The 60,948-nt window shown below is 39.5% G+C and overlaps 2 protein-coding genes and 1 pseudogene across 4 annotated transcripts; all 3 read left to right on the forward strand.

Moving 5' to 3' along the window:
• Positions 1–12,328: 12,328 nt before the first annotated feature.
• LOC112563338 lies at positions 12,329–34,740 on the forward strand. The gene is made up of 23 exons (XM_025237241.1): positions 12,329–12,461; positions 17,585–17,720; positions 17,856–17,932; positions 19,696–19,811; positions 20,000–20,233; positions 20,741–20,859; positions 20,992–21,092; positions 21,419–21,507; positions 22,031–22,146; positions 23,134–23,258; positions 24,445–24,537; positions 24,899–25,071; positions 25,373–25,468; positions 27,815–27,943; positions 28,651–28,797; positions 29,088–29,172; positions 29,892–30,004; positions 30,191–30,344; positions 30,937–31,086; positions 31,659–31,835; positions 32,055–32,261; positions 33,941–34,054; positions 34,513–34,740. The coding sequence occupies exons 1-23, from the start codon at positions 12,440–12,442 to the stop codon at positions 34,632–34,634; spliced, it is 2,895 nt and encodes a 964-aa protein (XP_025093026.1). The 5' UTR covers positions 12,329–12,439; the 3' UTR covers positions 34,635–34,740.
• A 666-nt stretch (positions 34,741–35,406) lies between these two features.
• LOC112563340 lies at positions 35,407–48,952 on the forward strand. 3 transcript variants are annotated; one of them, XM_025237248.1, is made up of 21 exons: positions 35,407–36,011; positions 37,357–37,492; positions 37,628–37,704; positions 38,402–38,517; positions 38,704–38,937; positions 39,385–39,503; positions 39,637–39,737; positions 40,055–40,143; positions 40,442–40,557; positions 41,559–41,683; positions 42,855–42,947; positions 43,305–43,477; positions 43,777–43,872; positions 44,462–44,590; positions 45,280–45,426; positions 45,719–45,803; positions 46,703–46,815; positions 47,004–47,157; positions 47,717–47,866; positions 48,391–48,567; positions 48,814–48,952. In XM_025237248.1, the coding sequence occupies exons 1-20, from the start codon at positions 36,005–36,007 to the stop codon at positions 48,558–48,560; spliced, it is 2,430 nt and encodes an 809-aa protein (XP_025093033.1). In that variant the 5' UTR covers positions 35,407–36,004; the 3' UTR covers positions 48,561–48,567; positions 48,814–48,952. The 3 variants fall into 3 exon arrangements, with proteins under 3 accessions (XP_025093033.1, XP_025093032.1, XP_025093031.1); XM_025237247.1 differs by lacking the exon at positions 35,407–36,011 and adding an exon at positions 36,057–36,760; XM_025237246.1 differs by lacking the exon at positions 35,407–36,011 and having other exon boundaries at positions 36,805–37,492.
• A 6,193-nt stretch (positions 48,953–55,145) lies between these two features.
• LOC112561423 lies at positions 55,146–57,326 on the forward strand (annotated as a pseudogene).
• The last annotated feature ends 3,622 nt before the right edge of the window (positions 57,327–60,948 follow it).

The following is a 60,948-nucleotide window of genomic DNA, read 5'->3' on the forward strand; positions in this document are numbered from 1 at the left end:
GCTTATTCCTGTAATTTGGGTGAAAGACACAATTTATTTCCCATTTTTTTCGTCTCTGATGTTATCATTTATTGAAAGTACTGGCAGGAATGGTATATATTATTATTAGAATAATGAAAGTAATGCGAAAGTAAATATTCTGAATATGATTTTGAAATTTGGTAAATAATTAGTTAAAAATCCTCTTTGAATTGTTAACTGTGCGTTGAAAGTGTATTTGTAGGGGGAGTACTATTAGACAGAACCACCCAAAAACTGTACTTTGCCCAACACACTCTAAAAACTGTTTTTACATATGCAGATATTGTGTTGTCTCAATTTGTCCAGGTGATGAAGGTATGTTGTGGTTGAAGATTCTGCATTTTGTATGTTTTATTAACGTTTTGTTAATAAGGTTTGTATTCATGCACACCAAATTTTAGGACAAATACTGCCATGTTGTTTAATTATTAGATGTCTAAGTATATAAATTTGTTATAGACTATATATTTCTTTTTCTTTAACATAAGAAATAGATGATTTGGGCATATCTGAACGAGATGTTTATTGATATTGTGTAAATTTAGATACCAGTACGTATTACAATTGGTTGATTTATATTAAGTTTTACACTGACTTTTGTGTTTTCTAGGCAAAGGTGGCTTTACTCGAAGTCAGAAAAAGTGTTGTGTGATTTGCATTTCATTAATTTATCATTATTTTATTTTTCATTTTGAAGAATAGAAAGTGTTGCTCGAAGCTGAACTTTGAAAGACTTTTAACTGTGGAGAATTGCGTTAACATGGAAGTGAGCATTGCAAATGGCATGAATAAGCTTCAAGAATTGGAGATTAAAAAGCACGGTATCAAATGTTGGTGAAATTGAATTATTTATTCAAAAATATATATGGAAAAAAGAATTCGTGTGTGATATACACCACGAATCTTAAGTAATTTATGTTGTAAATGCTGGATGGTGTTTATGTATTTCGCTAAGTAAAGATGTAAAGTAGCTGTTAAGAGTAACTAAGAACTTTCCAAAAAGCACTATGTTTTCGAGTCTGATACAACTTATGTGGCCTGTGGTGTTGTAGCATTGTCAGTTAATGCTTAACTATTATTATATTTGTCTCTTTTTAAGGAAATGAACAGACACTACAGCTAAGTCAAGCAGAATAGATCAAGTATGAAGTATGCAGACAAATGGTGTACCTCAAGAAATCATGATGGTGCTCAAACATAAATATCTCAGTTAGTCAATGTTAGTTTGGTGAACAGTTTTGCATATTTGAGCACATCTATCTATCATGAATGGCCAAAGAGTAATGGTGGGCATTAAAAACATTGTTATGAGATCAAACAGAGAAAATTTCTCAAACTAGGTATCACAATGTACAAATACATAATAAATTTTTATAGGCCTCTCTAGCGAAAGAGCCTAACATAAAACATTAGAGAATACTTCCCAATTCAGGACCCTTGTAAATATTCTTCTCACTAATAGTAGACCATTTAGGTACTGTTTAATCTAGATGTTGATCGCAATCTACAGATACAAATATTTTTTTCTGGCATCACATGTCCTCATGCATCATCAAATGTAACTTTTTCATCAGGTCTACATAAAGACAAGGAGGACATATTTAAAGGAAAGGTGTGAATGTGACATTTGACTTTTTTAATTATACTTGAGATCATTTGGATTTTTGGGGAATTCTATATGCTTGACTGTGAATTGGAGCTTAATTTGTAATCTTTATTTTTAGGTTCATGATGCATTAACTGTGAAGGAGATTGCGTCGAGTCTCTGAACTGGCTTCAGGATTCCATGATACTGTGGTGAGGTCATCATAAAAGGGTGAGTATGCAGACTGAAAATAATTCATTAAAATATAGATTAACAGTGAATTAATTTGTTTAATGAAAGAGCTTTTAATAAAGAATTCTGCCCTCATATCCCTTAGAATCTTGATACCTACAGTGCAATATTTTCATTCTTCTTCCAGAATTTGGTTCAAATAGATTTACAATAATTTTTTTTAACCTCTCTCAAAGTTTACTTTACCATTGTAAATGGAATGTTAAAGTGCAAGTGATCTTCACATAGTATTTTGTTTTCCACACTTTTTGCCATTTAAACACGTGTAATTTTCCATCTTGTTCTAATTAATACATGAGTTAAATCATGATCTATTAATATTGCTCCAGAGGTGGAGATCCTAAAACATTGACTCTCAGAGGTCTTGTTGCAGAGCAACATGTGTGGGATATCATCGTATAGGGGCTGTACCCTGTAAGCGTTTGAGATAGGTGGGTTCATTGTAAAGTGAGCCATAACTCATTCACCATGGGCAGTCACAGGGTCTGGTTGGACTGTGGTTTTTATAAATGTTCATGTACTCTGTTATGTTATAATGTTGTCATATTGTTGATCTTTATTATACATCATTGGTATTCGCTTAATTTGCTAAACAGATATTGCACTTGCAGCAAATTGCAATTAACATGTTATTATTTAGGTATTGTAATTGTGCAAATCCTATTCCTTAGTCACACTGAGTCATATGCGTGATTCTCTAGTTGATTGAAGAAAATGTAGAGGATATACAAGCAGTGTATTATGCAATTTATAAAAGTAAATTTGTTTCAGGGATAATGATCATGTATTGAGTTACAAACCATGTATATATGTGCTGGAATTCCCAGTGATGAGTGGAGTCCATCCACAGTGGTCGGATTGGATTGGGTATCTTATATTTTAATTAAATTTAATTTAAAATTTTGAAAATCAAAATTCAATTAGTTCTTATAAGACATAATCAAGACACGGACCTGTCTGATTAAGCTGATCTGCTTACTGCTTGTGATTGTAAGCAGAACAAGCTGATGTGAGATTGTTATGATTTAATTCTGGTCAAAAGGATTACAGGTGAAAGGTAACCAATATGGTAATGTGCCTCTAAAGGCTACTCTGCAAAGTGAACACAATTAGCTTGATTCTAAAAATCCTGCTATGTAATATTATAATCATCAGACAGTAACCAAGAAATAAACGACGCTGAGTATGAACAGTTTTGACTGCAGTCAGTGGTATTTATCATTGATTGCAAATACTAGTATGATAACACCTTTTTTGATGGCATAATAAAGTTAGGTGACTTGAGGGAAATTATGTCCTGAGATATTGCAGCTTTTGGTAAAGACCTCTCGTGCTCTCTCTTGCTTCAGAATTGTTTCTGCAGGAATTTTTTAATGGCACACACAGCACCTGCTTGTTGTAATGTTGGCTAAATTTGATGTTGTTGATGTAAGTAAATGTTTGTTCTGTTGTTTGATGAACAGTTATGTTTTTATGTGCTGCGCGTGAAATAATTACGTAAAAACAATTCAACCACAAACCTTCGTTAACCTTACCCCTGGAGCTGATGTCGAGGCTCCATGTTGGAGGAGGCGATGAATGATCAGTGTTTTCGATTGAGGCACGTCTCTTTTATGAAATGTAAAGAGTAATTGTATATTTGAATGACGATCGGATGATTATAGCAGTTTAGGATGATCTCTGTATTGCTTGTATTGTTTCATGTGACAAAATTATATATATTCCTGAATTAACTTCCTATAAGTTTGTGTTTGCTGTAGGAAGTTTATAGTGAGTGAGTTATGCCATAATGCTCAAACATTTAGTTAATAAGTGTGAACTATTCACTATGTATGGTATATGTTACTGTGTTCTTGGTGTTCTGCGACGGAAATGCTGATGGACACGCACATGTTTACGATGATGGAAACTTATGGACTAAAAATGAATGACGATAAACGATCATCAATTAATTGATGAGGATTGATGACGGAGAATATCTTTTTAGGAAACATTTATTTATGAAGTAATTTCTTGAAATCCAGAAAATTCCACGTAGGTGTATGATTGGCATTGTAATTTGTAATTGTTGATGATGACATTTCATTATTTTCATTTTACTGGTATGATATTTTGGAGTGAGAGTAATTTAAATGGCTATGATTATACAAGTATTTTGGTAATGAGAATTTTGGACTGATGATAATAAGACGACTTTATAGTCGCTGACTAGCTGCTGTTCTGATGCATATGAAGTTGTGCTGCATCTCATGCTGGTGTATTCTAGGCCACTGTATGTTCAGAATGTGAATATGTCTCTTTGCAGTTAACAACAGGTTTAGTTAGGTTGATGTCTAATAGTGGTTATGTTTTGATACTAATAAGAATGAAGTACATGACCACATTTGGAGGGCGGCAGATATACAGATTACGAACAAAATGGCTTAATGTACAATGCGCCTAATTACTCTATTACAACGATGTGATGGGAAGGGGACATTGGATCCAAGTAGGGTTGCATGGAAAAAAAAAAAAAAGAGTCTACTTGAACCTAGAAACTGAGGTGAACTAAACATGTGCTTATATTGGGAAATGATTTGTGTTCACATTTAAAAAAAAAAACAGGATTATTTATCCTTTGCTATTACTTTCCTTGCATGACGCAGTAAAACAGATACTGCATAGGCTATTTGAAATGGAATTTTTCTGCACATCTGTATATAATATATGTGATGTCTAGAATTGTGTGTGTGTGTTTTTCGCATATTATCACAATGGCATGAACAGTGCACCTGTAATGCACACACTCTGGATAAAATTATAAAAATTTTGCGCCAATTTTTTTTATTTTATTTGAAGCACAGCCTGTTCAACACCAACGCTGTGGAAGACTAGATACCAGAACTGGCTGCTATTCTCCAGAAACATCCCACTGCTCCTAAAGGTTTCTTGATATTATAGAGTAATCATCATCATGATGAATTTTTATATAGGAACTTATCCCCATGGACTTCAAGCAGGCTCATGCACTTTACTCAAAAAGTCAACACAAGAGGTAAGCATGGGATGCACACAACAATCTAGAATGTTATACTGAGATGAAAGATATGTAGGGAAAAACTGCTTTTTAGCATACACATTTCATTTGAAAACTAATCAGGCTGCAAATGTTTCTGAAAGAATCCTTTGGGGTTTTTTTGGTTGTGTTGTTTTTAGCTGTTTATAGGCTTGGCGCTAATGCCTACTTTTTAAAAAGTGAGTTTCTGAAGCAAATCGATGAAAAGCAATGGAGATGACCCAGGGAATGTAATAGTTTCAAGACCTTTGAATGTTTTTCTTCTTTCATGGGTTTCACAACCAAACGCTTGTAGTTGTTTAGTGACAAAAAAGGATTGAAAACTTGAATAATCGCAGCAGAAATAATCAACAAGATAACCTGTATACTGCATGTGTGCCAAGGGCACCAAAACAATTTAATAATAGCCAAAAGTGTCAAATGCAGTAGTTTCTCGCTGAATTTTTCGATTAGCAGATGGGTGTAACATACCTTACAACAGGGGCTGGGCAACTAAATTTTCCGAAGGGGCCGCATGAAAAAATTGGATGGTTTTAAAAAGGGGCCGGACTAATTAACTATTAAGTTGAACTCAGTTTTACCAATGATGTATATATAGTGTATTAACAGGCGGGCGGGCGGGGCGGCGGGCGGGCGGGCGGCGGGCGGGGCGGGTCAGAGACAGGCAGGAGGGCGGAACCGGCCCGCGGAGCCGCCTTTGCCCAGGTCTGCCTTACAACAATAAACAACGACAAAAACCAAACAATTATAATAACAGACGAATATTGTGGGCGGCGAGAGTAAGGAGATATAAGTTTTTTCGTAAGTATTATCTAATAACATGAAGAAATCAATAACTAACCCAGTAAACTCTGATTTGCAGCTGGCTAAATGTAATCCATTGGATACACAAACCAGGTAACCAAATTACGACAACATTTTCTACAACCGACCCGGATTCAAAAGGATACATTACGTTGGAAGCAACCTTGGAGAAAAGATTACTATGATGTTCACAATAACTTCAGGGTATGGATTGGTTTATTTTCCTATTTTGCAGATACATATAGTCGTTTGAAAACAAAGTTTAAAGATATTGTTCATGTTTCTTGTTTCCAGCTGAGATCTGGCAATGATGAAAAATACTCAGGGTCGAGATAAGGAATATTGTTTACATGGAACTTCATGACTGAGAAAGATAACCAGTCTTGGTCCTGTGTAGGCATACAGCCCTGGCGATTCTGGTCTCCAAGATGCTGACTTCCGATTGCGTTGTAATGCTTGTTCAGTGGGCTGATCAAGAAACAGTTTCCCAGTCCAGTGTCAGTGGATGATGTGGGTCCTCGGTTGCCCACTGGTCCTAACTATCTCAGGGGTATGAGTGTCTCTTGTGATTTGGCACACATGTTAATTACTAAATATGTAATACAATCAGTCTGTTACCGCACAGCTTTGTCCAGGTAGCAACGCTCCAAGTTATTTTAGTCTCATTCAGTCACTGATTTACTTCCTAGCCCACATCGACAATCAGAAAGTTTGTTAAATTCCAGCTTATTTATTCCATTAAATTACCAGGTGAGATGACACGAATAAGTGTTTAATTAAGTAAAGAAGATTACTGATAAACATTTAAAGAATGGTATATATCTATGTAAAGATATTTTTGACCAGCCCGTCTGGTGTTGGTGTCTGTGCTCTACAGTCTTTTTGACTCACCTCTGACCTATGTATGCCACTGTCCGTGCAACAATCCCATTGCATGACGGTTTTCTCGGCTCTTCTCCACCCATAACAGAAAAGCAATTAAGTAGTGTATGTGTATTGACATCAGACTCCAGAAATTACATTTTTTGCCAATTGTTCCTTGCTGCTATAGAGTATTTCAAAATAAAATATGTTATTTATTTATAAAAGGGACTAGGTGTACTTAGTATAGTAATGTACCAGATTTAATGTTTTAGCTCGCAGACATCCAGCCAGTGCCAGAACCACCGCGCAGTTCCTGTTGCTGTGACTCTAGCACTGTAGCCCCAGCAACCACTGCCCCCGTGGTTTCCAACATGCCTGATGGTTCCAGTCCAACACCTTGTATCCTAATAATTCCTAAAGAAGGTAAAATGTCGGACGACTAACCTACACTTGAGCCAGGTCTAGAAATAAAATGGCACACAGAAATTGGATTCACCTGGCAATACCCAAAATTTTAATGAAACTATGACTTTTTCCTGCGCATCAACTGGTAATTTCATTGGATTGACAGGATCGCAGAATTATAACCTTATTGGATACAAGATGGAATGTTTTAAGCTGAAATGAGCTATACATTTTTAAAACAACGTAGAACGACCTGTAAGCTGAGAAACTAAAGATGCTATACCCAGGGTTGGGAGGTGGGGGGATTAACACTAGTGAATATTAGCCTTAGTTGTTGGCTCGGTGTAAACACGTAATTCCTCCACTTTCCTAATGCACATACTTGATGACTCATATAAAGCTAATTTCCTGGCAGCATGGGTATTAAAGACATAAACGTTTACCAAAGTATACAGACAAAAATGAGAAACACATTTAAACATTGAGGGTGTCCTATTAATTTTGATGCAGGCGCTGGTTTGTAGTGGATCACTGTCCAAAGCCACGCTGCAGAAGGAACACACAAGGACGACATTGGGACTCAAGCAGGCACAGAGAGGGGTGTCTTGGCACGGGCCGCCCAACAGTGGCGCTACTGTGGATCCAGTGCAAACTGGTCAGGTTGGTCGCTGTCTACGGAACCTACAGGTATGCAAAACGATCATGTTTGTAGCTCTTAGAAAGTCGAAGATACATCAGTAAAGTTAATGCACAGAGATATTTCTGTCTCTCACACTTACACAATACCATACATAGTTTGCGTGTCATTAGTTTATGTAGAGAAGAGTACCGTGTGCACAGCTGGTACTGAAGCAAGTAAAAACAGACTTTCATCCTTCAGAATGTCAATTTGGTGTGGTGTGTAAGATTGACATGTTTTCTGATGAAAGGTGCGATGACAGTAGCTGGAGATGCTGTTTTATCGCGAGTATGGATGTCAACACAAAACCAGGCTCCACCGGACACGTGGGACCTGAACAACACCAGAACGCTTCCCACGACGAGGCGGCCTGACTTGGCACGTGCAGCCGCTCAGTGGGCCTCCTGCAGCTCGCACGCTTGATCGCCCTATCACCAGCATACTACAGGCCCACAGTGGGAAACCCATGCTTCCTACCATCTCTCGCATGCGCACTGAAAACTTTCAAATGAAGCTATGAACATCAGCTCATCAATCACCTGACCACTAAATGATGGTCCGTTATAACAATTGTATGATAACGGGTGTTTTCATGTCAACCCATTCTTAGCACGTTTTTCTCAGAAGATTTCTTGAATTACGGTTATGCCTTCTTATCCCTGTCACCAGAACAACAAATACATGGTCACCAGCGTTTTAGTTACTGTACTGCAAAACTATTGCAACTCTCTTTCCTTCGACTATATCCACCCGCTATCGAATCCTTTAAACGCTCAAAACACACACACACATATCTGTACACCAGTCAATATAGTTGTCAATACTTCGGATTATAGTCAGTTGACCAGTCCGTCTACTTATCGCCTTATTACTCTCTTCATCGAATCTGTTTGTTCCGTGATTTCTCTTTGTCTTTAATGTTTGTTCTCTTACTATTTGTCGACATAGTTACATTTGCCTTTTATTTTGTCCATATCATCATCATCATGATCATCATCATTATTTTAGCAAATATGGGATATTTCTTGTGAATTCCGTCGTTACATATATCTGGTTCTTGTGATCTATTCCGTCGTAGTAAATTTTGTATCGTGAATATCTGTTATACTGTATACTGTATACTGCCATGCCCTATACTATTACTCTAGATTGTCTTCCATCAGATTTAGCAGCCGTGAATTTTGTTTTCTCTGAAAATCTTGATGCTATGTATCAACATGTCTGTGTATGTGGATCTTGTGATGTGCAGGTCACTTCAGAACAGCAGGCGCAGGCTGTTGGATCAAGATCCCATCTTGTCCAGCTGACCACACTCTTCAGGGATACTTTAATGATGCCTGGGGGGCCACTAATCTTGCAACAGGTCAGTGAAACAACATGCCCGTCTACAGTGGTCGGCGTGCCACGAAGCCCGTTTTCTCTTGTCTTTTCGTCTCATTGCTATGAGTATCCTCCGGTAGCGTTAGCCCGATTCCTAAAAGAGGTCCGAAGTTTGTGGATTAATCACTCAGTTACCGATTCCTAAAAGCAAAGTAGTACTTGCACTCTTCATACATCCTTCCACTCTGGGCTTGATTGCCTTTTCTGAACAGCTTTAATTTCTTCAATTTTTGTAATAATTTTAGTTACACTGGATTCTGATCCACTCAATACACTTATAGTCAGTTCAGTCATTAGCCAGCCCAATTCACCCTGTTCCTTGAATTATTTTTAACCGATTTTTTTCAATTTGATTCTTCCTCGCAATTAGTGTTTTTTCTCTTCCTTACTAGCGTTTCCTTCTGTTTCTTGTCTGAGCATCCTTTCCTGTCATTCTGTCTAGCACAGGTTCTCTCTAGGCGTTGGCTCTCTGTTTTACCCTTCGTCTCGTTGATTTTTCTTCGGCAGAATCTACTGAACTTTCTGTGACGTCATTCTCTAGCAGTAGGCGGTTGTGTGCTCTACCCTGTTCTCTAGTTCCACTTTCATCTCTTCGAGTTCTCTCTTCTCTCTTGACGGTTGGCGCGTCAGCCGGGCCAGTGCTGCCAGCTTGCCTAGTCACGACGTATTGTCTCTATTCTAATTGCTCTAATCACAACTTTGCCCTAACAAGTAAAAAACACACTAAAAGTAGAAAATATAGGTTTTCTGCACTGCATCCGCCTAGAACAGGACTCCGTGACCTCTCGGTCGTTGGCAATGAGATAATCGACTTCGCTTATCTCAGGAGCCAGCACTAGATGAATCCGCTTACCTCGCTGACCTTCCTTCCATCAGAATGTTTTAAGGTGTCAGATATCCATTTAACAGCTGGGTAAACGGTATCAAAACCGTTAATATACATTATGACTCGTCGCTTAACATTAAAGTTTCAATTAAACACTTATTGACCGTTTCAAACATAAAATGCCTCATCGTATTCTACAGACTGGTCAAGTGTCCGATGAACACAGTAGCTTGGTGGACTTGGTCAAGCATTGTTAAGTTGCAAAATCCATGACAGTTCCACATGCTTAGTGTAGAGAGCTTTGTCAGGTGGTTTGTCAGGGGATTTGACCTCATCTTCCTATGAACTGTGAAGGCACAATTTTCAACGCAGCCATGCCGCCCTGTGTGATGCCATTCTCTGTCGTGAGTGGATTACGCGCTGTATACATCACATGTTTATTATTTACCACCTTGACTAAAGTCCGGCAATGTCTGGTAGACAATTTTATATTTCAGATCGCGACTGTGATGAATGTCTTGATCGGCAGACCGATTTTGTATGCATTGTGGTTCCATGACAACGCACCAGTCACAGCGTTTTACCGGCCATCTGCTGTCAGCCGCACTGTGCCGTGATGGCACGTCACTCAAGCGAGACGACAACAGTTGGAAACGTCACTTTGTTTAAAAACAGACACCTGGTTGTTTCTGTAAATTAAAAATTGGGGGCTATTCGTCCTGCTGGTTGCTTGTTTTTTTTCATGCCAGAATTAGCAGTGAGCTCGCATAAATGATGAATAGTTGAACCTTGTAAACAGGTATGTCCTAATGACAAATTAAAGGTTTTCACATCGCTAAAGCCACACCGCGGCCCCTAGTCCGTTCCTCTTTGGAGTTCTAAGGAGAATTTTCCGCTCAAAATTCTAGCTTTCATACTCGACACGCCGGTCTTTCCCAGACAAAAGTGTTCTTTTCTTCTGTGCGTCAACTCCACGGATCTTCACGTGTGTTCTCTCTGCTACTGTGTCACAAGTACACGGACAACACAAATCTCTCTCGAGCTAGTGAAAGACGAAGAAACCCTCTACAATAGCAAGGGATCTATAACTCTCGACTCGTTCTCCTCTCTCTCTCGCTCGATCGTGCGCTTTCACACACCCTCTCGCACGCACGCAAGCACACACACACTCTGGATGTCTCGTTCTCCTCTCTTTCTCGCTAGCTCGCGTGCACGCACACTCTCTTTCTCGAATGGGTACATTATGCATTCTCTCTCTCTCTCGCATTCGCATGTGCGCACATATACTACCGGCCCTCTTTCTTTTGAATGTGCACGCACACACATTGAAATAAGAATTAAAACCAAGCGATAAAGAATGACTTGCAGTATTAACCAAACAGTAGAAATTACCTCCAAAATTTTTTGTCGTTTGTGGTCAGATTTACTGAGCTATGTGCATTTAAGTATATTTCTTCAAAATCTGTCACTTTAATTTTATACCACAGCAAAAAAAGTTTTAGTTAAGGTATTCTCGCTCTCTTTCTCTTAACTCGTTCTCTATATTGTCCCTCTCTCGCACGCATAGATCTGTACACACGCACACAGTCTGTCATTTGCAATTAACAATACTTAAAAATGAATTTAATAACGTTCAAATTTGGTGTAGTCACATTAAACTCCGAGGTTGAATTGATCCCACTCGACCGTTCAACTTCAGTTAAAAAACAAACAATGAACCCTCCCTCATCCCGCCCCAGTCAGGGGAACTAACTAGTTCGCAGTCCTTTGGCAGTTTCGTGGCGCGAGAAATATAATCTGAGAGACTTTACTACATTCTGGTGTCTGTTCAGTTTGGTAAGTAGATGCAGCTGTTTTATCACATTAATCCACATTGTAAGAAAGTGTTGCCTAGCAGCTGCACCCCTCCTACCCCCACTAAGAACTAGTCTAAATGCATTGAATGTTTTATCGCCAGTCATAGCATTATAAAGTATAGCATTTACACAAATGATAAATAAGTCATATTTTAAATGTTTTTATTTAAAACAAAATTCAATTATTACAGCATTATAAATATAGTACTAAATACGTTTGGGTTTTTTTTTTTTACCACTTTTGCTACTTTCGTTATATATTATCATCTATACGTTGGTTTGGTTTTTTTTTACCACTTTTGCTACTTTCATTATATATTATCATCTACCTTAATGGTCTCATGTTTTACTATTGTCGATATTGTCGATAGCCATATATTGTCGATTTCCTTTTTCTTCACATTTAGCACTAAATAAAGCTTGTGGTACCATGATGACTGCATGGCTAATTGTTTGTATAAATGCATAATTTAAAAGTACAATATCATGAACAAAACAAAGGAATATGCTTATTGCTTTAAATAATGCACACAAAGTGTTGCTCTTTAAGCACCACTTAAATGTGGTATTTATTCTTGTTTTAGCATGATGGTTGAGTGACAAGCAAGTGGTGAAGCACCAACAATGAATTTCAAAAATATTGTCAAAGACCAAAATATTTTAGTACCGAGCAGTTCAAGTGCTGAGATACCAAAGGATTGTCTTTCTGAGTATGGTTGACAAACCTGAAAAGGGTTAGTGAGGTTTGTGTTCGGTGGATAGTCTTATTGCATGTTGATGTTATACCCAGCCTGCAAGAACTCTTGGGTCCCTCATGGGACCTCTTCGGGAAGAAAGTTGGGTCCCTCTCGGGTTTTGGAAGCGGGACCCTAAGGGACCTCGTAGGGAATTCCACGGTTGCCATGTTTCCCACGAAAGACCCACCACCTTCCCACCAAAAAACCATTGCATACCCACCGATCGCCATGAGAAGTCGTGTTTTCCCATCAAAACTCCCACTCCCCTCTTGCTGCATTCCTCACCCTTTCTCACTTTTACTTACACTGGTACACAGGCTTGCACACCATGAAGAAACATTCAACAGCTTTTCAAATCTCGTTTCCTCACAACGCATAAATAGTAGGCAAGAGATATCATTAAACAATTTTATTATTTACACCAAAAAAACTATTTAGCAGTTTACATTATTTAAAGCATTAAAATTGTTTTTGAACATAAGCATTCATCCAATTATTTACATAAAAATTGCAGTCAATAATTTTTTACCCATGAAAGTTATTTTTGAAATAATTATTTATAACATAAAGTCAAACAATTTACATAAAAGATAGAAAAATATGACACCAAAAATCGATCCATGAGTGGTGGAATCCCTGTAGAAGAAAAGAAAAAAGTTACAATGCATTACATATTTTGATTTTGCTATGTAAGTAGAACTAACCTCTCACATAGATGAAAGCTTAACTCTTCCTTTATGCACTCAACACGGGTGGCCGATTTTGCCTGCTCACTTGTTACGCAGTATTTTACATTGGGCTTATGAATTGTTGTAATTTTTTTAGCCTTTACAGCTCGTGGTTTAAAAGAAAAAATTAATAAATATGATAGTTTAGGCCTTTATGAACACAATTATCTCCCTTACATGACGAAGGACGTACGTTTGAACGAAAGTCTCGCCGATATTCTACACTACCTGTCCTTTTCGATGGTACACATTGCGAACATCATGCATCTGAAACGTCGAATAAAAAAGAAAGAACATCCCAGAGGATATTCCTGCTTCAGATGAAGGAGAATTTGACCACGAATGGTGTAAAAATGGTTTTCATCTGCTCCGAATTTTTTGTTTGAAAATGTGTTAAAAAAAAAAAAAAAATTTTCCAAACTTCACATAATATACCTAATTTTGGTTGGATTATCATAAAAAGTGAGTTCACGAGCAAGATTACGGTAAAATTGTTCCACTTCTACACATTTTGATCTGTCATAATCAATTTAAATTTCTGTTCTATCTTGTTTAGTTATTTTTTAATAATTTTTTGAAAAAGGGTAAATTCATGCGTACAGGGGTTTGACCGCCTTTAGCCTTGTGTAAAGAAAGAGTTAAAGCTTTCATAAATCTACTAATTACTAGTGAGATTACAAGAACTTGAACAAGAGTGGAATAAAAAAGATTTTTAAACGGTAATGTCTTGATGGCCATTTGTGTGTATAAGAAGTTTTGGATAATATCTGAAAGTAACCAATTAATCTTTACTACAAAAAGTAAAGTAAATAGGCCTACTGAATAAATCCACGAAGAATAAAACAATGCTCACATTAATAATTTTAACTTGACAAACTCATTTTGTAATTCACTCACCATTAGATGGCATCACCCTTCGAATCATTCCTCAATCCATGTCTCTTGGACTGCAGCTGTGCACAAATAGAAATTGTAAGGTAGACTTAAATGCTATTGTACACAATAATAAATTTGTAAAATGTAGAGAAAATAATACTTAGATTCACTATTTTTTTTAAATTGTTCGGAAACTTGTCCTTTTAAGTTCATATTGACGTACACCTCAAAGAAATCAAAACCAAACAAAAAACTACACACCAATTAATATACTTCTCAGCTGAAGTGACTGAAACTTTTTCCCCTTTGGTTCCACTGAGCCAACTCTGAAGATAGCAGCCGTTTTAAAATTCTCCGTGCACGAGAGGTGCTGAACCTGTTAAAAAAAATCTTTAGTTGTTTCCACCATGTAAAATACTACATACAAATGCGAAATAAATTAATTCACTGGATTGGATATGTTTAAGATATAATGCTGAACCCTACTCCACTGATGAGGGATCAATGGTTGCATGATGAATATAGCTACAAACCAGACCCAGTCTCTTAAATAAACCCTAGTGGGACTTCAGAGAAAATAATGGCATTAAGTGACTCAAATCACCAAGTTAATTAACAGTTTAATCAAAGCTGTTCTTTATGAAAGTAGAACAATTTTAGTGGTCATAGTTAATAGACACACAGACTGCTCATTTTGACACATGAAAAGCAAGTGACAGAATTATTTTATAAATAAAATCTATGCATATAAAATACTACATTATTTTGTACTTCATAAAATGTGTATTATTTTTAATGCAAATATTACACTGACCACACATTCTTGTCAGGAGAGTTAACCTGTAAGCCGATGCTATGCCTGCCGTTTGTTAAATGGTTTATCAAGACTGTAAAGCAAACATACATATTAATGATATATTAGCTAAAGCTAAAGGTAACATTTAAAAAGGTGTCTAGTACTAACACATTATACTTAAATGACATACCACTTTGTTCTAATTCCTTTCTCATCAGCTCCTCTTTCCCCATATTTTGAAGAAGCAGGGTGACCTGATTCAGTTTGTGAACTACATTCTGTAGTGTTTTGCTCTGCTCATCAACTTTGCTGAGAACTCTGTTCAAAAATGTATTTGAAATCAAAATATTACTTTTAGTCTTAAAAGTAATGACAAAACAAACTATGGATGCAAGTCTATTGGACAATTTTTTAATTAACAGAAAATGTTTAGATGGATATAATAAGGATGTGCATGTAGACCATAAAAACACAAACCTGTGCTTGTATAGTGATCCTGATGAAATCATAGAGGGGAGACAAAATAAACTTACTGGTAAAATTCACTGAGCCAGACCTAGTCAGTGTGATCTGCAATTAAAGATTGTTATAATTAGTTCTTTTTGTAAATCATGTAAAATAAACTGAAAAAAATGGCATGCAGCATTTTTAAAGACAAAGAAAATATATGTGATCAGATAAGTGATTGTTAGAAAAAATGACAGACTTTGACAAAGTTCATTGCATAGCATTGGATTTAATACATTTTGTTTTAATTTTCAAAGTGTATAAGTACAAAAATAATTCTTTCTTTTGCTTTGCATTAATTTCCAAAATTTTAGTTGTTCAGAAAGCAATGTGATTGTCTTGTTGCTTTCCCTAGAATGCACCAAGACGGACACAAACGTTTGGTAATCGCCGCACGCTGTTATTGAGAAAGCAGACGACGAATTTCAAGCATGACTCAATGAGTTCATGTCATAGATTTCAACTTCGAAGTTAATCATCAATGATACGAGAGATTGTGTGTGTGTACTTTACCTCTTGACTAGTTGATTTGAACCCATCATGCACTGTCCTCTTGCTTTGCCAATCGTATTCGCGCTCAACATTTCGTTTCTGTAATTAGTAAATACGTGCAATTAGTAGGCAAGAGATACGATTAAGCAATTTGATTATTTACAACAAGAAGGATATGGTTAAACCATTTAAATTATTTACAGCACATATAGAAGACAGCGTCATGTAAAAGCGAGTTGCCAGTGGATGTATGTGAGAACCTGCCGGTACAACACGTGAACATTTCACAAAAAGCACTACAATACTTATATATGATCATAAATTATTCATGACTATCCACTGTTATAAAGTATAGTTGTTTTAATGGCATCTTTCACTTAACTTTATTAAGACTTACTTCAGAAATCGGCGGTGTTCACTTGAAGATGGACGTACAGTTCAAAATGTCTGCGTGCCGGTCAAAGCTGAACCGGACGATGTGACCTCTGATTAACCCTACACGCGGCGATGGCGAAAGAGGGGGGAGGGTAACAGCGGTGAAGGATGCGACACGATCACGTGGCTACCAAATCGAGAGCGGCTGAAGAAAAAAGCGCGATGGACGCGTCCGTTTAGGATCGAATTACACGCTTCCCATCCCAAAGTCTCACTTCCCTATAGGGGCCGTTCAAACACCCAAAGCCCATGCACGCTGGGTACCAGCAACAAAATGGGAAGGGGGACTGTAATTTTTTTGCATCTACTCAATTTTGTTAATGGCTCCAGCTGCTTTCTATCACTGATCGAGATCCATTTTTTAAGAGTCTGTAGACAGGCTAAATATGTTTTTATTATTTGACAAATGATATTTGAAGTTCAGACAAAACGAAAATTTTGAATTCTAGAGTCAACAGTTATCTGTTGTGCTGCATTTTTGTCATTTTGCAGATTTGTAACAATGCGTAGAAGTGGAGGAAAAAGAAGTGTTTATTTAGGTAGTGTTTGTACTTTTAGAAGAAACTCTTGTGCAGAAAAGACCGGCAGTTGATGGAAATAGAAAATTGCAGAAGAAAACACAAGTCAAACAATCCTGTACAGCAACAATGCAACAAAAAGGCTAGGGCATACAATGTGAGCATCAAAAACACAACAAACTAATAAATATGCCATGTATATTTAGAACTGATATGATATCTACACCTTGCAACCCACTGAACTTTCCTAATACGTTGCTTACACAGGTATGATTCAGGATACTCGTAACCTCATACACTTTTGGTCAAACAGTGATATTAGTCCTGGTGTATGTAGCAGTATAGTTAATCCTCAGCTATCTTACCATCTGTGATATATATGTGCATTACAGTAGCTGAAATATTTCATGAAAATAAGTTAAATGTTTCATAATAAATAATCAAGATCACTCTCTGTTCTCCTCTTATAAATGCAAACACACACACAACCAGAGATCACAAATAAATTCTTTGGGAGAGGTTGACAGCCTACACACACTGACCCCTTCTTCAGGTTTCTGTGGTATTAGAATGCTTATCTCTTATAGATGTGTTTTAATTGTACCAAGGTCTCCTAAATGTTGAGATAGCTTTTTTCAGACTTGAGGATAAAAAGGTTGGTATCTGATTAACTTTGGCTCTTTCTTAATTCATGATGTTTGACGATAACTGTTGATGAAAGAGGGTTAATTTTACAGCGCATTAAAGGGCCAAACATGTATTTTTCAGTATTTCAGCGTGTGTCTTCTTTGAGTTTCTGCCAGCACCTCAGTCTAATATGGTTTGTGCTGTGGTTACAATGGGGCACTGACGGAGCTGTTGTCCATCTGTATGTCAGTCCTTCAGGCTCAGACAGTAATACTGGGTATGTAAGTGGCTTGATATGCATCAATTTATAACAAATGATTTCATTCCAAATGACATTTTGATTTTTCCTTATTGCTCCTGTTGTATTCTCTTAGCTTCAATAACTCTATATATATTTTTGTCTGTCATACAGTTTGCAATCCTCCACACCAGTAAAAAGTCTTCAACATGCTGTGGACCTCTTGCAGTCTAAGGATATTCAAGGAAATAGTGAGTAGAAGAATTTTTTTTAAGCATAATAATTCTACCTCTATATAATTAGCCCCAGTGACACAGCTTGTCTGTTTATAAACAAGTGCATGGCAGAACTGATGTTGTTCTCATGCATGCATGATGTTTTCTTAGAGATAGAAAGAAAGATCTGGAGGGTGATATATGCGGTTCCCCCATATGATACCCCTTATTGAATAGGCACACAACTCTCCTTGTCTACTCAAATCTCTTGTCAAAACTTTTGTTGTAAATGCTTCTTCCACATTCCATAAGTTATGCTTTGTCTGTTTACTGCATAATTAACATTCATACCTCACCAAGGCTTTTTTATCTCAACTCATAACTGACTTAATCTGTAATTCACCCAATCTGTTACAGTATGGTTTTAAAAAGACTTTCTGAAACAATCGTTTTTTAATATTTGAAATTACACTACCTACAATAGATTTTTAATAATTGTTCCCTTTTCATTAGGCTTCTCCATCTGGTGGCCTATCCATTCCTTGATATTAGTCAGCTACCATTTCTTTCAAATCAAGCATTCACAAGACAAAGATAAAAGCATATCCACATGTAGGGTAACCTTAGTGATCAATACCCCGTTTTAACAAACCTTTGCCTAAAGGTGCAGCATCACATTGAAATCCACAAATTACCTTTGACCTCAATAAGCTGAGACCCACACATTACTAAACTCTTTCAAGCACAAATTGGAGGCAAATTAACTGCCCTGAACATGATCGAATAGGTTGTGGAGACGCTTTCTGGTCACCTGAAAGATGTGACTGAGAAGGTTTCAGGGCATTCTATGGTGGAGAAACAGCACTGGGTCATGAAAGAAGCGCTTGACTTTTGTGACCAAAGGTTGGCCTTGAAGAGCAAGAAGAAGAATAACTCTTTATCAAATATTGAAAATTCCTTTGTTAGATCAGGAGGTCATACTCGTGCCAAAGAACAGGAGCCAAAGGCAATAAGCCGGACAATAAGCCTGATTAGTCACCGAAGTAAAGTTGTGTTGAAGGTGATACAGAACTACCTCACATGGATAGCAAAGGAGCAGGCCAGTCTCAGAGCCACATCTTGGTTGAAAGAAACCTTTAACATAATAAAGCTCTATACCATATCTTTATTGACTTTAAGAATGTGTTCGATATGGTTTGGCATGAGGAGATGTAGCATGTGATGTGGGAATTCAACATTGAAGAGGGTATCGTCTGAACCACTGTGTGCCAGCTCTGTGAGTCTGGTGCTGCTCATTGGGAAGGTGAGAGAGCACTTCTTTCCTATGACAGTATCGACATCGATCTGATGGCAGACAGCAGTAGTGAGTTGCAGGTTCTCTCAGACAATGCTTCCAGAGTCTGTTCCAAATCTCTTACTTAAAAAAAAAATTAACAAATGACTTTGTTTACAATGTGGCCACAAACGAGGTGGGTCCACAGGAACTTCTACTTGTAACCAGCAAGCTGCGGAAAATGGTTTGGTTTGGTCAGGTTGCTTGACATAACACACAACCCAAGACAATCCTCTAGTGACGTGTGAAAGAGGATGTCAATGGGTCAACACTAAATAAACACCTCTAAAGAAATAATGCTCCAACAATAAACATTACAAGAATGTCTTTAAGAAAGAAATTAGAACCCTTTTTAATGGAAATACATAATTTGTGAAAGCAACACTGTTGTAGAATATACATTAAGATTACTTTTGCAAATTTTCTTTTATGTACAGATGTGCTGTTTTCTTCTTTTGTCCTCAAGCAATTTTTGTGGAGCTTATGCAAGGTTATTATGACCTGACTTCAACCTTGACCTTTGCTCATGCCATAAATGGTACAGCAGTTTTTCGTGCTTTTCAAGGTCAGGAGGTACATTTGGTAAGTAGTAGCCTTCAGTTTGTATGATGCCTGATAAGAATAATGTCATCTAGATACACACACATACATGCATACACACACAAATGTATATGCATGCCTTCACCCTCCACACACACACACATGCAAAGAACTTGCAATAAAGGAAAAATCACACCTTTAATGAGCAATGCCTATATCATGTTTAACAGACAGGTGGAAGACATATCCTTAGTGATCATTTCAAGCATGTGACTGACACAAAAGTACAGCAGCGGCTGCATGAAGTGGTCCGTACCAAGGTCTTGGAACTGGACCTGACGGCTGTTGGAATCACCAATCTTGGATCACTGACCACTTATGGGATTCGCCGCTCAACATGGACTGCACCATTGGAACTCTTCATTAATGGCAAACCATTACGACTTGCCCAGTGGCCCAATGAAGTATATTTAACTCACTTGTGACTTAGTTTAAGAAATAAATGTCTTGGTATGTAACTCAGAAGACTTTTATTAAATTTTTAAATGAAACTTTTCAATATTTACAAGATAGCTCTTGAGCAGAAAGTTTTGAAAATTTGGATGTCAGCTGCTGGTCAGAGGCAGATGCTCGGGCTGTAATAAAATCAGATGGAATCAGTAGGATTATGTTGTACATGTATGTGTATGATGGGAGAGGGTGTGAATGCAGGCATATATGTGGTTTTCCCTGTCTGTATGCACATGACTACATGAGAAACAATGGCAGAGAGATTTTGTGCATAAACAAATAAGAAGAGGAACTGTTTTACAGAAATTCTGACAAAAAAGTGTTGCGTTTTCAGCATCACTATTTTTATATCGCTCTTTCAAATGCTTTTTTATTTTCACAAGACATTGAATAGTTTTAAGAAGTCATTTTTCCTCTTGCTCTTGGTCATCTCAAATATAGTGGGTTTGATGTTGACCCAGAAATTCATCAACATCTTATCCGTGCCTGATGGAGAGAAAGGTCGTCGTTTCACATATAATGCAGGTGGTAGAGATGTAGCCTGGACACAGGAGACTGAGCCATGGGTCTATGGTTGGTGGTAAGTCTTTGAAGTTTATTTTCTTTCAATTTCCTTGCCTGCCGTCATGTGCATATTTGTTTTGTTATTTCACTTTTTTAAGCAACTCAGATATCAGAAGATAAATGAAATCATTTCTGATCTCTAAATCAGGTACTGGAGCTGGGCAGATGAATCTTTGCCTGTAGCTCATGTGGATGCCCACAACCACACCATCACCCTTGCACAAGACAGCCAATTTGGAGTGCATGTTGGTGAGTGAGTGCAGCCTGTCAGCTGATGCTAGTTGCTGATGCTGGCCGAAATGAATGGTGCATCTTAGGTTATCCTTGAGACTTATATCTTGTCAGACACAATTAGTTGTGATGTCCATAAAGTCCAAGACTAAGATCTTGAGAGTTGATGGGAAATAAAGTTTGCAATAGTTTATAATTACAGGGCAGGTATAAACTGAATTGATAGTCAGACTGTGTGGGTACAGTGAGAGAGACAACTGTGTTGTTTAGGACACACGTACCCACCTTTACTCCTGCTGCTACCACCAACCAAACAACATTTGACTTTTTTCTACTTGTTGTAGGTCACTACATCCCTGGCTTTCCAACTGGAGGTAGTCAGCAGGGAGGCTACTTCCAGGTCATCAACATGCTGTCAGAACTTGATGAACCAGTGAGATGTTTTGGTCATTTACTAGATGACATGCCCATAATAGTATTACTGTTTATTACCTTTGCTTCTTAGCTGCTTTTATAGTTTCATTCTCTTTTACCAGATGACACAATCTGTACATACCTCTCCTTTTGTCCACATGGATGGTTATGACAGCTTGTATTAGAAAACGAATTAAATCTTTAACTGCCTTGTGGTGAACTCTAAAAGAGGGAAATGTTTTTACCCAACAATGGAACTGAGCTTAGTAGATTGTCCTTGATAAACATGGTCGCTGTGACCTGTGCCCAACGAATGATATTTCTATGGTGTTATTCTTGTAATTTGGTGAAAGACACAAAATTTGTTTCTTTTTTTTTCTGTCATAGTTTCATTTTTGAAAGTCACTGAAGGAATGGCATAATTATTATTAGAATATGAAATACTTGACAAAGTTAATACATTTCTGAAACGATTTTTCAATGATTAGATCTAGTTAAGAAATCCTCTCATGAAGTGTTTTTTGTGACAACATGATTTGTAGGGAGAGTACTATATAGACAGAACCAGCAAAAAACTGTACCTGTGGCCCAACACACCACTGCAAACACTGACATCATCAGATATTGTGTATGTCTCAATGTTATCAAGGTGCATAAGGTATGTTATATTGAAGATCCTGCATTTTGTATGTTTCATACTTTTTGTAAAAACAAACTTCAGAGTTTTTTGTTGCTCACAAATTGCTTCCATTTTCCTTTTCTTAATTTTAGAAAGGCAGAATCTGAAAGAAAATCTTCACTGAGGCTGTGAGGAAGTGGTCTTATACCATTTTCTTTTTTGTTCTCAGTAGACTAAAGTAACTTTCAGTGTGGCATACATGTTTGCAACCAAAAGCCTCCGTTTGCTTCTTCAACAACTTATCTACAAAGGATAAGAACCGTTTGGGTTGTGTAGTAAGAACACCCTCCACATTATCAGGGTAGATCAAACCATTTCTTAGCTCTTCTGGATCCAGCAGACAAATGTTGAATGATGCTACACTTATCTGGGATCATAAACGTGTCCTGTCAGGAGTTCTGTGGACTATCTTAATTGTGATCACTGATTCTGTATGCAGCACTAACAGGAAAAGGCTGCCTATCAGTTTTGAGACCAGATTCTGAATGCTTGTGTGTAATCAGTTGTGATTATTTGAGCCTGTGTTGATCTGTGTGGTGAGTATGAGTGTGCAATGGTCTAACTGGTACTGGTCTGTGTGGCTTAATTACTTTATAGCTATACAGTTTTCTCCTACGTACGTCAATCTGTATCTCATGGCTGCTAATTTGTAGGACAAATACTGCCATGTTGTTTAATCACCTATATTAGATTCTAAGTTATATAAATTCATATTAGACTATTGTATTTATTTTTCTTCACTAATAAATAGACTGACTTCTAAGGCAGCTATACTGAACGCAGATTTTTATTGTATCTGTGTAAATTTAGCTACCAGTACGTCATATACACTTGTTGATTGTATATTAAGTTTTACACTGGCTTCTGTGATTTTTCTAGCAAGATGCTGGAATGGTAAGTCAGAAAAAGTGTTGTGTGCATCTTGCATTTCATTATTTGATCATTATTTCATTTTTCCTTTTGAAGAATAGAAAGTGTTGCTCAGAAGCTGAACTTTGAAGACTTTACTGTGGAGAATTGCCGTCAACATGGAGTGAGCATTGCAAGTGGTCATGACATAACCTTCAAGAATATGGAAATCAAAAACACAGGTATTACACAGTGTAAAATTGCATTATTCAGAAAAAATATATATGGAAAAAAAGAATTAGGAACTGCAGGTTCTGATGAAAGTGTGTGGTATACATTGAGCATCCTTAATAGAATTATGTTGTAAAATGCTGGATGGTGTTTATGTTATCTTTGCTAAGTAAAGAATTTAACATGTAAACTGCTACTTGCAATACTAAAAACATTTTCAAAATGCACCTGTTTATTTTTAGCTAACAACTTATTGTGGCCTGTCATTATACAGCCTCACCATGCAGTAGTTATGTGTTCTTTCTTTCAAGACTAGACAAATGACCTGTATGTGAGCTCTCCTCGGTACTGCTAAACTAGTATTATTATTATTGTCTCTTTTTAAGGGAAGAAATGAATAACAGACACTACAGCTAAAAAATACCAGTCAAGCAGAACTAGTGCAAGCATATGCATGCAGAGCAAAGTGTACCTCAAATAATCCATGATGTGCTCACACACATAAATATCCAGTTCTGAACCACTCAGTCAATCTTGGTGAACACCATGCATATAGTCAGTACAAAGTGTTTCCCGATTTATTTATGATGGCCGAAGGATGTAATGGCTGGGCATTACAACCATCTGTTATCGAGATCAAAACAGCAAATTTCTCCTAAGCTAAGTATCTCCCTTGCCAAATACATATACTAGAATGTCCTTATACTCAAAGATGACAGCTTAACTGCGAATCCTCTAGCAGCAAGAACACGTTCTGACTGTTATCCTGACTATTGCTAGCAAACATACAGATCACAAAATTTGTTTCCTGGCACCACAATCTCCTCATGTATCATCACAATGTAACTTTTCACAGGTTCTAATGACAGACAAGTTGAGGACAAATTTATAGGAAAAGATGTGAATGTGACTATTGAGGTTTTTAAGTTATACCTTGAGATCTTTGGGGTTTTTTTGGGGGTTCATATGCTATTCACTGTGAAAAAGATTTTGTCATTGAGTCTCTGTGTTGACTTCAGAGATCTTTGGCTGGTTTCTTTTAGGTTCATGCAGTATTGACTGTAGTTAAGTACAGTGTAGTTCATACACTATTAACTGTATTTGAGCAAAGTGTAGTAAAGGTAAGCCTTGAAGTCATTGTTTTTAAGGTTCATATGCAATGAACTGTGATGGAGCCTTGAGATCTTTATCTTTTAGGTTCATATGCCATTAACTGTGAAGGAGATTGTCGTCGAGTCTCTGTTCTGGCTTCAGAGATCCATGATACCTGTGGTGGAGTCCTCATAAAAGGTGAGTATGCAGACTGAAAACAAATTCATTAAAATATATTAACAGTGCAATTAATTTGTTTAATGAGAGAGCTTTTAAATACAGAATTATTCCTCCCCCCAAAAAATCCCCTCAGAAACTTGATACCTACAGTGGATATTTGGTTCATTCATTGCTCCAGATTTGTTCATAGATTTTCTTTATTTTTTTACTTCTAAAACTTTACTTTATCTATTGTATGGAATGCTAGCAGTGCAAGTGATGCTCAGTAGTCTTTTGTTTTCCCACACCTTTAGTTGCATGATAACACCTGTAATTTTTCCATCTTGTTCTAAATGAATACAAGTGTACAACTCAGGACTCTATTAAATAAATGATCCAGGTGGAGATCCTAAAACACTGACCTCCTCAGAGGTCTTGTTGCAAGACAATCATGTGTGGGACTTTAGTCGGACAGCGGCTATACCCTGTAATGCTTTTGAGATAGGTGGCATTCATGTAACAGTGAGTCATAACTACATTCACCATGGGCAGTACACAGGGATCTTGTGGACAGTGAGTTCTTTATAAATGTTCATGTACGTCTGGTTGTGTTTATATTCTCGCATACTTGTTGATCTTTATGAATACACATCATCTTGGTATTCAGCTAAATTTGCTAAAAACAAGATAATTTGCACTTGCAATAACATTCAACATGTTATATTCAAGTTTAGTATATAGCTGTTAAAATCATATTCACTTACACTTACTCACACTGAGTTACAAATGTGATTCTCTAGTTCAAATATGAAGACATATGTAGAGCATCTTACCAGTGTATTATGCTATTTTTAAAAAATAAATTTGTTTTCAGGGTAATGATCATGTAATTGAGTACAACCATGTTCATCATATGTGCTGGAATTCCAGTGACTGTGGAGCCATCCACAGTACTCTAGACTGGACTTGGGTACGTTAATATTCTTATTAAATTTAATTTAAATTTTATCTTATGACGTGTCTGATTTAAAGCTTATCTTCATTACTGCATCATAATTGTAAGCAGAAGTTTTTTTTTTTTTTTTTTTAGGCCCTTTCACCCCTCCTGGGGCATAGGCCATCGACTACAGTCTCTGTTGTCGATGTGGTAGCATGGATTTTTTTACGGGGTGGGGGTGCTTAGCCGGGCTTGGGACCGTCCTTGGCGGAGGCGCAGCCCTGTAAACAGATGCCACGTGCAGAGAAAGAACAGCAATGCCCGATAGGGCAGCCAACCTTAACAGTAACCGTTGGCGCCACCGGCCACTGTAAGCAGAAGTGAATCAAGTTCGATAGATGTCAAAGGGTCGAGCTCTAAAGACTGCCTGCAAGAATGAGCACAAATAATACTCGATTGTAAACAAACTGCTGTATAATCGCCAATAGTAACCACAAACCTATAAACTTTGTTTGTTTGTTTTTTATGCCGTGCTAGCAACTATGGCTATATAACGGCAAACAGTAGTTGTAACTTTAAAAAGTGTAGAACATTAAAATTTTCCCTACACCAGGGACAAACAGGTGGCGGTTCACCTCATAAGAGCTGTCATTGCGTGGCATAGTTGTGTCCTATCTTTAATCTTGTAAGAACTACCTCCTCTCGTCTCGTAGGGCGGCAAGAAGGTAGGCGGTCGGAAAGGCAGGGAAGGGTGGCATATAACTTGTTTTGGCCCAGAGTGTCCCAGTGGCGTTGCCATAAGGACTAAATGTAGGCCAAAAATAAAGATTTGCAGTCTGACAAAATAAGCAATTGAAGTTTACCAGCGGACTGACATGCAGCCTTGGCAGCCTGGTCTGCTCGAACATTGCCTGGGATACCAGTGTGGCCAGGAGCCCAAATAAAAACAATGTCCTTATTTTGCTGATAGAGTGCTGCATGAATTTTATGAATCTGGACCACAAGGGGGTGATCAGAATCATTTGAAATGAGGGCTTGAAGTCCAGAAAGAGAGTGAAATAATCAAAAGTTGTGTTCCAAAGAGCGGTGAGCATGCTGCAAGGCAAGCAAGATGGCATGAAGTTCTGCTGTGAAAATAGAACATTTGTCTGCCAGTCAGACTGAAACAGCCCGTTGTGGTTGGCAGGATGGAACTGCTGCTGCAGCGACTGGCCCCCCACTTGAGATTTTGGAGCCATCTGTAAATACAGAGCAGAATTCAGGATAATCAGAAATAAGTTCATAAAAGTGTTGGAGGTAGATGGGGTCACTAGTGTTCCCTTTTTTAAAGGCTGTAAGATCAAAACGGATCTCTGAAATAGGAAGGGTCCAAGGAGGAGTTGTTAGCAGTGAGAGAGGTTCTACACTTCTACCTGTTGAATATCTACTCTGGCAGCTTGTAGGTGAGGTGCTATTCGGATTGATAGAGGTTTTCGCTCCTTGGTATGGATGGCATACAGGGCAGCACGCTGAGGTCTGAAGACAGCGCGATACGCAGGGTTTCCAGGATGAGCTTTTAAACGACAGACATAGGATAGCATGAGTTTCAGACAACGGAGAGAAAATGGGGGCTCACCAGCTTCTGCATACAAACTTTGTACAGGAGTGGTGCAAAAGGAACCCAAACAGATGCGGAGCCCTTGGTGATGAATAGGATCGAGAATTTTGAGGTAGGACTCTCGAGCAGAGCCATAGATGATGGATCCATAGTCTAGCTTGGAGAGGATCAGGGCACGATACGGACACAGCAGGACCATGCAATCCGCCTCCCAGCTGACATGGCCAACTACTCTAAGAATATCTAAGGTTAATGGCATGAAAGGCGTAGAGATTTAATATGAGATAGAAAGGACAGTTTACGATCAAAGATGACCCCAAGGAATTTTACTTCCTGGACCACTTTGAGTACCGTGCCGTTGACAGAAATAGATGAGTTTGGAAACATATCTCTCATTTTGCAAAAGTGAATGCATACTGACTTCGTAGGATAAAATATGAAGCCGTTTTCTGTCACCCACCTTTGTACAGCATTTACGCACAGCTGGAGCCGGCTTTCGAGGCATGGTAGGGAACGGCCCACAAACCTATAAACCAATAAAGCACTAACAGTTTTGACTGCAGCGTATTTATCATTGGCATAAAGTTAACTTAGGTGACTAGAGTAAAAGCTGATAGTCTAGAGATATTGACAGCTTTTGGTAAAACCTCTCTCTCTCTCATTCTCTCAGAATTGTTTTCTGCAGGAATTTCTTTAATGTGCACACACACACACATGGCTTGTTGTAATGTTGCTAAATCTTGATGTTGTCTGATGTACAGTTATGTTTTTATGTGCTGCAGCGTGGAAACATAATTCGTAAAAACCACATTCACCACACCCTTCGTTACTTCCCTGGAGCTGATGTCCGAGGCATCATGTTGGACGATGAATACTCCAGTGTTCTGATAGAAGGCAACGTCTTTTATGATGTAAAAGTATTGTATTATTTTGAATGAGATGGTGATGACTCAGCATTTAGGAAGTCCTGTATTGGGCTTTGTTGTTTTTATTAAAAATTTTTTTATCCTGATTAACTTCCTATACAGGCTGTGTTTTCTGTAGACAGTTTTAATGATGAGTTATGCATAATGCTCAAACTATTTAGTTAATATAGTGTATATTATTCACATTATGTATATTACCTGGTTGGTGTACTGACGATGACATGCTGATGGACAGGATGTTAGACTGATGGACTGATAGACTAAAAATGAATTGATGATAACAATGATCAGTTAATTGATGAGGATTGATGATGGTGAATATTTTTAGGAAAACGTTTTTATTACAAGCAATATCTTGATAATTAGAAACATTCCAACTTAGTGTTATGATTGCACTGTATTTGTAGTGTTTTGATGATGATCATTATTTTTCATTTTTAATGAAATCTAAATATTGTGATGATACTAATTTAATACTTATGATTACAAAGTATTTTGGTAATGAGAACTATTTTGGTGATGATAATAAGACAGACTATATAGTGTGACTGCTGTTCTGTTTGCATTATGAATTGTGCCTGCATTCATGTGTGTTCTAGCACATGTATGTTCAAATGTGAACATGTTCTTTCAGTTAACGACAGTTTAATATGTGCTGAAATGCTTATGTGTTATTTGTGATACTATTACAGAATGAAGTGCACGCAAACATTGGAGGCGGCCGTGATAACATCATACGACAAAATGTTATGTACAATGCCACTAAATCCTCTATTCAGGTGGATGGAAGGGGACTTGGTTCAACTGGTCATGGAGTCTACTTGACCCAGAAACTGCAGGTGAAACTAGGACCATGTGCTTATATCTCTGAAATGATTGTTCACATTTTAAAAAAAAGGATTATTTATCCTTTGCTATTAGCTTTCCTTTGATCTCAGGAACACAGATCCTTGCATAGCTTGTTTCAGGAATTTTACTGCAGATCTGTATATACATATATGTGAGCACAAATTGTGTGTGTGTGTGTGTGTGTTTCCTTATGTGGCATGAACAGGGCACCTGTAATGCAACACACTCTGGATAAAATGTAAAAAAGTTTGCCCAAACTTTTTTTATTTCTATTCAACAGAGAAGCTTCTTCAACACAACACTGTGGAAGTCTAGATACCCAGAACTGGCTGCTATTCTCCTAAAACATCCTTCTGCTCCTGAAGGTTTCTTATTATTAATAGTAATCATCATCATGATGCAGTGAATTTATATAGCACCATATTTCCATCAGGCTCATGGCACTTTACTCAAAAATGTCAAAACAGGGATGAACACAACAAACATAGAATGTCATATGAGCAATCCATGAAAAGCAATGCCAATCCAAGGATGTAATAGTTTTAAGACCTTTGAATGTTTTTCTTCCTTCATGGGTTGCAAAACCAAACACTTTTAGTGACAAAAAAGATCAAAAACTGGAATAATCTTCAGGAGAAAATAGTAACAGAATATAACTGTATACCCCATATAGGCAAGGTCACCAAGACCAATTTAATAATAGCAAAAAATGTCAAATGCAGTAGTTTCTCCCCGAATTTTCTCATGTGATCTACTATATTAACATCTGGTGAACTGAATTCATTTTTATCATATCCCATGGCTTTAACATACCTTAAGCCATGGCATGTGCTTTGTACACACAGTCCAGTATTTGAGAAGTGGACATCACTGTCTTCAGTTCTTGATCTCATACAACAACAACAATGACAATGACAACAAACAACAACAACAACAACACCACAGATGAATATTTGGGGGTGGAAGAGGGAAAGGAATATAAGTTTTTCGTAAGTCCTATCTATTAGTTATAAAGAAAACAATAATAAACCAATAACTCATATTAAATGGCTGAATGTAATTCATTGGATACACAAACCAACAGGTAACCAAATCTACGACAACATTTTCTACAACCCACGTGGAATTGAAAGGATACATTACTCTGGAAGCAACCTTGAGAGAAAAGATTACTTTGATGTTCACAATAACTTCAGGGTATGGATTAGTTTATTTTCCTATTTTGCAGCTTACATGCAAACAGGCTTAAGATATTAACAATTGTTCATGTCTTTTGTTTCCAGCTGAGATCTGGCAATGATGAAAAATACTCAGTTGAGATAAGGAATATTATTTACATTGCACTTCATAACTGAGAAAGATAACCAATCTTGTCCTGTGTAGGCATACAGCCCTGGCGACTTCTGGTCTCCCAAAGATGCTGACTTCCGACTACGTTGTAATGCTGTTCAGTGGGCTGATGAAGAACAGTTTCCCAGTCCAGTGTCAGTGGATGATGTGGGTCCTCAGGTTCCCACTGGTCCCAACTATCTCAGGGGTATGAGTGTCTCTTGTATTTGGCACACACTGGTTAATTATAAATATGTAATTACAATTGATCAATCTGTTACCTCACAGCTTTGTCCAGGTAGCTCACCTCCAAGTTATTCTAGTCTCATTCAGTCGCCTATTTACTTCCTAGCCAACATCGAATACAGAAACTTTGTTAAATTCCAGCTTATTTATTCCATTAAATTACCTGGTGAGATGACACGAATAAGTGTTCAATTAAGTAATGAAAGATTACTAGTAACATTTAAAGATTATGGTATATATCTATGTAAAAATATTTTTGACCAGCCCATCTGGTGTTGGTGCCTGTCTACAGTCTTTTTGACTCACCTCTGACCTATGTATGCCACTGTCAGTGCAACCACCACGTTTATGTCAGTTTTCTCGGCTTCTTTTCTACCCGTGACACAGAAAAGCAATTAAGTAGTATTTGTATTGACATCAGACTCCAGTAATAATCTTGTTGCCAATTGTTCTTTGCTGCTTTCAGTATTTCAAAATAAAATCTGTTGATTTGTTTGTAAAAGACTAGCTGTACCTTAGTATATTATGTACCACATTGCGGTTTAACGTTTTAGCTCGCAGACATCCAGCCAGTGCCAGAACCACCGCAGTTCCTGTTGCCTGTGACTCTAGCACTGTAGTCCCAGCAACCACTGCCCCCCGTGGGTCCTACATGCCTGATGGTTCCAGTCCAAACACCTTGTATCCTAATATTCCTAAAGAAGGTAAAATGTCGGACGACAACCTACACTTGAGCCAGTCTAGAAATAAAATGGCACACTGAAAATCTGATTCACTTGGCAATACCCAAAATTTAATGAAACCATGACTTTTGCTTGCAATCATTCGCTAATTTCATGGAATTCACAAAGATCGCAAAATATAACCTTATTGGATACAAGATGGAATGTTTTAGCTGAAATGAGTCATAAACTTTAAAACAATGTACAGCGTCCTGTAAGCTAGAAACTAAAGATGCTATACCCAGGGCTGTAGAGGTGGGAGGGATTAACAAAAGTGAATCACAACATTGACATTATTAATTTTTTATTGATATTCTAAGGCTGCTTCCCAATGCATGTGGGCTAGCTGCCTTGACGCGATATAACCTTAGTTGTTGGCTCGGTGTAAAACACTAATTCCACCTCCCTTTCTTAATGCATATACTCGTGATGAATTAATAAAGATAATTTATTTGCAGCATGGGTAATGAAGACAATAAACATTTCACACAGTATACTAAACAAAAATGAGAAACATTTAAGCATTGAGGGTGTCCTATTTAACTTTGGTGCAGGCTGCTGGTTTGTAGTGGACCACTGCCCCAAAGCCCCTGCTGCAGAAGGAACACACAAGGACGATATTGGGACTCAAGCCGGCACAGAGGAGGGGTGTCTGGCACGGGCCGCCCAACAGTGGCGCTACTGTGGATCCAGTCCAACTGGTCAGGTGGTCGCTGTCTACGGACCTACAGGTATGCAAAAGATCATGTTTGTAGCTCTTAGAAATGGAAGATACATCAGTAAAGTTAATGCATACACACACCCACATAAAAGTTTGCGAGTCAATGAGTTTATGTAGAGAAGAGTAACGTGTGCACAGCTGGTACTGAAGCGAGTAAAACAGACTTTCATCCTTCAGAATAGCAATTTGGTGTTTGTCGTAAGATTAGCACGAATGTTTCTGATGAAAGGTGCGATGACAGTAGCTGGAGATGGCTGTTTTTCCGCTGAGTATGGATGTCGGACACAAAACCCAGGCTTCCACCGGGACACGTGGGCTGAACAGCACCAGAACGCTTCCCACGACGAGGCGGCCTGCTTGGCACGTGCAGCCGCACAGTGGACTTTCTGCGGCTCGCATGCTGATCGCCCTATCACCAGCATTTACAGGCCCACAGGTGGGAACCATGCTTACCATCTCCTGGCATGCGCACTGAAAACATCAAATGAAGCTAGGAACATCAGCTCATCAATCACTGATCGTGTATTGTACACCTGACCACTAAATGATGGTCCGTTATAACAATTGTATGGTAATGGGTATTTCATGTCAACCCATGTTCTTAGGTACGTATTTCTTCAGAAGATTTCTTGGAGTTGCGATGTTTATGCCTTCTTATCCTGTCACCAGAACAACCATACATGGTTACCAGATTTTTAGTTACTGTTCTGCAAACTAGTGGAACTCTCTTTCCTTCTACAGTGATACCTCGGTTCTCGAACATAATTCGTTCCGGGAGGACGGTCGAGAACCAAATTGTTCGAGAACCGAAGCAATGAAACCCATAGGAAATAATGGAAACTGGATTAATTCGTTCCAAGCCCCAGAAAATGCCTATTTACTGGCCTAATTTGTATATAATATGTAGAAAAACATGAGTCTCAACAAGAAATAAGAAATAAAAGTGTATTTATTAAAAATAATAATAATAAAATAAATCAAATGTACTGTACAGTACAGTAAATTGTGTTTCATTTACTGTACCTGTACCAAACTTTATGGCAGGAGGGAATGAATGTGGAGGGAGGAGGGAAGGGGGATAGTTATTGTTTTGAAGGGGAGTCCTCTTCAATAAAAACAGAGGGTAACTGCTCTTCGGGTGTTTCTGTTCTCTGTATCTTTTTCTGAGGAGAATCAGAATCTTGCTCTGCAGTTGCTTGTCTGATTTCTTTAAGGAAAAATTTGCTGTTTTTTTCTCCTTTGCAAAATTTTGCGGAAAGTGGACATAACATTGTCATTAAAAATGTTAACTGCTCTATTTGCTACCACTTTATCAGGGTGATGTTGTTCAACAAAATTTGCGATTTCTGCCCATTTTGCACACATTTCGTGACTCTCTCCACAAATACGTGACTCTCTCTCTCTGCACTCACACTGATGACGCAAGCAAGGCGCGCTGGGCTGAATGAACGCCATTCAGCTCAACTCGGCTCATCTCGGACTTTCGGATGTTCGAGTTCCAAATATTTGTTCGGATTGCAAGACAAAATTTTCTCGAATTTCCTGGTCGAATACCGATTTGGTCGAAAGTCAAGGCGTTCGAGAACCGAGGTATCACTGTATATCCAATATCCACTCACTATCGAATCCTTTAAACGTGCGAAAAAAGTCACATCTGTGACACCAGTCAACATAGTTGTCAATACTTCGAATTATAGTCAGTTGACCAGTCCACCTGCTCATCTTTCTCTGCAGATTTATGACCCTCTTCAGTTTTCATCCTTACTGTTTGTTCCGTGATTTTTCTTTCTGTCTTCAATGTTTGTCTCTTACTACTTGTCTACATAATTACGTCCTTCTTATTTTGTCCATATTATCATGATCATGATCATCATCATTATTTTAGCAAAAGTGGGATATTTTCTTGTGAATACCGTGGTTACATATATCTGGTTCTTGTGATCTATTCCGTTGTTGTAAATTTTGTATCGTGAATACTGTATACTGTATACTGACTGCCCTATATAATAGTCTAGATTGTCTTCCATCTAGTTTAGCAGCGTGAATTTTGTTCTCTGAAAGTCTGGATGCTATGTATCAACGTGTCTGTTGTATGTGGATCTTGTGAACGTGCAGGTCACTTCAGAACAGCAGGCGCAGGCTGTTGGATCAAGATCCTATCTTGTCCAGCTGACCACACTCTTCAGGGATACTTTTATGATGCCTGGGGGGCCACTAACCTTGCAACAGGTGAGTGAAACAACATGCTGCATCCGCCTAGAACAGGTACTCCGTGACCTCTCGGTCGTTGGCAATGAGATAATCGACCTCGCTTATTTCATGAGCCAGCACTTGATGTCTGCTCTCCCTCGCTGACTTTCCTTTCTCAGAATGTTTTAAGGTGTCAGATATCCATTTAACAGCTGGGTAAACAGATAGCAAACCGGCTAATATGCACATGACTGGTCGCTAACATTAAAGTTTTAACTACTTTTTGACTGTTTCAAACATGAAAGGCCTCATCGGTATTCTACAGACTGGTCAAGTGTCCGATGAACACAGGTAGCTTGGTCGACTTGGTCAAGCATGTTAAGGTTTCAAAATCCATCACAGTCGTGAGTGTGATTACGCGCTGTGTACATCACATGTTTATTATTTACCACCTTGACTAAAGTCTTGCAATGTCTGTAGACAATTTTAAATTTCAGATCACGATCGTGATGAATGTCTTGATCGGGCAGACCGATTTTGGAAGCAGTGTGGTTCTCATGACAACGCTCCAGTCACAGCGTTTTACCGGCCGTCTGGTGCCAGCCGCACTGTGCCGTGATGGGCACGTCACTCAAGCGAGACAACAACAGTTGGAAACGTCACTTTGTTGTTTAAAAATAATCACCTTATTCTGTTCCGTAAATTAAAAATTGGGTTGTCCTGTTGGCTGCTTGTTTTTTTTCACGCCGAATTAGCAGGTGAGGGCGTATCATGATGAATTAGTTGAACCTTGTAAACAGGTATGTCCTAATGACAAAGCTTCTCACATCAGAGAGTTCACTGAACGAGGGAGGCGGTTGAGATAGCGAGTATGAGAGTGGGCAGCAACGCAAGGCTTCTTCATGTTGCTGACATGAGACGAGGTAGTGTAAACAATCAACAAGCCAGACAAATCTCACTAGTGTAGCCGGACTAACCACATCCATCGCTAAGGCCAACACCGCGGCCCCTAGTCCGTTCCTCTTTGGTGTTGTAGGGAAGAGGACGGAAGTTCCCAAGGAGAATTTTCCGCTAAAAACTCTAGCTTTCGTTCGTCTGGTGCGTTGTCTAATCTATACCTCGCGTTGTGTATATTTTATTTCCTTCATCCACTACACACCCGCACTCAGCCGATCTTTCCCAGACAAAAGTGTTCTTTTCTTCGGTGCATCAAGTCCACGGATCTTCACGTGTGTTCTCTCTGCTACTGTGTCACACAAATCTCTGGTGATAGATGTTCACCTAATTCGCACGACTAGGACATACGTATGACACGCTAACTTTCGTTCCGACTGACACGCTCACACAGGTAAATAAGTTCAAAGACATATAGTTATTGACATATACAACTACTATATCTTTTGTGACCTACCGAGTCTACTAAAACCTACCACCCAACTCCCTGGGGTGGGGAAAGAGGGGGTTAAGGGCCGCGAGTCGCTTTCCAGCGGGACCAAACACCTGTGGCAAGATGGAGCTTCTTTCGTACTCAGTGTGCTTTTACTTGAATGTAATGGTTGAGTGACGCGAGCCTTTTTCCATCGGTACCACAGTAACTTGCGACAGTAGTATACTTCTCTCGTACTCAGGGTGGACAGAACTAGCGCCTTACTTAGACGGGTGGTTTGAGTGACGTGAGACGCTGTCCAGCGGGACCAAGATACCTTGCGGCAAAATGGTGCTTCTCACTTACTCAGAACCCAAGTTTTACTGCCTTTCCAAGCAGGACCCACCGCCTTTCCGTAAACAGGTGCAAACACTGAATTCTGCCTGCTGTTTATACTGGACAGTTTGGGGGCCACGTCACCCGCTGGTGTCCTCCGTCTCGCGCTGCGCTGCTCACGTGACCAGTGATGGGGTGGAAGGGGATGCGGGGTGGATATAACAAGCACTGTCAACGATACACCCTGCCCTAAACAAGCTCCCGCAACACCAACAAGGCAGGGTGGGATGATGGATAAATGATTTAGTTTGTATGTTTGTTAGTCAATTCTGACCAATGTGGAGGGGTCAGGTGGAGCTGAGGTATCAAGTGTGATCTCCATATAGTTTTGTCATCAGGTACAGAACGAAGAAACCATTCGAGGGCTTCACCTTATGGGGTCCATATACTGAGAGCTCACATAGAGCCAAGGTTAGGACCAGGAACGTTTTATCTGAAACTTGGTTTATTTTACTCAAATAAAATCACTACAGAAAACTGTTAAGACTCGCACTTTATACGGAACGATAGAAGATTGTTTTACGAAAGTAATAATTTTTGATAGCGGATATCAGAAAGAAAGCAAAAACGATTTGTGGCTGCTTGGTTAATACAACTTTTTTTCTGTACATAAGATCGAGAGCTCGCCATCTTAAGTTTTGTACAGAATCTGGGGTCCGTGCCTGCTGTCAACGGCCTTAGGTTCCCATCCACAGCTGGCAAAGACATTGTGTCGTCAGTAGCAACACAAAATACATCGATAGACCCTCGGGTCAACGGAGCAGAAATCGCCAGAAGACTGCTAATATTGTTGCAATCACAAAGAAGAGAAAAATTGCATGTAAATATTTAAAGCAGAGGACTGACTTTGTCAGTGAGATCTTCAAGGTGTTCAGAAGAAATTCTTGTGCAGAAAAGACCGGAAAATGAAAAATCGCAGATGAAAACACAAGTCAAACAATGCTGTACAGCAGCGACGCAACAAAAAAGCAAGGGCATACAATGTGGGTACCAAAAACACAACAAACTAATAAATATGCCATGTATATTTAGAACTGATACGATATCTACATCTGCTGACCGTTGCATACACTTTCCTAATACATTGCTTACACAGATATGATTCAGGATATTAGTAACCTCATCCACTTTTGGTCAAACAGTGATATTAGTCCTGGTGTATATAGACGTATAGTTAATCCTCAGCTACCTTACCATCTATAATATATTTATGCATTGCCGTAGCTGAAATATTTCATGAAAATAAGTTAAATGTTTCACAACAATCTTTGTTTTCCTCTTAGTAATGTACACACACACACAGATCACAAATAAATTCTTTGGGAGAGGTTGAAGACCTACACACACACTGACCCCTTCTTAAGGTTTCTGTGGTATTAGAATGCTTATCTCTTATAGTTGTGTTTTAATTGTACCACGGTCTCCTAAATGTCGAGATAGCTTTTTTCAGACTTCAGTATAAAAAGATTGGTATCTGATTAACTTTGGCTTTCTCTTGATTGAAAATGCTTGATGATTACTGTGCATGGAAGAAGGTTAATTTTACAGCACATTAAAGGGCCAAACATGTATTTTTCAGTATTTCAGCGTGTGTGTTCTCTGAGTTTCTGCCAGCAGCTCAGTGTAATATGGTTTGTGCTATGGTCACAATGGGGCACTGACGGAGCTGTTGTCCATCTGTATGTCAGTCCTTCAGGCTCAGACAGTAATACTGGGTATGTAAGTGGCTTGATATGCATCAATTTATAACAAATGATTTCATTCCAAATGACATTTTGATTTCTCCTTATTGCTCCTGTTGTATTCTCTTAGCTTCAATAACTCTCTATATATTTTTGTCTGTCATACAGTTTGCATTCCTCCACACCAGTAAAAAGTCTTCAACATGCCGTGGACCTCTTGCAGTCTAAGGATATTCAAGGAAACAGTGAGTAGAAGAATTTTTTTTTAAAATATGATAATTCTACCTCTATATAATTAGCCCCAGTGATACAGCCTGTCTGTTTATAGAAGAAGGTGTTTGAAAGGTTTGGCATGAGGAGATGTAGCGTGTGATGTGGGAATTCAACATTGAAGGGTGCATGGTCTGAACCACTGTGTGCCAGTTCTGTGAGTCTGGTGTTGCTCATTGGCAAGGTGGGAGAGCGTTTCTTTCCTATGACAGTATCAACATCGATCTGATGGCTGACAGCAGTAGTGAGTTGCAGGTTCTCTCAGACAACGCTTCCAGAGTCTGTTCCAAATCTCTTACTTTGAGCACAAATTAACAAATGACTTTGTTTACAATGTGGCCACCAAGCAGGTTGGTCCGCAGGATGTAACCATCAAGCAGCGGAAAATGGTTTGGTTTGGTCAGGTTGCTTGACATAACACACAACCCAAGACAATCCTCTAGTGACGTGTGAAAGAGGATGTCAATGGGTCAACAGTACATCAACAGCTCTAAAAATAATAATGAACCAAACATAATCACTACAAGAATGTCTTTAAGAAAGAAATTAGAACCCACTTTAATGGAAATACATAATTTGTGAAAGCAACACTGTTGTAGAATATATATTAAGATTACTTTTGCCAATTTTCTTTTATGTACAGATGTGCTGTTTTCTTCTTTTGTCCTCAAGCAATTTTTGTGGAGCTTATGCAAGGTTATTATGACCTGACTTCAACCTTGACCTTTGCACATGCCATAAATGGTACAGCAGTTTTTCGCGCTTTTCAAGGTCAGGAGGTACATTTGGTGAGTAGAGGCCTGCAGTTTGTATGGTGCCTGATAAGAATAATGTCATCTAGATACACACACATACATGCATACACACACAAATGTATATGCATGCCTTCACCCTCCACACACACACATGGAAAGAACTTGCAATAAAGGAAAAATCACACCTTTAATGAGCAATGCCTATATCATGTTTAACAGACAGGTGGAAGACATATCCTTAGTGATCATTTCAAGCATGTGACTGACACAAAAATACAGCAGCGGCTGCCTGAAGTGGCCCGTACCAAGGTCTTGGAACTGGACCTGACGGCTGTTGGAATCGCCAATCTTGGATCACTGACCACCTATGGGATTCGCCGCTCAACATGGACTGCACCATTGGAACTCTTCATTAATGGCAAACCATTACGACTTGCCCAGTGGCCCAATGAAGTATATTTAACTCACTTATGACTTAGTTTAAGAAATAATTGTCTAGGTATGTAACTCAGAAGACTTTTTATTATGATTTTTAATTGCAACTTTTTAATACCTACAAGATAGCTCTTGTGCAGAAAGTTTTGAATATTAGGATGTCAGCTGCTTGTCAGAAGCAGATGTTCAGGGTGTAATATAATCAGTTGGAATCAGTAGGATTATGTTGTACATGTATGTGTATGATGGGAGAGGGTGTGCATACAGGCAGATATGTGGTTGTTCCTGTCTGTATGCACATGACTACATGAGAAACAATGGCAGGGAGATTTCAGCACCACTAATTTTTTATCACTCTTTTAAATTTTTTTATTTTATTTTCACAAGACATTGAATAATTATAAGCAGTAATTGTTCCTCTTGCTCTTGATCATCTCAACTATAGTGACTTTGATGTTGACCCAGAAATTCACCAACATCTTATCTGTACCTGATGGAGAGAAAGGTCGTCGTTTCACATATAATGCAGGTGGTAGAGATGTGGCCTGGACACAGGAGACTGAGCCATGGGTCTATGGTTGGTGGTAAGTCTTTCAAGCTTATTTTCTTTCAATTTCCTTGACTGCCGTCATTTACTTTTTTTGTGTTGCTATTTCATTTCTTTAAGCAACTCAGATATCAGAAGATTAATGAAAGCATTTCTGATCACTAAATCAGGTACTGGAGCTGGGCAGATGAATCTTTGCCTGTAGCTCACGTTGATGCCCACAACCACACCATCACCCTTGCACAGGACAGCCTATATGGAGTGCGTGTTGGTGAGTGATCGCAGTCTGTCAGCTGATGCTAGTTGCTGATGCTGGCCAAAATAAATGGTGCATCTTAGGTTATCAGGGAGTCTTATGTCTTGTCAGACACAATTAGTTGTGATGTCCATAAAGTCCTAGACTAAGATCTTGAGATGGGAAATAAAGTTTAAATAGTTTATAATTACAGGGCAGGTATAAACTAAGTTAAAATCAGACTGTGTGAGTACAGTGAGAGAGACAACTGTATTGTTTAGGACACATGTACCCACCCTTCCTCTTGCTTCTGCCACAAACCAGAAAACTTGACTTTTTTCTCTTTGTTGTAGGTCACTACAACCCTATCGTTCCAGGTCCATATAGCCAGCAGGGAGGCTACTTTCAGGTCATCAACATGCTGTCAGAACTTGATGAACCAGTGAGATGTTTTGGTCACTTACTAGATGACATGCCCATACCTTTGCTTTTTAGCTGCTTGTATTTTTTCATTTTTTCATGAAAGACACAATCTGTACATACCTCTCTTTTGTCGATATGGATGGTTATGACAACTTGTAGTAGAAACAAATGAAATCTTTAACTGGCATTATTATTATTAGAATATGAAATACTTGACAAAGTAAATATATGTCTGAAATGATTTTGAATGATTAGATATGATCTAGTTAAGAAAATCCTCTCTTGAAGTGTTTTCTGTGACTTGACATGATTTGTAGGGGGAGTACTATATAGACAGAACCAGCAAAAAACTGTACCTGTGGCCCAACACACCACTGCAAACACTGACATCATCAGATATTGTGTATGTCTCAATCCTGTCCAGGTGCATAAGGTATGTTATGTTGAAGATCCTGCATTTGTTTGTTTTATACCTTTTTGAAAAACAAACTTCAGAGCTTTTTATTGCTCACAAAAATTAGAAATTCCATTGATTCCTTTTTTCTTTTCTTAATTTTAGAAAGACAGGATGTGACAGTAATTTCACTAGGATGTGAATACTCGAGGCTGTCAGGAAGTGGTCTTACACGATTTTCTTTTTTGTTCTCAGTAGACTAAAGTAACTTTCAGTGTGGCATACATCTTTGCAACCAAAAGCCTCCCTTTGCTTCTTCAACAACTTATCTACAAAGGATAAGAACCATTTGGGTTGTGTAGTAAGAACACACTTCACATTATCAGGGTAGATCAAACCATTTCTTAGCTCTTCTGGATCCAGCAGACAAATATTGAATGATGCTACACTTATCTGGAGTCATAAACATGGGAAGTTCTGTGAACTATCTTAATTGTGATCACTGATTCTGTATGAAGCACCAAGAGGAAAAGGCTGCCTATCAGTTTTAAGACCAGCTTCTGAATGCATGTGTGTAATCAGTTGTGATTATTTGAGCCTGTGTTGATCTGTGTGGTGAGTATGAGTGAGCAATGGTCTAACTGGTACTGATCTGTGTGGCTTAATTACTTTACAGCTATACAGTTTTCTGCTACGTATGTCAATCTGTATCTCATGGCTGCTAATTTGTAGGACAAATACTGCCATGTTGTTTAATCACCTATATTAGATTCTAAGTTATATAAATTCATATTAGACTATTGTATTTATTTTTCTTCACTAATAAATAGACTGACTTCTAAGGCAGCTATACTGAATGCAGATTTTTATTGTATCTGGGTAAATTTAGCTACCAGTACGTCATATACACTTGTTGATTGTATATTAAGTTTTACACTGGCTTCTGATCTAGCAAGATGCTGGAATGGTAAGTCAGAAAAAGTGTTGTGTGCATCTTGCATTTCATTAATTTGATCATTATTTCATTTGTCATTTTGAAGAATAGAAAGTGTTGCTCAGAAGCTGAACTTTGAAGACTTTACTGTGGAGAATTGCCGTCAACATGGAGTGAGCATTGAAAGTGGACATGACATAACCTTCAAGAATATGGAGATCAAAAACACAGGTATTACATAGTGTGAAATTGTATTATTCAGAAAAAATATATGTGTGGAAAAAAGGAATTAAGAACTGCAGGTTCTGATGAAAGTGTGTGGTATACATCGAGCATCCTTAATATAATTATGTTGTAAAATCTGGATGGTGTTTATGTTATCTTTGCTAAGTAAAGAATGTAACATGTAAACTGGTAATTGCAGTACTAAGAACATTTTCAAAATGCACCTGTGTTTTTTGAGCTTATTGTGGCCTGGTGTTTTATAGCCTCACCATGCAGTAGTTATGTGTTCTTTCTCTCAAGATGAGACGAATGACCTGTATGCGAGCTCTCCTCGGTACTGCTCAACTAGTATTATTATTATTGTCTCTTTTTAAGGGAATAAATAAATAAACAGACACTAGGGCTAGGAAATACCAGTCAAGCAGAACTAGTGCAAGTATATGCATGCAAAGCAAAGTGTACCTCAAATAATCCATGATGGTGCTCACACACATAAATATCCAGTTCCGAACCACTCAGTCAATCTTGGTGATCACCATGCATATATTCCGCACAAAGTGTTTCTCCATTTATTTATGATGGCTGAAAGATGTAATGGCTGGGCATTACAAACATCTGTTATCGAGTTCAAAACAGCAAATTTTCACCAAACCTGGGTATCGCCCTTGCCAAATACATATACTAGAATGTCCTTCTGCGCAAAGATGACAGCCTAAAACTGCCGAAGCCTCTAGCAGCAAGAACACGCTCTGACTGTTATCCTGACTATTGCTAACAATCATACAGATCACAAAATTTGTTTCCTGGCACCACAATCTGCTCATATATCATCACAATGTAACTTTTCACATGCTCTAATGACAGACAAGTTGAGGACATATTTAAAGTAAAAGGTGTGAATATGACTATTGAGGTTTTTAAGTTCTACCTTGAGATCTTTGGAGTTTTTGTGGTGGTTCATATGCTATTAACTATGAAAAAGATTTTGTCAATGAGTCTGTGTGTTGGCTTCAGAGATCTTTGGTTGGTTTCTTTTAAGTTCATACAGTATTGTCTGTAGTTAAGTACAGTGTAGTTCATACACTATTAACTGTATTTGAGCAAAGTGTAGTATAGAAGTCATTGTTTGTAAGGTTCCATGAACTGTGATGGAGCCTTGAGATCTTTATCTTTGTAGGTTCATATGCCATTAACTGTGAAGGAGATTGCCGTCGAGTCTCTGTGCTGGCTTCAGAGATCCATGATACCTGTGGTGGAGTCCTCATAAAAGGTGAGTATGCAGACTTAAAACAAATTCATTAAAATATATTAACATTGCAATTAATTTGTTTAATCAGAGAGCTTTTAAATACAGAATTACTCCTCCCAGAATCCCCTTAGAAACTTGATACCTACAGTGCATATTTGATTCATTCATTGCTCCAGATTTGTTCATAGATTTTCTTTATTTTTTTACTTCTTAAAATTTATTTATCTATTGTAAAGAATGTTAGCAGTGCAAGCGATCTTTAATATAGTCTTTTGTTTTCCCGCATCTTTAGTTGCATTATAACACCTGTAATTTTTCCATCTTGTTCTAAATTAATGCAAGTATACAACTCAGGACTCTATTTACTAATTGCTCCAGGTGGAGATCCTAAAACACTGACCTCCTCAGAGGTCTTGTTGCAAGACAACCATGTGTGGGACTTCAGTCGGACAGCGGCTATACCCTGTAATGCTTTTGAGATAGGTGGCGTTCACGTAACAGTGAGTCATAACTACATTCACCATGGGCAGTACACAGGGATCTTGTGGAGTGTGAGTTCTTTATAAATGTTCATTACGTTTGGTTGTGTTTATATGCTCGCATACTTGTTGATCTTTATGAATACACATCATCTTGGTATTCAGCTAAATTTACTAAAAACAAGATAATTTGCACTTGCAATAACATTTAACATGTTATATTTAAGTATTGCAACTGTTGAAATCCTACTCACTTACATTGACTCACAATGAGTTACAAATGTGATTCTCTGTTTCAAAGATGAAGACATATGTAGAGCATCTTATAAGCAGTGTATTATGCGATTTATCAATAGTAAATTTGTTTTCAGGGTAATGATCATGTTATTGAGTACAACCATGTTCATCATATGTGCTGGAATTCCAGTGACTGTGGAGCCATCCACAGTACTAAAGACTGGACTTGGGTACCTTAATATTCTAATTAAATTAAATTTAGATTTTATCTTATGACCTGTCTGGTAGCTGATCTGCATTACTGCATTGTAATTGTAAGCAGAAGTGCTTTTGTGAAACAAGTTCGATGTGAGATTTTATGATTTATTTCTGGTCAAAAGGTCTTAGAGGTGAAAGGTGAACAAATGCTGGTAATGTCGGCTCTAAAGACTGCCTGCAAGAGTGAACACAAATAATACTCAATTGTAAACAAACTGCTGTATAATCGCTAGTAGTAACCACAAACCTAGAAAGGACCTGAGCACTAACAGCTTTGACTTCAGTGTATTTATCATTGATTTCAAATACTTGCATCATTATCACCTTTTTTTGACTGGCATTAAGTTAACTTACGTAACTAGTGTGAAAACTGATGGTCTAGAGATATTGACAGCTTTTAGTAAAACCTCTCTCTGTCTCTCAGAATTTTTTTCTGCTAGAATTTCTTTAATGTGCAAACACACACATTGCTTGTTGTAATGTTGCTAAATCTTGATGTTGTCTGATGTCCAGTTATGTTTGTCTGTGTTTGATGAACAGTTATGTTTTTATGTGCTGCAGCGTGGAAACATAATTCGTAAAAACCACATTCACCATACCCTTCGTTACTTCCCTGGAGTTGAAGTCCGAGGCATCATGTTGGACGATGAATACTCCAGTGTTCTGATTGAAGGCAACGTCTTCTATGATGTAAAAGTATTGTATTATTTCGAATGAGATGGTGATGACTCAGCATTTAGGAAGTCCTGTATTGGCCTTCGTTGTTTTATTTAAAATTTTTTTATCCTGATTAACTTCCTATACAGGCTGTGTTTTCTGTAGACAGTTTTAATGATGAGTTATGCATAATGCTCAAACTATTTAGTTAATATAGTGTATATTATTCACATTATGCATATTACAGGGTTGGTGTACTGACTGATGACGATGACATGCTGATGGACAGGATGTTAGACTGATGGACTGATAGACTAAAAATGAATTGATGATAACAATGATCAATTAATTGATGAGTATTGATTATGCGAATACTTTTAGGAAAACATTTTTATGACAATCAATATCTTGACAATTAGAAACATTCCAATGTAGTGTTATTATTGCATTGTACTTGTAGTGTTTTGATGATGATCATTATTTTTCATTTTTCATGGTATCTAAATATTTTGATGATAGTAATTTAATAGCTATGATTACAAAGTATTTTGGGTATTTGGTAATGAGAACTATTTTGGTGATGATAATAAGACAGACTATATAGTGTGACTGCTGTTCTGTTTGCATTATGAATTGTGCCTGTTCAAATGTGAACATGCTCTTTCAGTTAACAGTTTAATATTTGCGGAAATGCTTATGTGTTATTTGTGATACTTTTACAGAATGAAGTACACGCAAACATTGGAGGCGGCCGTGATAACATCATACGACAAAATGTTATGTACAATGCCACTAAATTCTCTATTCAGGTGGATGGCAGGGGACTTGAACCACGTGGTCATGGCGTCTACTTGACCAAGCATTTGCAGGTGAAGCTAGCACCATGTGCTTATATCTCTGAAATGATTTGTTCACATTTTTTAAAAACAGGATTATTTATACTTTGCTATTAGCTTTCCTTTGATCTCAGGAACACAGATCCTTGCATAGCTTGTTTGAGGAATTTTACTGCACATCTGTATATACATGTGAGCACAAATTGTGTGTGTGTGTTTCCATATTATACACAATGGCATGAACAGGGCACCTGTAATGCAACTCACTCTGGATAAAATTTTAAAAATTTTGCCCAAACTTTTTTTATTTATATTTATTTGACAGACAAGCTTCTTCAACACAACACTGTGGAAGTCTAGATACCCAGAACTTGCTGCTATTCTCCAGAATCATCCTTCTGCTCCTGAAGGTTTCTTATTATTAATAGTAATCATCATCATGATGCAGTGAATTTATATAGCACCATATCCCCATCCTGTGAGCAGGCTCATGGGACTTTACACAAAAAGTCACACACAGAGTACATGGACACACAAAAAAAAACCATAGAATGTCACATGAGATGAAAGATATGTAGGGAAAACTTCTTCCAGCATACACATTTTACTTGAAAACTAATCCGGCTGCAAGTATTCCTGCAGAAGCCTCCTATTTTTTTCTGTTTTTTTTTTTAATTTTTTTTTTTAGCTTTTTATAGGCTTGGCTGCGGAATGCCTATTTGAAAAAAAATGAGTTCACATGCCAATCGATGAAAAGCAATGCAATCCTAGGGATGTAATAGTTTCAAGACCTTTGAATGTTTTTCATTCTTCATGGTTGGAAAACCAAACGCTTTAGTTTTAGCGACAAAAAAGGATTGAAAACTGGAATAATCTTCAGCAGAAAATAATAACAGAATATAACTGTATACTGCATGTATGCAAGAGCACCAAAACCAATTTAATAATAGCCAAAAATGTCAAATGCTATTTTCTCATGTGATCATGTTATATCAATATCTCGTTGCACTGAATTGATTTTTATCATATCTTATCACATGGCTGTAACATACCTTAAACCATGGCATGTGCTTTGTACACAGTCAGCTTTTCAGAAGTGGACATCATTGTCTTCAGTTCTTGATCTCATACAACAACAACAATGACGACGACAAAAAGAAAAGAAACCAACGAATATTTGGTTGTGGGAGAGGGAAAGGAATATAAGGTTTTCGTAAGTCCTATCTGTTAGTCATGAAGAAATCAATAATAAACCAATAACTCATATTCAACTGGCTGAATGTAATCCATTGAATACACAAACCAACAGGTAACCAAATCTACGACAACATTTTCTACAACCCACCCGGCATTAAAAGCATACAGTACGTTGGAAGCAACCTTGACAGAAAAGATTACTTTGATGTTCACAATAACTTCAGGGTATGGATTGGTTTATTTTCTTATTTCGCAGATACATATAGTAGTGTGAAAACAAGTTTAAGATATTGTTCATGTTTCTTGTTTCCAGCTGAGATCTGGCAATGATGAAAAATACTCAGTTGAGATAAGGAATATTGTTTACATGGAACTTCTGTACTGAGAAAGATAACCAGTCTTGTGGTGTGTAGGCATACAGCCCTGGCGACTTCTGGTCTCCCAAAGATGCTGACTTCCGACTGCGTTGTAATGCTGTTCAGTGGGCTGATGAAGAACAGTTTCCCAGTCCAGTGTCAGTGGAGGATGTGGGTCCTCAGGTTCCCACTGGTCCTAACTATCTCAGGGGTATGACTGTCTCTTGTATTAGGCACACACTGGTTAATTATAAATATGTAATTACAATTGATAGTTTGTTACTGCGCAGCTTTGTCCAAGTAGCACACCTCCAAGTTATTTTAGTCTCATTCAGTCGCTCTTCCTAGTCCACATCGACAACAGAAACTTCGTTAAATTCCAGCTTATTTATTCCATTAAATTACCAGGTGAAATGACACGAATAAGTGTTCAATTAAGTAAAGAAGAATACTGATAACATTTAAAGAAAACAGTATATATCTATGTAAAGATATTTTTGACCAGCCCGTCTGGTGTTGGTGTCTTTGTCTACAGTCTTTTTGACTCACCTCTGACCTATGCATGCCACTGTCCGTGCAACCACCACGTTTATGGCAGTTTTCTCGGCCTCTTCTCCACACGTAACACAGAAAAGCAATTAAGTAGTATTTGTATTGACATCAGACTCCAGAAATAACATTTTTGCCAATTGTTCTTTGTTTCAAAATAAAGTCTGTTTATTTGTTTGTAAAAGACTAGCTATACTTTAGTATATTGTTTGATGTTTTAGCTCGCAGACATCCAGCCAGTGCCAGAACCACCGCAGTTCCTGTTGCCTGTGACTCTAGCACTGTAGCCCCAGCAACCACTGCCCCCCGTGGGTCCTACATGCCTGATGGTTCCAGTCCAAACACCTTGTATCCTAATATTCCTAAAGAAGGTAAAATGTCGGACGACAACCTACACTTGAGCCAATCTAGAAATAAAATGGCACACAGAAATTGGATTCATCTGGCAATACCCAAAATTTACAAAGATCGCAAAATATAACCTTATTGGATACAAGATGGAATGTTTTAGCTGAAATGAGTCATAAACTTTAAAACATTGTACAGCGTCCTGTAAGCTAGAAACTAAACACGCTAGACCCAGGGCTGTAGAGGTGGAAGGGATTAACAATACTGAAACACAACATTGACATTATTTATTGTTTATTGATGTTCTAAGGCTGCTTCCAATGCATATGGGCTAGCTTGCCTTGACGCGATATAGCCTTAGTTGTTGGCTCGGTGTAAAACACTAATTCCACTCCACTTTCCTAATGCACATACCATTGGTGACTCAATAAAAGCTAATTTCCTGGCAGCATGGGTATTAAAGACGATAAACGTTTACCAAAGAATACCGAACAAATAATGAGAACACATTTAAACATTGAGGTTGTCCTATTTAACTTTGGTGCAGGCTGCTGGTTTGTTGTGGACCACTGTCCCAAAGCCCCTGCTGCAGAAGGAACACACAAGGACGACATTGGGACTCAAGCAGGCACAGAGGAGGGGTGTCTGGCACGGGCCGCCCAACAGTGGCGCTACTGTGGATCCAGTCCAACTGGCCAGGTGGTTGCTGTCTACTGACCTACAGGTATGCAAAAGATTATGTTTGTACCTCTTAGAAATCGAAGATACATCAGTAAAGTTAATGCACAGAGATATTTCTGTCTCTCACACTTACACATATACATACATAAAAGTTTGCGTGTCATTGAGTTTATGTAGAGAAGAGTACCGTGTGCACAGCTGGTACTGAAGCGAGTAAAACAGACTTTCATCCTTCAGAATGTCAATTTGGTGTGTGGTGTAAGATTGACACGAATGTTTCTGATGAAAGGTGCGATGACAGTGGCTGGAGATGGCTGTTTTATCGCCCAGTATGGATGTCAGACACAAAACCCAGGCTTCCACCGGGACACGTTTGCTGAACAACACGACAATGCTTCCCACAACGAGGCGGCCTGCTTGGCACGTGCAGCCCCACAGTGGGCCTACTGCGGCTCGCACGCTGATCGCCCTATCACCAGCATCTACAGGCCCACAGGTGGGAACCATGCTTACCATCTCCTGGCATGCGCACTGAAAACATCAAATGAAGCTATGAACATCAGCTCATCAATCACTGACCGTGTATTGTACACCTGACCACTAAATGATGGTCCGTTATAACAATTGTATGATAACGGGTGTTTCATGTCAACCCATGTTCTTAGGTACGTATTTCTTCAGAAGATTTCTTGGAATTACGATGTTTATGCCATCTTATCCCTGACACCAGAACAACCATACATGATCACCAGAGTTTTAGTTACTGTGCTGCAAACTATTGCAACTCTCTTTCCTTCTGTATCCAATATCCACTCACTATCGAATCCTTTAAACGTTAAAAAAAACTCACATCTGTGACACCAGTCCACCTGCTCATCTGTCTCTGCAGATTTATGACACTCTTCATCCTTACTGTTTGTTCCGTGATTTATCTGTCTTCAATGTTTGTCTCTACTATTTGTCTACATAGTTACGTCCTCCTTATTTTGTCCACATCATCATCATCATCATAATCAATCAATCAATCAATCAATCAATCAATCAATCAATCAATCAATCAATCAATCATCATATCATCATCGTCATTTTAGCAAAAGTGGGATATTTTATTGTGAATATCGTGGTTACATATATCTGGTTCTTGTGATCTATTCCGTTGTAAATTTTGTATCGTGAATATCTTCTGTATACTGTATACTGACTGTCCTATATATATACTCTAGATTGTCTTCCATCTAGTTTAGCGGCGTGAATTTTGTTCTCTGAAAGTCTGGATGCTATGTATCAACATGTCTGTTGTATGTGGATCTTGTGAACGTGCAGGTAACTTCAGAACAGGAGGCGCAGGCTGTTGGATCAAGATCCTATCTTGTCCAGCTGACCACACTCTTCAGGGATACTTTTATGATGCCTGGGGGGCCACTAACCTTGCAACAGGTGAGTGAAACAACATGCTGCATCCGCCTAGAACAGGTACTCCCGTGACCTCTCGGTCGTTGGCAATGAGATAATCGACCTCGCTTATGAAAGGCCTCATCGGTATTCTACAGACTGGTCAAGTGTCCTGAAGCGGTCCGGTGGCGCAACGGTTAGCGCTGTTAGCGCCTGTCACCAATACAGTGAAGGTTGGCTGCCCTGAGTTCATTTCTCGTCTCGGGCACGCTGTTCTTTCTCTGCACGTGGCATCTGTTTACAGGGCTGGCTGCCTTGCCGTAATATAGCCCTAGCTGCTGACACGGCGTAAAACACCAATTCCCCCCCCCCCCCCGGGTCAAGTGTCCGATGAACACAGGTAGCTTGGTGGACTTGGTCAAGCATGTTAAGGCTGCAAAATCCATGACAGTTCCACAGGCTTAGCGTAGAGAGGCTGTCAGGTGGGTTTGTCATGGGATTTTGGACCTCATCTTCCGTATGAACTGTGAAGTTGCACAATTTCAACGGCAGCCATGCCGCCCTGTGTGATGCCACGCTCCGTCGTGAGTGTGATTACGCGCTGTATACATCACATGTTTATTATTTACCACCTTGACTAAAGTCCTGCAATGTCTGTAGACAATTTTATATTTCAGATCACGATCGTGATGAATGTCTTGATCGGGCAGACCGATTTTGGAAGCAGTGTGGTTCCCATGACAACGCACCAGTCACAGCGTTTTACCGGCCGTCTGGTGCCAGCCGCACTGTGCCGTGATGGACACGTCACTCAAGCGAGACGCCAACAGTTGGAAACGTCACTTTGTTGTTTAAAAACAGACACCTGGTTGTGTTCTGTAAATTAAAAATTGGGGCTATTCGTCCTGCTGGTTGCTTGTTTTTTTCACGCCGAATTGGGATGGTTAGCGCGTATCATGATGAATTAGTTCAACCTTGTAAACAGGTATGTCCTACTTACAAAGGTCCTCACCCACGACTTCTCCGTATTTTATACGAAAAAGCCTGGAAAGTGCGATGTTGGAACTGTCATCACGTTCATTTCGTGTCGGTGTACGCGCGAGCGTGCATGCGTGCGTGCGCTTTTTTTTTCGCTCATCAGGTGACACTTCTTTCCCGTCTGTCACTATGCCACCCAAGAGATGTCAAGAGAACTTCATCTACAAGTACTGACGCTTCCTTATGGCGTCTAAAGCCAAACAAAGATATTCATTAAATTATGCTCAGCTGACTTTAAGTACATTGAACCCAGAAAAAGGGAGGATTCCGCATTATTCTGTGGCACTGAGCTTTTACGCTCAGGTTGAATGAAATCTTTCCCACGAGGATTCCCCAAACACGCAGTCACTGAGAAAAGTGTCGCAAGGATGCTCAGCCAAATGATTTTTTGTGTTTTAAAGGGGAAATCTTGAAAATGGAAAATTAATGCAGAAATATGCTCCATAAATTTCTTAGTTTCACTCATTATCTTGTTATTCTTTTATTTTATTATCACACGGAAGTGGCACTCTGGAATAATTATATATTCCTACTGGAGAGCATGTCTGAACGTAAGAGATTATAATGTGAGACATATATATATTTATTATCTGTACATTTCATGAAAGGATTCAGGAATGAGAGTTCAAGTGGTTAGCAAGTGCATGTACTGAACTGGCTCAGATTCCAGTATTACAACCTGTATGAGAGAGCTGTTTTCCTGTTTAGAGGAATTTAACCTCTTCCTTTACTGAACTGGTTATTATTTCAACCCAAACATTGCATGTGTGTAATTACCAGGGATTCGGACCAACGACAGCTCCCATAATTATTCCAATGGTAACCGTCTATGATCGAATCGTGGAAATCGTATTCTGGCCAAAGCAAACAGGGATTTATTTTAACTCAGTATTTCATCCCATCAACCATCAGGTCAGTCTGTCATCTTTAAATTATAAATAAGAAGTGGGATAGGATGTTCTAAAACAATAAACTCTGCTTATTCCATGAAAATATTGGTTTTAGTCCTTAGATAAAGGAGATAATGTTAATTAATTTTATCCTGCACCTGTCAAGTGGGTTCGCATCTTGTAATGTCTCCTTTCAAACAAGCACCTGGATTAGATTTGGGATGACCGAGACAGGTGCAGGCGTTGTGAAAGAGAAGAGTGGAACACCTGGACAGGTACAAATGGTCCAGCAAACCGCCATAGTTGTCGTGGAAAGGATTGTGGCGGGGTGGGGACGGGGGAGGAACTGATCGCGACAAGCGCACGTGCACTTAGCAGGTCACGCCGCCCGCCAGTTGACGTCACTAACCGGTTTTCACGTGGATGCAGAGGACACTTGACATCCGTCATGTCCAGCGACACACAGCAGCCTTTGTGATCACGAACTTGTATTACTGGACGGCTTGCAGACTTTTTTTTCCAGTTACTAAAACGAGGCAGGTGTATACAAAGCTTCCGGTTTAGTCACATTCATTGTTTAGGCTCGCCGAGACTAACAGCGAAGAACTTAGCGAGAGGCTAAGCGTTGGTCTCGGCAGACAGACAGCAGTCCACCTATACACATCCATGATGAGATTATCGATGTGGGGTCAACTGCACATCACCGACAGCTAAAGATGTAGTTAAAACCAAGAAATCAGTTTACACACAAAGGTGTGAGGAGCACTCGTAGAAACATTGAAATAAAACATCTCTTCCTCACTGTTTTATATATCTCTTAGGATGGCTTGAGTGCCCTTCACACTTTCATATTTTAAATTATTTGTATTAACAAAATCCCTACACTATAGAAAAAATATTTCACCATTTTAGTACATTTGAAATAAAAACATTTTTTACTTCAAACTTTTAAGTTTTTGAAAATTTTGTGAACGATTTGCTTTTTGCTTTACTTTGTGAATATATTCACTTCTTTAATTCAATACGAACTATATAACAAAACGAGTGTTTATGCAAACTGCAAGCGGTGAAAAACTCACATGATAAACATTTTGTTCAAAGAGTTTACGATGATGATATGCATCTTTCACAAGGCATCAAAAGTACAAATGAATTTAAGCTTGCACAAATATGACCATTAAATTAAGGCAAGTAGTGTTAATCGGTCACGTGGTGTGAGTGATGTCACATGACGAGATTTCATATGACTAAACTATGGAAGCGAAGGAGGATTAGAAGGGCAGCTGTAGATATTCATCCACGATGTACACCACTAGTGCAGAAACTCTGACCCTGACCACAGTGTTATGTAAAACATATCACAGAGCAGGAGACCTCGGGTATTCAGCCATTCAGGTGAACGGCCTTACCACGCCACCCACTCTTACCCACGCTACCCGCTTGACGACACCCTTGTCTAGCTTTATGTACCCGGCACTGCGGCAATAACCACATCCACACCATCAACGACTGAACATCATGGAACATCTGCTGCAGCAAAAATAACTCCCACTGAGCCACAAACTCGAGGTTCACCAAGGGGAGGCATCATGGCCGTGAGTTCAAGGCTTTTTCAGGTTTAAAGCAAGTAGAACCGCTTTTAGTCTGTCCCCCTCCCGTCCCTCCCCCTCTCTTGCACGTGACCTCGTGTCTTCATAGAGATCTCGATATAGTAAACAAGTACACTCCTGGTAACACGGATAGTGATTTGTCAATCCCTCATAGTCGGGGTCACGAAGTTTCCTTCATCAAAAGGTCGGAAGGTGAAGATGTGGACTAGAATAGCAAGACCCGACAACATTAAGGCCCAGTCACATTTTAAAACAAACAATCTGCTGGTAATAAAGCTGTAATAAAAATTAAACATAACTGGTGAGGAACAAACTAAACGGTTTATATTCATAGCTTTAGAAAACCACAACTAGTTATTTTACCTGGGATTTTAGATGATTGTGAAGACGATTAGGGATGTTCCAATCATTTTATTATCTCAGGGTTTTCTGAACATAGTGCGTGTGAAGGGACCTCAATGTTTTTACCTGCACACGACTGAGATGTTTGCAAGTGAGAAGCTTTGGTAGCAGATGTGGGAGGCTGGAGATGGTCGTCAATAGGAGTTTGCGAGCCTATAAATACAGTCCTGCTTCGACTTTTGGTCATTGATAATTGTACAAAGGCACTGCTCTGTTGAAGAATAAACTACTGACAGGTGAGTTGAGAAAAGGATGTCTGGCTTTTTGTTTGAAAAAAGATTCGCTATTGTTAGAATTTATATTTTTCGTGTTTACTTTTCGCGTCTTCGTGTTTGGACGCTCACTAATTTACTTTCATAACAATTTTTAATATAATTAAAGTTTTTTCAGCTTTTTAAAAAAGTTATTTTGGTGATTAATTAACAGAAATGTTGTAGACAGCTGGTGAAATTCATTCATGCATTGCTTCTCCTCTCTCTCACACAACATCTCAATAATATTCTAGAGATTTCCTAAATGTTAGAGCTTAAAACATGAGTATTTGTTTGGGACAATGTGACATTTTTAAATGAAAACAAATTAAAAATAAATACACTTTAACCATGAATGAAAATCACGATCATGATTATTATAAAATAAAAACAAACATGTAACAACTTGTTCATTCTTAGCTTGAAGTGATCAATCCTAATACAAACACCTAAAGATATTAGTGACATTAGGCCGAGACTAATCAATTAATCTTTTTTTTTTCTTTGTGTTGTAATGAATTACCTGCCAGTATTGTGTGGTTCTGTGAGTGGCGAGGAGTTCACGAAAGATATTTTAGCGAAAGTGTAATGGCTTTGTCTGTGCCCTGTGTGTCTGTAAACAATGTAAATAAATACAAAATTATACATAAACAGTATGGAAAACTTTACCAGGTTCACGATGCCAAGACTCGCCTTATTCTACACACTCTGCGCGTCCATGACAACGGCCGCAGTTTTGACCTCACTACTGAACTTCCTGTGCTCCTTCACCTTTGACACGCGATGGCTGACCCCTGAACCTTGGCAAGTTCTTCCGCTTCAAAAAGGTGCCACGACAGCAGAAGAACTTCATTGCGAGGTCGCAGGACTCTCAAACACAGTTAGGGATGATCATCGGTCAAAGGTGACTTCCGGTGACAAGGCCGCTGCTAACAAAGTTGACGTCAGTACAAGGGAGACTACGAGGGAGGCAAGATGGCCAAGGGAAATCACTGTTTACGGTTATGAAGAGATGAAGATGAAGGCGAAGAGCGCGAGATGAAGACTGCGCCAAAAGATGGCGGCCCTGGTATAGGAAGTAGCAGAGGACCAGAGCAGACACGACAGGTGAACACGAAGCCGCATCCAGAACATTCCACGTCACGTGCTTTGTTGCTCGGAGATCATCTGAGCATGTCCACGCAGACACAAGGAGAGACTTTTCCTTCCATGGTTGACCAGGCACCTGGCGGATGGGTGTAACTGAGCGCGCGCATGACAGTAAAGATAGAAATGCCTGGACCATTCAATTGGCATCGACAGAGCTCAAGCAAAGACTTGCTCACAAGACTTTCACACAAAAACCGTTGTTTGTGGATTCGGTTTTCAACCCAATGGCAACAGACGACCCAACAAAATATTTGACCCGCCAAACTAAATTCTCCAATACTTTTGTTCAACCTTCATCTGAGGAGGGTCAATCATCGTCATATCTGCCATCTCCAAACATTGTCGTAGCTCAGCAAACAACTGACATCAAACTCCATCAACGTGTTGCTGACCATAAAAGAGGTTACGGGTGAGACAGCGTGGACAGACCCACCCGGCATCTCATTGTCTGAAAAGTTTGTCCAGCAAAGTGCAGACACTTGTCGTGACAGTAATGGCAGCAGTAGGTTTGCTCAGAAGTTTCCCCTGAGGGATTTAGTGAAGAACTGCTCACTCCTCAGGCTGGTCCACAGGTACGGAGCGGCGCCCGTCAGCCCCGAGGAGGAGGACTTCCCGCTGGCCTTTGCCATCAAACTGCACGTGTCCTTGTTGCAGGCCGAGCAGCTTCTGCGCACCATCTATCGCGCACACAACTTCTACTGTCTGCACGTGGACAAGAGAGCCCCGGATGAGATGTACGAAGTGATGTCATCATTGGGGGACTGCTTCTCCAACGTGGCGGTGATCCGAGACCGAGTCAGTGTCGTCTACTCCAGCGCCGCGCACGTGTGGGCAGAACTGAAGTGCATGGCGGCGGCGCTGGCCAGTCACGTGACCTGGCGCTACTACATCAACCTCACCGGAGAAGAGTTCCCGCTCAGGACCAACCTGGAGATGGTTCGAATCCTGACCATGTTCGGCGGAGCCAACGATATAGAGTCCATGATCCACCCGCCTCACCTTCGCTGGCGAGTCGACAGCGAGTTCGTTATATCGGGTGGCGGCTTGAGGCGGACGTCCACACCCAAGACTTTCATGTTCCCCGACTTCCCCATTCGCAAGGGCAGCGCCTATGGGGCTTTCACGCGGGGTTTCGTCGCATCTCTGTTCGATGATAACGTCGCTAGGGCGATGCTTCGATGGTTCAACGACACCTACGCTCCCGAGGAGAACGTGTGGGCCACCATCAACGCGTTGCCATGGATACCAGGTGGCTACTCCCTGGAGTGCGGCACGAACTGAACCAGCACGCGTCACGAGCAGTGGCCTGGAGATGGGACGAGTATCGATGCAAGGGAAAGTACCTTCGCAGTGTGTGCATCTTGACCAGCGGTGATCTCCCCTGGCTGTTGAAGCAGCCGCAGCTGGTTGCGAACAAGTTCAAGACAAACTGGGATCAGCGGGTGCTGGACTGTCTCGAGCAAATCATCTTCCGTCGAGCAAAGTCTCGCGGAGTCTCCTTCGACCCGTCATACTTCGCGAATCTGCCGCACGTGACATTATATCGTGAAGACAGACAGGAGCAGGGGAGGGACACAGCACACACAGTGGAGAAACACGCGGTGATGAGGATAAAACAAGACTGGCTAAGCAAATACGCGAAGGATGCAAACTTTGTAAACATTACAGTTCTTACATCGTCTTGAGCAAGGCCATTGTGATGTGCTTGACACGTGCTTGTGATTTGTTTATTTTATTTAATGTGATGGATGAAGGGATAATAATATTTTTAGACATCCGCCGTGACCAATTACCTAAGAAGTTGAAAAGAAAGAAAGGAGGAGCCAGCGAACGAGAAAATGCAAGTATCTGTTCAGAAGGGTGACCTCCATTTACAGGATTATACACAAATAAAAGACTGAAATGAAAAAAATCAATCAATGGACGACATCAACAATTTACATCTTTCAAAATTTAGCTATAAAAGCTTTTAAATGTACGTGTAATTTCTTTTGTCCATTGTCAGACGACAGAAAAAAATGGGGAAACCACTAAGATTACCAGAGTATTCATTTTCTATAGGTAATAAAGAATGGAGCACAGGGAAAAAAGCGTTTTTCATTTTCTGTATTCACACACACACACACACACACAACACGCACACACACACACTGACGCTTTAAACTATGACAAACATTATGGAAGCATGATTGATTAAAGCTACTGGCATGTCCCACATTTTTTGCTTGGATTTTTTTTAAAGGGTGAGGGGAGGCATCCCGCCTCTCAGGTGTGCGAGGACAATGGAACAAGTCGTAGAACATTTTAACACACTGATGTATCGATACTTTGTTTCACAGCTACTTGACTTGGAACACCTTGCTCCTTTCATCTACTCCTTTCTCTACTTCCTCCTGAATTGTGCATAACACCTGTTTCTGGTTGTCTGGCTTTGATCTTTCTCATTTCTCTCAAAGACGCCTTTTGTCTGTCTGAAAATTCGGCTGTCTGAAGGCAGCAGATGCCAAAGAACCGGTCGGAATTTGAACCCTTGCTCACAAAGACTAGCTTCATCAATCACACAGTCGTCGCGCCTGAAGCACGTTCGCGTTCCGCTTCCGGCATGATTGCACCCGGCATGTCGGGGGTGGTAGTAGTGGTGGTGGCGGTGTGGTGGTGGCGGTGGTGTGTGTGGGTTGTCTATATCATCGTAACGCTAGGTGTCGCAATAGTGTCTGGAGACTCTGCCTGCATGGAGAAGACCAACACCAATGTGAAAGTTTGTAGTAGTTTCTCTTGTAGAACAAATATAAATATAGACACTTGAGACTGATGGAGGTGACTGCAACTCCTGCAATCCTTGACCTTTGGTGTCATCCATGCAGACACTTCAGACTGACGATCGAGGGCCACGTGACGACTTCTATAAACCTTTCTGTTCCCGTGTTGTTTTGCCCCCAAGTGATTCCTTAAATACGTACGATTTAATGAACACAGAAGTCGTGCTCACTATCGCGCATTCCTAATCTACAGTAAAGGGCGACAACCCATGCTCCTTAAACTGTCAAGGGCGACAACCCATGTCCCAGGCAGTCTTACATACAGGCAGTCCTCGACTTACAGTTCCATCCTACGTCGCGTCGTAAACCGAAGTGTTTAAAAGAAAAGCGTTGCTAGAAATGAGTACCTGTGAACAAAAGTCTTCATTCTCTCCATCAAAGCCGATTTAACCGTGCAAAGTGCCAAAGTATCTAACCTCAAGTGCTCCAAATTCTCAGTGTATTTGAAAACTAGTTTCCACGTTGACCTAAGTTCCAATATTTCAAACTTTTGCCCCAAACCATTGTTTTTTCATACCTCTACGCACAACTATGCAAAGACCTTTGTAATCAGAAGACTGGAACTTGTTAGAATCTGCTTGGAAAGAGAGAAAGAGAAAGAGAAAGAAAAAGAGAAAGAGAAAGAGAAAAGAGTTTAAATAAAAGACTAATGTCTGTGCCGTTGAAGTATTGTGCGCTTCTGAGAAAATTAACTCGTCTCATTCTCACATATAGGAAGAGATGGTAATTAAGGATGCGGATGCAGACAAACATCATTCCAAACAAAAGTGCCTAAGCACACGAGAAGTACTGCGGCGGAGGGTGATAGACCGTTAAGAGCCTCATCAATGGAGGTGCGTGGGAGGATTCAGCAGAGCATGAATGAAAGCCCGCAAGGTCGCAACGACCCTACGAACAATCTTCTGGCATCTTTCATAACACCATCACTGATAAACTTCAGCATTTCCTCCCAATCAGGGGAAACAGTGCTGGCACTCACACGTGACGAGTGACGTCTTCATTAAACTTTAAAAACGAGAAAAAAACCTCCGTCTCGAGAAAGTTCTCTCCCATACTCCGCTCTCTGGGATCCTCCCTCATTCTATGGTCCGGTCCTCACCACCCCCGAAGCCAGAGTTGTACCTACCGTAGTTTCTGCCAAGCCTCGTGTGGGGACTGCTTCTCCTTTTTTTCACAGTTTGTTTTTTTTTCTCTTTTCACCTCTTCAGTGTTAGTCTTAGTGGAGCGCGAGACAAGCACCCAATGATCTGCTGAACGCAACAGAAAATAATCCCAGCGGCCAGGGGTTTGTTTTCAGATGGCTACCCAGCCGCGCAGACTGCATGTAATTGAGGACAGATGTGGCTCACACTTCCAAACTCCCAGGTAACCCCTCGCAGCATTACTTGCGCCCTCATCATGAAGCCTCTCCCAGTACAGAGGATGCTCTTCCCACCCTGCACCCCTCAACCACTCCTAACAGCTCCTGACGACCCATGCATGTCTGACAAGGGCGAGTCACTCTTACCACTCAACGGTTGAAGTAAAACACGTCCATGGCATCGGATGTGGTGGAGCTCCTTTAAAGACCTCCTGGAGGCGAAATCTTGACAAAGACCTTATATATATATCTGTGTGTGAGTGTGTGTTGTGTGCAAGTGTTTGCGAGCATGCGTGTGTTCATCTTCCGCACGTGCAGGCCAACAGTCAGGCATTGTCTAAAGAAATAGTTCTCCTTTCAAATGAGACTATTTTCTCCCCTGCTGAGCTTTAAGGATGGAACTCACTTCACCTTCACTTTAGAATTTTGTTTCTTTGCTCCTTTGAGGGTCCGTTCCCGTTTTGGCTCTGATTATGTTACCTGGTTAAGATGGCAAGATCTTAAACAGCATCACCAGGAGCACTCAGGTGTGCACGCGGCTGCTCGCAGTGTTCTCGAAATGGGATGCGTGACCCCGTGACCCCTGTAGTGCTCGGTGAAAGATGCAATGCGGGCTTTGATGAAGAGAAACAAGGATTTTTCGAGTTACGAGAAATTGCGTTTGCAGGTCCTGGAGTCCTGTGAGTCCTGGATTTCTGAAATATCCTGCATTATGTGGAGCTGTGTTTTGTCAACATTCTCTGCATTATGTTACAATCATGTCCTGCAGTAACAACATCTACACTTTGTCTACAGACCTTTCATTATAAGCCATGTTTTGTTCACATGTTCTCCATGTTCTCCATACCTCAATACAAAACCATCAACACCTGCAAGGTAAATTATATTATCGTTAGTGTTAAATAAAATTTGAAAACAGTTTGTATAACTGTCTGGTCTCACCTGGCGAAGTGGGTCGACTTACAAGAAAAGTGAATTTTTTATATTTTAATTTCCACTCAACATATCTTGATTTTTAACAGTCTCAGCAGGGAGGAGACTCATTGACAGGCCGTGCACAGCTTCCTCCAGGACTAGGTGGGTGTGTAGCCAGGCTGTGGAGGCTGACAGCTGGTCTGCTGCAAACTGTGTGAAGCAGATGAACCAACAGGGTGGAGGAGACGTGGCTCAGCCAATTTGTTAGCAACTCGTTCATTCCTTCACCGCTCAGTTCTTCGGGGCAAAGTTCATCAACTGTGGTGGCGGGGTGCCGGTGCCTCTTACTGGCATCTCTCGCCCTCACGCTGAGCAGCTGTCAACCTGCTAAATGCTGCCGAGATTAAAAGACACCGCGGCTCCTGATGCTTGCTCACAGCTCACCATGGAAACCCCTGTAGGCAGCTTCCGTGTTTTCTGGGTGGACAACAAGTCTGTCGTAAAGTACGGAAGGAAGGAGGAGGGGGACACAGAAGCGAGTTCATTAAACGTCCGGAAAAAAAAATCACACACACACACACACACACACACACACACG

This window comes from Pomacea canaliculata, linkage group LG4 (assembly GCF_003073045.1).
Source record: "Pomacea canaliculata isolate SZHN2017 linkage group LG4, ASM307304v1, whole genome shotgun sequence".
In the NCBI taxonomy this organism is placed as follows: domain Eukaryota; kingdom Metazoa; phylum Mollusca; class Gastropoda; order Architaenioglossa; family Ampullariidae; genus Pomacea; species Pomacea canaliculata.

Excerpts from the sequence above, each read along its gene's own strand:
- LOC112563340 (XM_025237246.1), top strand. The coding sequence starts at position 37,290 with ATGATTACTGTGCATGGAAGAAGGTTAATTTTACAGCACATTAAAGGG. Across the intron at positions 41,684-42,854 it reads TATGGAGATCAAAAACACAG|GTTCATATGCCATTAACTGT; the intron begins GTATTACATAGT and ends TTATCTTTGTAG. Across the intron at positions 47,158-47,716 it reads TGGTCCTAACTATCTCAGGG|CTCGCAGACATCCAGCCAGT; the intron begins GTATGACTGTCT and ends TTGATGTTTTAG.
- LOC112563338 (XM_025237241.1), top strand. The coding sequence starts at position 12,440 with ATGGTTGACAAACCTGAAAAGG. Across the intron at positions 12,462-17,584 it reads GGTTGACAAACCTGAAAAGG|TATTTCAGCGTGTGTCTTCT; the intron begins GTTAGTGAGGTT and ends TGTATTTTTCAG. Across the intron at positions 34,055-34,512 it reads GGCCACTAACCTTGCAACAG|ATCACGATCGTGATGAATGT; the intron begins GTGAGTGAAACA and ends TTTAAATTTCAG.